Below are 72,089 nucleotides of genomic sequence, written 5' to 3' on the forward strand. Positions count from 1 at the left end.
AGCTTCTCTGGAAATCGCGTGCAAGATGCCCTGTATTGGTCTTGCTTGTGTTTGTCATGTCTGTGGTACTGTGATTCTATGGTGGTTGCCTGAAAACGATTTCTGTGTGTGTCTTGTGTGTCTCTATGTGTTCGGACATGGACTAATGACTGACGACTGTTTTTGAGTTATGCCCTCTGGAATAAGCCTAAGAATCCTGTCAGATCCCTGTGCTGACCACTTCCTTTCAGATCCTTAGCTGCCCTGCCTCCCACTCCAACTCCAGGGAGCAGCCAGCGGGTCACAGTGGTCCCGTCCATGGACCTGGAGCCTAGGGAGAAATGAGATCGGAAATCCGGAGCAAAAGAGGGGTGGTCCCTGAGAAGTCAGTGGCCTGGATGTTGTGGCTGCTGAAGACAAAAAGAAGAGGAGGCTGTGGAAGTAGCCAGCCAAGAGCACTGCAGGTTCTCTGGTAGCTTCTCATTCCCCTGGCCCCTGCATCCGGTCTCTTGTTAACAGCCAGCTGTGAGAGCTGTGCTCCCTTCTCTGCCCCACGAGTTTTCTCTTCTCAGGCGGCACTGCCCTGAGCTGCTGGCAGTGAGTCTGTTCCAAGCTCCAGTGAGGGAGGCAGCCGCCCACTTGGGGCTTCTGTCCAAGGTAAGGAGCACCTGCGAGTCTAACTGCCAGGCTCTGATGGGGGTCTTGTCTCTGTGGGACTAGAAAGTGCCCCAACAATCTGACCAAGGTAACAGGAAGTTACAGAAGTAAAGAGAAGGACAGTATAAGTCTGTAAGAAAGTTAGCGTAAGTCGATAAGAAAGTGCAGAGGAGGAGAAACAAAGGAAGAATAGAGGTCTACAAAGAAGAGCAAAGCTTCAGAAGACTCAGGAGAGATGGATGACAGTGGCAAATAGAGAGGTTAACAGTGAGGAGAAGTAAAAATAGAGATGAAGGAGATTAGAGGGGTCTGAGATGAGAGAGATACTCTGAATGAGAAATATTTAGAGGAAGAACCAGTAAGTAAGAGACAGGCAGGAAGAAGAGTTGAGGAAACATGAGGCTGACAAAGACAGAGACCAGAGTCAGAATCAGAGATGTGCAGTGAGACAGAAGGATAAACCAGGGTAAAGGTGAACTATAAGAGAAGATAAGTGACAGGATATAGATGTGATAATTAGATAATATCCAAAGAAGCAAAGACAAGGAGGAGGAAGAGGAACAAAAAGATATATATATATATATATATATATATATATATATATATATAGAGAGAGAGAGAGAGAGAGAGAGAGAGAGAGAGAGAGAGAGAGAGAACATTGCGTGAGATCTCCATTACAGTTAGGAAACAGGAGCAAAGAGAGGTAAATGACAGAGACTAGAACCTAGCAAAGTGGCACATGCTAATAATGCTAGCACTTAGAAATGATCAGTAAGAAACAGGGAGCCAGGAAATTAAAAAGAGATAAGAGAAATGAAATGCTGGCCACAAGAGTCAGGAAAACTAGAAAACTTAGATGTTTGAATAAGTCAATAGTGTGTTGCTATGCTGAATTCCACACCCCTAAGCCCCTTACCCCATAAAAACCCCTAGCTTTCTAGCCTCGTAGCTGACATCCGTTATCTCCTGTGTGGGATGCATGTCGGCCCGGAGCTCCGTCATTAAACGACCTCATGTAATTACATCAAGATGGTCCTTCGTGATTTTTTTTGGGTTCAAGCTGAATCAGGAATTGAGTGGGGGTTTCCCCACTAGGTTCTATCACTCCTAAGTATGGTAGAGAAAAGGTTATTCTAGATAAAAGGGAGACATAGCCAGAGGCAGACATATCTGGGAAATTCCAATGTGGATATGACCAGGCTGAACTGGGCCATGTGAGGAGAAGGGGAGGGAAGGGAAAGGGGTGAGGGGTAAAGCAGGTGCAGGAGTCAAGAGGCCAAAAGCACACACACACACACACAAAGAGCGAATAACCAAAGTGTCTGGATTTTATAGGGAAGGGCACTCTTTTTTAAAAAACATTTATTTATTTATTATATGTAGGTACACTGTAGCTGTCTTCAGACACTCCAGAAGAGAACATCAGATTTTGTTACGGATGGTTGTGAGCCACCATGTGGTTGCTGGGATTTGAACTCAGGATCTTTGGAAGAGCAGTCATCGCTCTTAACCACTGAGCCATCTCATCAGCCCCCGGGAAGGGCATTCTTAAAGACAAAGGCCACAATTTACTCTTGAGAGATCGGGGTTCTGAAGGTGTGATAGAATTGCAAAAGGTCTTTCACATTTCTGCAATTTCTGATATTGTCTTACCAGCCTTAGTCTGCTCAAAGAGCTGACCTCAGACCAAAGACGAAGTCCTCAGCTGCTACAAAACATCTGTCCTTTTCCCTTTGAAAGGTCCTGGGAAACAGAGATGACCGTCACCCCTGCTCCAGCTTCTTAAATATAAGTGAATCCCACCAGGGGCTAGATAGGACCCATTCTTTTCTTGGTCTTCCTTAAAATATCAGTAAACATCTTGTGTCTTGGGCTGTGAGTCCAGTCATGCACACACATAATGATGTTTCAGTCAGCAGTAGACTGTGTGTCTAACAGTGATCTCACAATATTTAGTTACCTAATAATGCAGTAGCGGTCTTAATCAGATAAGTACAGCCTGCAACTTTTGCAGAGAAGAAAAGGAGAAATGTGATCATTTCCCCACCTACAACACACACACACACACACACACACACACAGAGAGAGAGAGAGAGAGAGAGACAGAGACAGAGACAGAGACAGAGACAGAGACAGAGACAGAGAAACAGAGAAACAGAGACAGACAAAAAGAGGGAGATAGAGAGAGAATTTAACCTTAGTGAATTGGCCCTGAAGAATACCTGCCTGGTGATTAACAGAAGCAAAGACAGGTTGTTTTATTTATGTGCCTGGAAATACACAGCCGACAGTTGGAGCAAAGATGGCATTTATTGCACTTTAGTGGGCAGGTCTGCACAGTTCTAGCGGCTTCTTGCAGCCTGATGCAAATGCACAGTTTCCCTTCTGATTTGGAAACTCCCCTAGAGAGAGGTTTACAGCTGCTGAATTTGTGCCTCCCCCAAAGAAATCAAGAAACGCCCTTCGAGGAAGTTGAGAGAAAGCTTGAGTAATGGGGCATTTGACTTTAGGGAAATAGCTACCTCCAGAAAGCTAAAGATCAGCTTAGACTTCTTTCTGCATCTCTGCAATTCAAAAGCTTTCAGTTTAAAGTAATCTAGTCCCTGGGGCTTAACGACTTGAGCCCATAGAACAAATGTACAATATGCAGCTTAGTGGGAGAAAAGGTACATTTATTTGCAATTGTACAATAGTCAAACTGTGGAGACTCAAAGATAGCCCAGGTGGTTAAAGCTTAAACATACAAGGAACAGAGCCATGAGGTTTGTAGGCAATTGTAGAGAGGGGGGGGGGCTGGTTTTTAAAGGAGGTAAGCAGAACTGAAAAATAGACAATGGTCCTAGACAAAGGTCACCTAGGTCGCAGACAGTGTGTTGCCAGCTCCGGTCTCCTTGTAAATTATTCTTGTGGGAGATACAACATTTAAGTAGCTGTGGAAACCTTGGGGGAAGCATACTCTTATGCTGGGGAAAGGAAAAGATGCAAGAGATGCGGGCAGGATAGGAGAAGATCAGATTAGACGCTGGTTGCAAGCCTTCACAGTGGCAAGAGCTGTACTGTTAGGCACCATTTTCTGAACCCCAACAGCTGTGGTTTCTCCTGCTCCCCTCCCTCACTCCTGTCCACCTTCAGTTCAGACCCAGCCCAGCCTAACTTCTAAGATTAGATGAGATGGGGCATGATCAGGGGGTATAACTGGACTCTTTATATTCATGTATGTGCACTCGCATATATATATATATATATATATATATATATATATATGTATACATATACATATATAAATGAATATTATATATATGTATATATATATATATATGTATACATATACATATATAAATGAATATTATATATATGTATATATATATATATATATATATATGAAGAATGCACACATAGTTTGTGAACTGTTTTCTATCCCTACCGTATTTAATAATTTTACCCTAATAATCTAGTTGGTAGTTACTAAAAACAGTGTTGAGTCGTATTTACTAAGAACAGGGTTGAGTCTTTCAGATAACCACTTCAGCAGACTTCCCATCAATCCTATTCCTTTTTTCTACTCTACCATCTATTTTCTGATGTTGCTAATTGGTTCAATGATGCCTTCTACAGCTCTGTTCTCCTCCCCTTTCCAGCACAAGATCCCACTAGATTCAACTAGTATGCTATCTTTATTTATCATGGGTTTCTTTTGTCTAAATATGAAAAGTTTTCTTGGCTTTTATTGACTATGATGACATAGATTTTTGAGAAATTAACTTTTTTTTTAAAAGAAAGTTAGAACAGTCCTTATTTTGTGTCTGTCTGATCCCTTCTCCTGATTGCATTCAGAGTGGTCATTCTGAGCAGAATACTCCATAGGGGATGCTGTAGCCTGTGGGTATCACATCCAGAGAATAGTCCATAGGGGATGCTGTAGCCTGTGGGCATCACACCCTGAGGCATACATTCTGTGCCATCTCTCAGTTGTTACTTTAATCTTATGTTTGTGATTGCGGTTGTCTGAATTGTTTACACTGTAGCTACAAGAGGTTTGTTGCTGTTTGTTTCTAGTTAGCATGTAGAGTGATAGGTTCCATAAGAATTTTCATATATACTTGTTTTGTTTGACCGCTTGCCGTCTCCCTGACCTTCATCTCTGTTTAAGTTCTTCTACCCCCATCTCCCTGACCTTTAACCCTGTTTAAATCCTCCCACCTCCACCTCCTTGACCTTCATCCCTGTTTGAATCTTTCCACCTTCAGTATTGCCCTTCCACTTTAAAGTCGTATGCACTTCATTACTCTCCTGCCCTTATTCCTTAAAACTCTTTCCTTCCCTCTTCAGGGCCCCTTTCTGGTTCCATGACCTAACTCACTTCCACAGAAACACACATGCATAATGTTAGAAGCTAGGATGTGCATGTATCAAAGAATATGTGATACTTGTTTTTTTCTGGGTCACTTATTTCACTTCATCTATTTCTGAGTTCTATCCAGGTGTGGTTAGAAGGCACAATAACATTAAAGAAAAAAGTGGTTTTTCCCAGAGACCAAATGGTGTAAAGATGCCCCCTTGTGGAAGGTTAGGTTCTCTTTACAATCAAATGGAAAGAGTGAGAAACCTTTCTTTATAAAGTTCTTTGTTCTATAAGTGCTACATAAATCCATTTGTGATGGGAAGCTGTCGCCTTTGGTATGAACAACAGAACCAGTAATAAAATGAGGAATTAAGTTCCACACAGATATTTTTTTCTTAAAATATCCTATTAGATATATTTATTTTATTATTTTATGTGTCTGTGTGTTTGAGCTACACATATGTAAGTGCACCATATGTGTGCCTGGTACCAAGGAGCCCAGAAATGGGTGTTAAAATTCCCTGGGACTTGAATTACAAAGGTTGTGATCCACCATATGGTTACTGGGAATCAAACCTGGGTCCAGTGCAAAAGTACCAAGGTCTCTTAACTGCTGAACCAACCTTCCAGGCCCCAAGATTATCTATTCCTGAAAGAATTCTATTTATTTTAATTGCTTCAAGATGCATTAGCCTATAAAAAGAACATCTTGTAAGTTGTCCTGGCACCAAAATCTGTGGTTTTCTCTATTCAAAAATAGTATTTGTTGGGTTAGCATGATAGCTCAGGGGGTAAAGACATTTACTGCTAAGATTGAGGAACTGAGTTCAGTTCCAGGAAGCCACACAGTGCCCCCACACAAATAAATAAGTTTAAAAAGAAAAGAATATTGAATTTAAAAAATAGTATCTATGATTCAATCTACCTTTTCTGGTAAGCTTATATAAGTAAATATTGATATCCTATTGATAATCAGAATGTAGTGTTATCAGAATCTACTTAAAATGTAGATTTCTATTATTTTTAGATTTATTTATTTATTGTTTTATGTGCCTAAGTGCTTTACCTTAGTGTATATGTGTCTACGGTGTGTACCATGTGTGTGCTTTGTGCCCATGGAGGCCCGGAGAGATTATCAGGTCCCCTTAGACTGGAGTGACAGACAGTTGTGAGATGTCTTATGAATGCTGAGAATCAGACCTAGGTCCTCTGCAAGAATAGCAAGGGCTCTATCACTTATCCCAGTAACCAGCCCCCAGGTCTACGTTTATGAAAGAAACTGTTTTAATGTTAAGAAAGAAAATCCTTTGCGAAGCTTCAAGAGAGCTAATGGTATGAGTCTATAAAAGGAAGATAGAAATGTTAATAACTTCTAAACTAAATGTGCTCAAGAAACACTGTAGTTGATGGGGGCCTGGGTGTGGCAATACTCTTAGAGGCCTGGGGGCTTGTTTGGAGAGATTCTCTGAAGAATAAGCCTACTGATGCTTGGGAAGAACACTGCAATGGAGTTATGTGTGCCCTAGCAAACCCTGAATATTGTGCTCAGGCTACTCGGGTACCACATTTACTTATTGGCTTTGTGGATCTGAGCCACACTTCAAACTTTCAGAAACATAAAATAGCAAGCTTTTAAAGGAAAACAGAAACCCAGAGGTCAGCAAATGTTTCTCAAACAGGAAACAGAGAGCACTGAGAACCACAGAAAAGACAGGACTAAGAAAAAGTAGAGCTTCTCTACGGAGCTCATAAGGATGCTCATTAGGCCGGCAAGCAAGCCTGACAACCTAACTCCCAAACGTTGTCCTGAGTCCATTTCCATCTCCTCTCCGGCCAGCGTGTTAGCACCCCTCCCCAAATCCCCACCGCTCCAGCGGAGGAAACCCCACGAGACTGAAATCCCCAAATGAGGACGTGGATTGTTCACATGAGCACAGCCTTGTGAGGACTTAAGGGCCACAGACCTACAGATATTGACAAAGCTGGCTGCCTTACAGGGCAGGCTCCAGAGGGATGCCTAAGTCTGAGTCTGAGCTATTATGAATGACTGAGTACTGTGTGCAAAAACTAGCTACTGCTGCCTCCTCTTCTGGGATCTCCATAGGCGGAGACTCCCACTTCTACTGAATCCCCCACCCCTGTGCTGTGCCCAATGAACATGCTGAGGTCCCAGGTTGTGGGAAACTCTGCCTTGCTCTCTGTGTCCTTTCTTCACTACCTCGATGGCCCCAGTCACAGCCATGGAACCCAAGCCACCCAACCTATGCACCTAATATAAGACTGTTAAAGAGGATCGCTGTGCCACTGAGACTAGACGACACGTTGGTAATTAGACTTCCCAGAAGCAAAAGAAAAGGTGTGTACAAAGGACCATGCAGGCCCAGGTGTGAAGCACAAGCTCTTAAATGGTAATATTTCTATATTATCTTAATACACAGTACATTTTATTGTGAATTTCCAGTAGCTCCTTGACTGTTCTAGAATGTTTATGTTGATTTTTGTTAAACTTAGGTGTCCGTATCCGAGGTGGCAATTAAAACAGGTCTTGTCAGGTTTTGTTAGTCACACATTGTTCGAACGTCCTATGTTATTGACAGGGACCAGAGAGAAGGCTCAGCTGTTTAGACACCTGCTGTTCTTACAGAGGAACTGGTTACTTCCCAGCCCCCGTGTGGTGATTTACACTCACCTGTGACTCTAGTTCAGGGTACCTGGATCCCTGTGCTGGCCTCCCAGGGTACCAAGCACATATGTGGTACACTCACATACATGTAGGTAATGCACTCACTCACATACACAAAATGAAAATAGGATACATTAAAAAAACATCTAAAGGTGGTACATGCCTTTAATCCCAGCATTTGGGAGGCAGAGGCAGGCGGATCTCTGAGTTCAAGGCCATCCTGGTGTACAGAGTGAGTTCCAGGACAGTCAGGGCTACACAGAGAAACCCTGTCTGGAAAAACAAACAACAATAACAAAAAACCTAAGATGAATCAGCCTTGTCAGTTTTTCTATTTTGACCTGCAGCCTTGGAATGAAGAGAAATCTGCTGCAAGCTAATATAAGAGAGTATAGAAGAGAGTCTGAGTAAAAAGATCAATGGTTGAGTGAGAGGTGGGAAAAGTGAAGGGTCCATCAGCTGTATGTGTCTACTGGACAGAAAGGGAGGCTTTCTGCTGAGGAGGAGTTAATTGGACATTATACTCTGCAGATAAAAATGTTTCCCAGGGATTATTAATCACCAGGGATGTAGTTTCAAACGCATTCTCCCTCCATAGACATCGTATATAAACGATTTCCTCCAAAGGACATTAGATGCTATGGCTACATGGTGTTCCCCTCTAGAACGTTTACCTCTGCAAGCACATTTTACATGTCATAAACTTTTATGCCTGTTTTGCCCTAGACTTTCCCTCCATGTGAGCTGCTTCCCAGAACTTAGTTTAAGGGTATTATGTGAAAACGAGGCTGCAGAGATTGCTCAGTAGTTAAGAGTTGTTGATTCTTCCAGAGAACTGAGTTTGATTCCTGACACCCATGCCAGTTAACACACTGCAGTGCCAGCTCCAATGCTTCTGTCTTCATGAGCATCCATATATACGTGGCATTCAGACACACACACACATATAGACATGATTTTTAAAAATAGAATATGTGGCTGTGCGGTGGTGGCACATGCTTTAAATGCCCACACTCAGGAGGCAGAGGCTGGTGGATCTTTATGAGTTCAAGGCCAGCCTGGTTTACAGAGCAAGTTCCAGTGGAGCCATGGCTACAGAGAGAAACCTTGTCTCAAAAACAAACAAAGAAAGAAACAACAACAACAACAACAAAACCAGTCAAAAATGAAGTTTGAGTTCCTTTATGTTTCTATGTGTATAGATGTGCTGTTCTCACCCTTGAATGGAGGACCTTCTTCTTGCAGTGGGTAGTGGTGATATAACTCACACACTGTTTAAAGTGCTGAGCACAGGCAGCCGTGAATGCTCCTCTGTAGATGGGACATTCATATCCATCTGCCACCTCTAAACCTAAGGCTTAGGGAAATGTCTTAGTCAGGGTTTCTATTCCTGGACCAAACATCATGACCAAGAAGCAGTTGGGGAGGAAAGGGTTTATTCAGCTTACATTTCCACATTGCTGTTCATCACTGAAAGAAGTCAGGACTGGAACTCAAGCAGGTCAGGAAGCAGAAGCTGATGCAGGGGCCATGGAGGGATGTTCTTTACTGGCTTGCTTCCCCTGGCTTGCTCAGCCTGCTCTCTTATAGAACCCAAGACTACCAGCCCAGAGATGGCACCACCCACAAGGGGCCTTTCCCCCTTGATCACTAACTGAGACTCCCTCCTTGATCACTAACTGAGAAAATGCCTCATAGCTGGATCTCATGGAGGCATTACCCCCACTGAAGCTCCTTTCTCTGTGATAACTCTAGCTTGTGTCAAGTTGACACAAAACTAGCCAGTACAATTGACCCCTTGTCAACTTGACACACGAACACATCACTAGTAAGCCTCAACTCTTAGTTTCTTATTCATCCCCAAGATCTAAACAACTTTAAAAGTCCCACAGTCTTTACATATTAAAAGTTCAATCCTTTTAACATATCCAATATCTTTTAAAAATCCAAAGTCTTTTTACAATTAGAACTCTCTTAACTGTGGGATCCACTAAAATATCATCTTCCTTCAAGAGGGAAAATATCAGGGCACAGTCACAACCAAAAAAAAATTAAACTCCAAATGTCCAATGTATGGGATCCAATTCATGATCTTCTGGGCTCCTCCAAGGGCTTGGGTCACTTCTCCAGCCATGCCCTTTGTAGTACACACGTTGTCTTCTAGGCTCCAGCTGCTGTACTCCACTGCTATTGCTGTTGTTGGTGGTCATCTCGTGGTCCTGGCATCTCCAAAACACTGCATGACCCCTTCAATCCTGGGCCATCAATTGCAACTGAAGCTGCACCTTCACCAATGGCCTTCCATGGCCTCTCACAGTCCCGAACCTCAGCTGCTCTGCATGACCCCTTCATGACTTCAAAACCAATACCACCTGGTGACTCTTGCACATTACCAAGTCCTGCTGCAGCAGGAGTACAATTTTGGCTATCTCTGGAACACAGCCTCTTTGTGCTTTCAGAAAACACTTCCCAGAAGATGTCACCTCAGCGATGCTGGTCTCTTCTTAATCACCGCTAATTTCTTAGCTCCAGCTAACCAGCATCAATAGTCCCAGTAACGCAAAGGTTTTGCTTTAGTAGTTCTGGTATCTTGTTAATCACAGCTGATTCTTCAGCCCCAGCTACCCAGAACCACAGAATCTTCACAATCAAAATAGCAATGACCCCAAGTCTTTAATATTCCCTTTGAAATTTCACAAGCCAGGCCTCCATCTTCTTGACTGTTCTCAACCTTATCTTCCTAGCTTCTACACAGCATCCCACAAAGCTCTTAACACCGAATGGATCTTCTAGTCCAAATTTCCAAAGTCCTTCCACAGTTCTCCTCAAAACATGGTCAGGTTGTCACAGGAATACCCCACTATGCTGGTACCAATTTGTCTTAGGGTTTTTATTCTTGGACAAAACATCATGATCAAGAAGCAGTTGAGGAGGAAAGGGTTTATTCAGCTTACATTTCCATATTGCTGTTCACCACTGAAAGAAGTCAGGACTGGAACTCAAGCAGGTCAGGGAGCACAAGCTGATGCAGGGGCCATGGAGGGATGTTCTTTACTGGCTTGCTTCCCCTGGCTTGCTCAGCCTGCTCTCTTATAGAACCCAAGACTACTAGCCCAGAGATGGCACCACCCACAAGGGGCCTTTCCCCCTTGATCACTAATTGAGAAAATGCCTCACATCTGGATCTTATGGAGGCATTTCCCCAACTGAAGCTCCTTCCTCTGTGATAACTCCAGCTGTGTCAAGTTGACACAAAACTAGCCAGTAGAGCAAACATTGCGAAGACAGGTGGAAAGAATGTAAGAGGCAGAGGCTGGGGAGCTAGAGCAAGAGTCTGTCACCAATGGCTCTGGAGGTCACACCTGGAAGGGCTGTAAATTTAATTCACAGATCCAGACTTATCGATTGGGGATAATCCACTCCCCATATGAGAGTACAGTGAAAGATTAAAGAAAAAGAAGAAAGAAAAGAAAGAAATGGAGAGGAGAAAACAGATGGGTCCAGTACGTTACAGTGCAACTTCCTGGGCGAGAGGGGTCTTCTCAGTTGCAACAGAGCTGGCTTACTGCACTCTGAGTCAGAAGGAGAATGCGATCGTACAATGATTTGATTTCATCTAGGCTGCTTCACTTGGTTGATCTTAAGCTCAGACCGAGGATGAAGGTAAATTACCAATGCTGCTGATGGTAACAGTCTGTTTATAGGGCTCTGTACCGCTGTGAGGGGTTTTCACGGTTTTAGTGTGATGGGAACACTATATGGGGGTGGGGTGGGGGAACAGATCAAGGTCACCCAGAGTTGTTATGAGGCAGGTGCAACTCAGTATTACAGCACACTATTCAACCTGAATCCCTATATACTAAAGAAAAAAAAAGTGCTTGTAGAAAGAATGAAAAATATCTTCCCTAGTCATTGATTATCTAATTGTATAGTAGCCAGTCACCCTGTCTCTATACTATATTTCAAAAGATGACTTACTTATTGAATAGTGAGTGACCTGTGTTAAGCACTGTTCCAGGCAAGTTTACAAACATTATCTTAGCCGTTGCAGCTACAAATATTTTCTTACCTGCCATTACCAATGTTACAAACATCTGTGCTGTTTAATCCCATTTTATCGATGAGGAAGACAAAGCTTTAAGTGAACAGGACTTCACAGCGAAAACAGATTTGTGTTCTCAGTGCCGAAAGCATCTTAACGTTCGAGAGACATCAACAGAGTATGAAGTTGGTGGGTTTAATCTTTTAGAATATAGTATGTGCAAAAATTATTTATGATCTGCAATCCTCCCACCCAGGACTGGGTCTTATTTTAAAGGAAGCAGGCAACTGAATCTCAGTGACAAATGAATTGCTAAGATTCTAGAATAAGTCAAGTCTGTTATGCCATGAATAGGTGCAAAAAAGTCTTGCAGCTAAAAGCTTTCCTCTGTGTGTGAAATTAAAGCTTTGAGTATATGCCAAGCCACCGACAAATAAACCTCAAACTCCCGGCTGCTGCTTAGCCTCTCGGAAGCTGAGGACGTTAATGAGTTTATCTGAGAATTGGTTGAATGAAGCACATTTTCCCTGAGCCGTCTGATGGCTTGCTGGTGTATGGATTATAGGTTATTGGAGAGGGGTCACAGTTGGCAGTGCAGCTGATGGAGCAGCAAACACACAGGCCTCATAATGAAGGAGGGAAGCAAAATCGTTCCACAGAAGGGATTAGGGTTCTAATTGGTTTTCTCAAGGCACTTGCAGACTCTATTCAGGAGCTAATTTCGAATTTTAAAGAAATATTTGATGAGTGTAGTCACGGCCATTTACGGTTCTCAATTTTACATTCATAAATATTTATTAGATACATTACTGGGCTCTAAAGAGCAGCCTAATAATATTTACCAAGAACAGCCGGCTATTAGACTTCTTAACTTAGCGCTTCTGACTGTGTTAATTTTGGCCCTGAATGTGCCAATTACTATGCCTGCTTAGGGACTCTGAGCTTGAAAGGGAAAGAAGTGCCAGAGTAGCAGGAAGTTATTTAAAAATTAACAAGAAAAGAACAGGCTAGGAGGAGGTGGTGGCTCAACTCCCCCTCTTCTGGTCAACCACCTTCCTCTGCTCAGATCCTCTCCCCTCTGCCGATGTCATCATCCTCTCCCCTCTGCTGACATCATCATCTCCTTTCTGCTGACATCATCATTCTCTCCTCACTACTGACATCACCATCTCCCCTCTGCTGACAGTATCACATCTCCCCTCTGCTGACATCATCATCTCCTTTCTGCTGACAGTATCACATCTCCCTCTGCTGACATCATCATCTCCTTTCTGCTGACATCATCATCCTCTCCTCACTACTGACATCACCATCTCCCCTCTGCTGACAGTATCACATCTCCCCTCTGTAGATTAGATTTGTCTCCCCTGAACTATTGGGAAACATTATGCAAAGAAGCAGGAACTGCAAAGAATCCTCGGATGGCTCTGTACCTGAGTGGCATGGGCAGTGAGTAGGGTTACACACTGGTAATTTCCTATAGTGAGCCCCATTGCCCATGTATTACACAAGCATGGTACCTGTGTGTGCAGGGCCTCTGAGCTGCTTAGCTGCATGATTTTGGGTTGTGTTTCTGATTGCAGGACTCTAAAGTCTGGTCTGCCATTCCCACTCCTTTGCATTCTGGGATCTACTGAAATTGTATTCACAATTTCTTTTTCTGCTAAATAAGCTGGAGTCCATTTCTACTGCTTAGAAATAAGAACATCAGATGATGCAGTAACTAATTCAAGTTTTTTTTTTTTTTTAAAACTATGTTAGGCCCAACCAAAAAACCAAAACACAACACAAAGCAAAACAAAACAACAACAAAAAAAAAACAAACCCATGGATTAGATTTGGCGTGTTGTGTACCAGTTTGAAAACTGTGTTAAATTACTAAAGTTGGGGGAAAAATACAAGTGGAGCCCATTCCAGTTATATTTCCTTTCCCCACCTCTCCTATTTATCAAAGCAATGTCTTTTTGAAAGGGCTTTTTTTTGTTATTATATTTGATAAATGCTATATAGTTCGAGGGAAAATCAGGGTTGAGTGGGAAAAAAACTACTCCATAGAACACATCTAATTTAAGGTCTTTTTCCCACTTTTTTTTTTTTTTTTGAGACAGAATTCCATGTAGACCAGGTTGACCTCAGCCCTATTATGTAGCCAAGGATGCCCCCTCCCCGACTTTCTGATTCTCTTACCTCTACTTCTTTTTTTAAAAATTTATTTATACATAAGTACATGGTGTAGCTGTCTTCAGATGCACCAGGCATCAGGTCTCATTACGGGTGGCTGTGAGCTACCATGTGGTTGCTAGAATTTGAACTCAGGACCTTTGGAAGAACAGTCAGTGCTCTTACCTGCTGAGCCATCTCACCAACCCTTACCTCCACTTCTTAAGTGCCTTTCTCATAGGCATATGGTCCACTCCAAACTTCAGTTTAAAATCTTTTAACTTTCCCAACATAGTGCCAGTGACAAGCTGGCAGGAAAATACTTATTCCACAGTGCTGGGGGTAACATGCAGCCGGGAGGAGGAAATGCTTGAAGGAGGACAAAGGGGCCTTTCCTCTTTCTCCTTTATACACTTCCAGACCAGCACACGTCCACAACAACCTAGAGACACTCGAAGTATGGGTCATATGACTACCCTTGAAAGAGATGCCTTTGCTCACTGACAAGGGGTTGCACCCGGCTTTTAGATGCGCAGATCCGCGAGGTGGAGCTCTTATTCCCTGCACTGTATAGCCCTCGTCCACATTTCACCTGTGCAGCATCATGCTGTCCAAGAGATTTAGCTATGCATTAGCTTATCTGCCTATTCCTAATTACCACACCCTTGGAGCTGGTATTCATCTGGATTTACTCTACTATCTTGAGTCTAGAGAAATAAGCAGGATACAACCAGGTTGTTATAAACTCAGATTATACACTCTCCTGGGTGACAGGTATATTCATTAGAAAAATGCATTTAAAATTATGACCAAGTTATTTTTAAGATGAAGATTTCAAAATTATGCTTTTAGCAATAGAATATTTGTATTCTTCAAAAACAAAATATAATCTAATTGTAATGTCTTTTATCAAATCCAAAACAAAATACAAGTGCTGGCATGAATAGGAGCAAAAGGGAAACCCCGAACGAACACTGCTGGGAACAAGTGTGGCTGCTGTGGAGGTCACTTGGATGTTCCTTTAAACATAGAAGATCTATCACACGGCTCTATCACTCACCATATGGACCTACAGGAATGGAAGTTGGCATTCCTTTCTGATACCTGCATTCTCATGTTTATTGTAGTGCTCACTATCCACAGATCAAGTAATAGACTCAGTGTGGAGGAATTTTAATCTAGCCAACTTGACTGCTCTGGCAAGGGATCATATCTAAAGACCTTCTAGGTCTATGTGATCTGGCTGGAATGCAGACACACCTTCAATACCGTTAATCCCAAACAAAGATGTCTAATGGAGGGGCAAAGTGATGAATTAGAGAAAGATTTCACAGAATGAGTCAGAGAGAAGACACACCCAAGTCTCTCAAGACGCTATTTAAGAGCAGTGCAGGATGAGAGAGAGTGAGTTAGGGGCGGAGTCAGTTGGAAGTCAGTGCAGTGACTGCAGTGGAGTTGCATTTGTTCCTGAGCTCCGTGCAGTTCGGTGCAGGACAGCAGAGGCAGCTGAAGTCAGAAAATAAGGAGTCAGAAGCTTAGAAATGTCCCCAGCGACAGCATACCATGACATGGATGGCATCTGGAATCCTGAGAAGCGGGAGACACATCCCTCCAGGGGACCCACCATCAGAAATAAGGAACTGACCACAGCAGGCCTGGGCAGAGACATCTCAGAAGCCTGTGGGCAGCTGTTTGTAAAAAAGTTCTCAGTTCTCCTAACTCTAGCCCTGCACAACAGCTATATAGATTTCATTTGTGCGTGACTGTTTTTCAGTTTGCATTGGTGTGCATAATTATTCTATTATATCTGACTTTCCTACTCCCTTCTCCTTCTGCTGTGGTGAAAATTCTATGAAACTAGATGTTCCTTGATGTAATGATTTTTAAACAATAAAAAATGGAGGCACAGGGGCACAGCACAGCATAGTCCTAATGGTCCAGGTGCATGTTGTATGCTCTCATCTTAGAAACAATGTAGTAATTGCACAATGGTAGTTTCATATTAATGTTTGACTTGCTAAGAAAGCTTGGAGAAATTATGTTTAGAAATAAATTAAGAAAATTAAGCAGAGCCAATATTGGGACACCGAGAAAGGAAAAAGCTATTGTAGTTTTGAAATGAGTTTTGTACAACATTTGAGAGTGGTTCCTGGTTTCCTTTGGATATGTGTGAATATGAAAATACAGAATACATAAAATCATATACTAGTAAAACTAAGTCAAAACACTGGGACTCTTAGGAGAGTCATTGTGTGCTGCAATGTGCAGAAGCAGAAGCTAGGAGAACAGACGAGTTAAGGGTTAACTTGACTCTTTCTGGCCACCCCCTGGCACCTTTGCCCATGTCATTTATCTTTAGAGCTTCAAAAGAAAATGCAAGTAGCTGACCTTGAAGCTCTGAGTTCTGAAATATAGTAAGTCAAACGTTAAAGTTTAGGTCTAGAGAGATGGCTCAGAGGTTAAGAGCACTGACTGCTCTTCTAGAGGTCTTGAGTTCAATTCCCAGCAACTACATAGTGGCTCACAACCATCTCTGATGGGTTCTGGTGCCCTCTTCTGGTGTGTCTGAAGGCAGCAACAGTGTACTTTAAACCTTTTTTTTTTTAAGTTAAAATTTAAATAATGAAAATCTTGCAGTTATCATTTTGGCCACAGGCTTGAGAATAGGGGGAGATTGAAACTTTGGCGAACAATTGTAATTTTTACTTCTTAATTCTTTATGAGATGTGATCATTCTTTTGAATTTGGTTTGGTAATGATTATACAATGTCTTTTTTTCCTACCTGGTTTTTGGAGTAACAATAAAAGATTGGGGCAAGTTAAAGGTGAGGAGAGAGAGAGAAAGAGAGAGAGAGAGAGAAGAGTTTGTGAAGGTGTGTGTGTGTAAGGAGAATGCATGTGAGGTGTGTGTGTGGTGTGTGAGTGAAAGGAGAGCGCTGGGGCTGGGGAGATGGCTCAGTGGGTAAGAGCACTGACTGCTCTTCTGAAGGTCCTGAGTTCAAATCCCAGCAACCACATGGTGGCTCACAACTCCCCATAATGAGATCTGACTCCTTCTTCTGGTGCTGTCTGAAGTCAGCTACAGTGTACCTATTAATAATAATAAATAAATCTTTGGGCTGGAGTAGTCAGGGACTGGAGTTGAGTGGAGTTGACCAGAGCGGTCTGGGCAGACCGAGAGAGTGACTGGAGTGAGTAGGGGTCCTAAAAATTCAATTCCCAGCAACCACATGTACAGCTACAGTGTACTCATAAACATAAAGTAAAATAAATAAATCTTCAAAAATATTCTTTTAAAAAAAGGAGAGCACACTGAAATGTGTAGGAGTATGGGAGTGTGAGAAAAGAAAAACACACAGGAGAAAATCAGACAGTGGAGGAGAGGAGAGTGCAACGTGTGTGTGGCCCCTCAAGCTGTGTGTGTGTGTGTGTGTGTGTGTGTGTGTGTGTGAGAGAGAGAGAGAGAGAGAGAGAGAGAGCAATTTCAAGCCTTGAAACTTGCCTGTCAGTGTATACCCGAAAAAGTTGTCTCTGTGTGTTTATTATGCACCTTCCAGATATCCCTGCTTCCAGCTGAGAACCCAGATCCTGTGTCAAGGCTGGACCCCAACACAGAACAAATTGCCAGAGTTAGTTGGAGGCCAAGCAGAGTGAGAAGCTTGGAGAAGCCAAATTGAATCAGTCAGCTTGGAGAGGAGTTTGAGCCAGAACAGCCAAGTTGAAGCAGCCATCCAGAGTTCAGAAAGAGCTAGAAAGGGTGAGCTTATTCAGCAGCAAGCCTCTTAGGGGACAATTTCATCAGGCAGATAAAAGAAACTTTCACAAATCAGTTCCCATCTATGGATAGAGAAATAGTTTAGATGCCCATCTAATGGATAGAGAAAATGTGTGTATATACAATAGACTATTATTTAGCCATTTAAAAGAAAATCATGTTATTTGCAAGAAAATGGGTAAAAAATAGAAATCCTCAAGTTAAGTAAAATGGGCTGGACCTAGAATAGAATGACAAGTATGAAATGCTTTCTTAGACATGGAGGGTGATTGGCGACGACAAGGCTCCAGCAGGAAGAGGAACGGTGTGTAATGGGAAGCAGATATGGCCTAAACACATTATCACATGAATGACAGCGTCATAATGAAGCACATAGTTTTGTAGGCGGTGGTGTGATGGAGAATAGTCTCCATAGGCACATACACTCCATGCTTGGTTCCCAGTTGGCAGAACTGTTTGGGAAAAAAATTAAGAGGTGTTGTCTTGTTGGAGGAAGTGTTACTGAAGGCATGCCACATTCCCGTTTAGCCCCCTCTGCCTCGTGTTTGTGGATTAAGATGTAAGCTCCAATCGACTGCTCAGCGCCATGCATACCTGCCTGATGCCATGCTTCCCTCTTGCCAGGATGTCATGGACACCCTCTCTGAAACTGTAAGTCCCCAATATACTCTTTCTTCTTTAAGTTGCTTTGATCACAGTGTCTTACCACAGCAATAGAAAATAACTAAGTCACTTGGAAGATCCTGGCAGAATGTAAAAGGACACAGAAGCCCTGAAATTGGCAAGATAGACATCAGTGTTAGGAGAACTAGCTTCACTGATTTAGAAAAATAGAGGTGCACAATGCTCTGGCCACTCCTCGAACCTGTGTGTCTGCCAATGTTCTGACCAGGTATGTGACCATTGCTGCACCTTCATTAGACTCTTTCCTTGTACCCCTCCCATACCCACTTCTTGAGAATAGACATTGTTTAGATCTGGAAATCCCCTACTCTCCCCCTTCTCCTTTCCCCCCTGAGGGCCTATAAAAACTGGGACCTCTTTCCCCTCGAGGTCGACTCCTCTACCCCTGCGTGGGATATGAGTCGTCCCCAGAGCTCTGGCTTTCCCCGAATAAAGCCTCATGTGGTTTGCAACAAGCTCGGTCTGTCGTGAGTTCTTGGGTGTCCGCTATTGTCCTGAGGCCTGAGCTAGGGGCTCCTTTCGGAGTCTTTCAACTGTAGAAAAATATACATTAATAAAAATAAAACATGATCTATTGGATTTGAATGGTCTATGCTTATAGATAATAGGATTTCTAGAAACAAAAAAACCCTGAAAAACTATCATCTGAAACACATTAGCTATAGGAATATGAAAGCACTGTAGTAAAGGTTTAAGGGAGAGATTGGAGCAATATCAGAGCAGGAAAGAATGCTGGCTGCTGTTCCGAGGGCCTGAGTTCTGTTCACAGTACCCACATGACAGCTCTCAACTATCTGCAGCTCTGTTTCCAAGTGACTTGGCACCCTCTTCTGACCTCCACAGATACCAGGCACGCACATGGTATAGACATACATATAAGCTCATCTACATAAAATAAAAATAAATCTAAAAAAAGTAAGTCCGTATATACAGGATTGTCACTGTATTAGTCAGAGTTTTACTGCTGTGAACAGACACCATGACCAAGGCAAGTCTTATAAAAAACAACATTTAATTGGGGCTAGCTTACAGGTTCAGTGGTTCAGTCCATTATCATCAAGGTGGGAGCATGGCAGCATCCAGGCTGTCATGGCTCAGACAGAGCTGAGAGTTCTACATCTTCATCCAAAGGCGGCTAGTGGAAGACTGACTTCCAGGCAACTACGGTGAGGATCTTATGACACACCCATTCCAACCAGGTAACACCTATTCCAACAAGGCCACACCTTCAGATGGTGCCACTCCCTGGTCCAAGGATATACAAACCATCACAGTCACAAAATAAATAAAAGATAAAAAATCCCTCCCCCAATATTGAACATAAAAAGAATTTAGGGAAAACTATGAAGCCGATAGGTAATTATCTTTGTATTTTCCCCCGTCACCAAAACGACAGTAGAGATAACTTTATGTCTGCAACTTAATCACCCATCTGATATTAAAAACAGACTGTAAAATATAACCTAGCTGAAAACCAACAAGCCACAGATTAAAAATCTGCTAGGTTCGGATTAAAATATGGGATGTTTGGCTGAAGAAATGGCTCCATAATTAATAGTGCTTGCCTCTCTTCCAGGGGACCCAAGTTCCATCACCAGCTCCCATGGGGGGGGGGTGGCTCACAATTGTCTGTAACTCCAGTTCCAGGGGCATTTGACACCCTCTTCCAGCCTCAGAGTCTTTATTCTTTTTTTTTTTCAGTTTTTGTGATTTTATTTAAACACAAAACATGTACACAAGCCATCTATTCATTTTCTTCGCTGTGTAGCCTGGTGTTGGGATTGGTGACTCTGATGGCCAGCTGTGCTGCTCTTTCTACAATGGCTTTTCGGTTCTTAGAGGACACGTTGTGAGCAATCTCAGCACGGTAAGATTTGTTGCACATCAACAGCACCTCCGGCTCCTTGATATTGTGGACCAGGAACTTGCGGAAGCCACTAGACAGCGTGTGCTTGGTTTTCTTGTTGCTCCTGTAACCGATGTTGGGCATCAGGATCTGGCCCTTGAACCTTCTCCGCACCCTGTTGTCGATGCCTCTGGGTTTCCTCCAGTTCCACTTAATTTTCACATATCGGTCTGACTGGTGTCTGATGAACTTTTTGGTCCTCTTTTTGACGATCTTGGGCTTCACCAGAGGCCGGAGGGCAGCCATGATGCTGCATAACAGAAGGTAGCCACCTCGTAGGCAGTGCCGAGGAGGGAGCCAGAGTCTTTGTTCTTAACCACATTATACTGTTGCATTACTCGGATTCCAAAATACATACTATGCAAGAGTCAATCTATAATGTTGCTTCCTTTTTTTTTCCTGGACAAATAAGACCTTTTTATATGTTGCTAGTTGATTTTTTCCCCCTAGAAGATAAACTCGAAGAACGCTAAGCCTGGCCAAGGAAATACTTGTTGGACCGTGAAAGCAGCTCTCTGCCAAAATTCTGCAAGTACCCTCTTGTTTGCAAGAGATGCCTGGCATCAGTTCCGCAGAGCTCCTTTGTCTCCCCCTTTTGTTTAGTCATATTTTGTAACATAGTGTTGAATACAGCTGCCTGATATTGAGTATTTTCTTAATGTCAGGAGTTTTTCCTCCTGGCCATTAAAAATAACAAAACCAAGCGAACAATCAATATAAACATTGCATCACAGAAGGAGCTTGAAATACTAAATTGTTAAATTAAATTTAACTTTCCCAATCTGTCATGGATATTTTCCAATAATCCATTAGCTGTTAGTGTATGTACTTGTTCTGCAAACATGTGATTAATATCTGACCATAATTTCAGTATTTCTTGAGTTACCATGAATTATTAAATGTTTTCTGACCTAATCCCAAGGGAACAAGGCCTCACTGCAGTACACAGACTTGAGTCACATTCCAATCACATCTTAATGAGAACTGTCCTTGTAAACTAACTGCTAACATAACCACAGTTGATTCTAAATCAGCGATTTCAGCACGGAGTCTATATGTCTTTGAATGTTTCACAGTTTCTCTGAGTCAGAATGCCATTCTAAACTATAAGGCACAGTTTGGATGTGTCGACACACGGCTACGTTAGCAGCAGCAGCAGCAGCAGCAGCAGCAGCAGCAGCAGCAGCAGCAGCAGCAGCAGCAGCGGCAAAGACCACAACTCCCAACACAAGGGCAACAATTAGCCCAACCATTCTTCAATCCTTTTTTTCTTTTGACCCAACATATGATAACGTGAAGACATGGAGTGAGATTCTTCCCAGGCACGAGCCATCTCTACAGGCATCCAAACACCAGTCTGGGCTTAGAGTACGTAAATTCTCTGAAGCTCAAATTAACAGGAATGAAGAACGTTTGGAATAAGACACGTATCCTTCAGACCGATTCCGAGTAGTTTTGACAATCATAAACAAATAAGGAAGACAAACAGACGCCATAATATTATGAGACACATGTTTTTAAAACTATTGACTGACTCTTTGTGAATCTCATGTCATGCACTGCAATCTCACTCATGTCCCTGTCTCCTTCATATCTGCCCTCGGTCCTTGCATCACCCCCGCCCAAGAGAAAACAAAACAAATACATACATACATACATGCATAAATTAAATAGAAAAATGCAAAAAGAAATAAAGTAAAAAGCATCTCACAACTGGGCAGTGGTGGTGCACGCCTTTAATCCCAGCACTTGGGAGGCAGAGGCAGGCGGATTTCTGAGTTCGAGGCCAATCTAATCTACAGACTGAGTTCCAGGACAGCCAGGATTACACAGAGAAACCCTGTCTCAAAAAATCAAAAAATCAAAAAATCAAAATAAAATTAAAAAAAAGAATTCTTACTGTGCTAACTGCAGTGTGCCACAGTGTGTCACACAGTATGTCCTTTTTTCCACACTTCTTTGCAAATGCTCTTTGCAATGAGTCATTGGTCTGGTTCAAGGTCTCTGGCTTCTGCTACACTATGGATTCTGGATTCTCACTGGGACTCCCCTTGGATATACTGTTGTTGCCCTGAGTCATGGAGAACCTGCAGCTTTGGATTGGTTGGACTAGCCCCTTCATGAGCTCCAGCAGTTCATATCTGGGGTAGATGTTGGGGTGGGCCAACTCAAAAGCCCTGGATCTGGGTCTAGGTAGAAGTTGAATTGGTTAGCCCTCCAGTTCTCCTGCACCCATGCCATTAGGGCCAGCTCTCCTGCTTTGCTCAGGTGAGGGACAGGGCCAGCTCTCTTGCTTGTGGCAGTGGGCAAGACATGGGGCCAGCTCCCCACCTTTCAGCTGATTCTCCCATGCTCACGCCACCAGGGCCAGCTCTACTGTGCTGCCCAGGCAAGGCAGGTGTGGGGCCTGCTCTCTCGAGTGATGCAGCCAGCGGTGGTGGGGCCAGCTAACTTGCCTGCCAACAGCCACAAGATGAGGTACATTTTTTTTTTTTTAAATAAGAGAGAACATAGTCCTATTGTTAGAAGTAGTTTTCTATATATTCCTTTCCCAGGCCCAAATGTTACACGATGATTAATCCCAAAGATGGTTGTGAGTAGTTCCTCTCTCCATATGAAGAGAGGAGGTACCATATGCTTCCACGTCATACTAACCGTAGATTCGTTGCTATGGGTGGGTGATGGTATTATTATTATAGAACTATCTTTTTTTGTTTTTTTTTTTTTGTTTGTTTGTTTTGGTTTTGTTAGATATGGTTTCTCTGTGTAGCCTTGGCTGTCCTGGAACTCACTCTGTAGACCAGGCTGGCCTCGAACTCAGAAATCCACCTGCCCCTGCCTCCCAAGTGCTGGGATTAAAGGCGTGCACCACCACCGCCTGGCTGATTATAGAACTATCTTAATTCTGTGTCTTTCTGCACCTTTGGTGCAAGCAGAGCCTGTAGGCACCAAGGTATGAAGTTACCACAGCAAGAATTACTCACAGCTCACAGCTCTGATCCTCTTCATTGTTCCCAGACACTTACCTCCAAGACTACAGGAGTGTGGCGAGGAGGAGAATGAGGTGGAATGGAAAGACTATTAGTAATATTTTCTTCAAACCCCTCCCCTATTCAAATGAATAGGTTCTTGGGTCCTTCATATTTGTTCATTTATGAATAATAAATAACTGCCCCTTAGCTATAACTTTCAAATATGAACTTCATGCCCAATCCAAAAAGGAAATCCTCCCACTTCTATTTGATAAGATGAATTCAAATTTAAACCCTCTTCATTGGGGAACAAAGACCCTCTACTGTCATAGGGTCCTGGAGTCCAATTAGAGTCATTAGCCTAAATTGGAATAGTGTGATCCTCTAGATATGCCACTTGGCTAAAGGCAGGCTTAGTAAGAAAAATTCTTTGCCTCATTTACCTGAATAGTGCCGACGGTTAATATGAGTGCAGGAGCCCACAGAAGATAGAGGCATCCCCCTGGAGTTGAAGTTATAAGCCATTCAAAGATGATAATACGGATGCTGGGTACTGAACTCTAGTGTTTTGCAAGAATAATAGTATGGACTACTGAGCCATCTCTTCAGACCACTTTCCCCTCTTTATGCAGGTGCTGGGTATCCAACTCAGATCCTCGAGCCTGCATGGCAAGCACCTTACTGACTCAGCCATCTCCCCAGCCTCCAACGCTAAGGCTTCTATTGGAGTTCTTAGGACTCTCATGTATAGAATCATAGCATCTGCAAATAAGAATATTTTGGTTTCTCCCTTTCTTATTTGTATTCCCTTTATTATTTCCCTTGTCTTACAGCCCTAGCTAAAAACTTCCAACACTCTATTAAAAGTGGAGAACATAAACACCCTTGTCTGTTTTAGTAGAAATTAGGCATATCTTTAAAAAACAAGTAACTAAAGTTTATACTGTAGTTACATTTCCATGTTCATTATAAATGTCTTATAAAACACAGATGATTGTGTGGAGCTGGAAAGGTGGTGGCTCAGCAGTTAAGAACATCTGCTACTCTCTCCCAGGACCAGAAGAGCTTGGTTCTCAGCCTCTGTGTTGGGCAGTTTCAAACCACCTGTAACTCCAGCTCCGGGGCGTCTGACACCTCTTCGGACCTTAGAAATGCTAGGGTCTTCCTTTTGACATCAGTTTCGGTTACAGTTGCGGATTTACCTGTTTTCATCTATTTTGTGGATCCACTTCTGAGAAAAATATGTTTCAGATGATTTCTTTAAGAATAATACTTTTCTTTAATGAAAAACATTTTATATTTTCTGCTTACTATTAAAAGTACAGTGTTTGCAATATAATAGAGAGTTTTCAGTTTTTCTTTCTTTTCTTTTTCTTTTTGCATCAACTGTTTAGTAAACAGCGATTCGATACTCTTAAGTTGTCCATGGTGATATTTACAGTGGCCATGTTTCTTTAGAAAGATCCATGTATTTTATGTATTTGAGTGTTTGGCCCGCATGAATATATATGCACCAAGTTTGTGGTTGGTGGCCTCAGAGTTAAGAGGGCGGCAGATCCTCTCCAAATGGAACTCTAGACGTCAGTGAGCCCACCCTGTGAGTGCTGGGAATTGAACCCAGGTCCTTTGTAAGAACAACTGCTTTTAACTGCTGAGCCCTCTCCCCAGGAGCTGAGAAGTGCATTTTAAAGATACGGGGGCGGGTGGAACGGTGAGCCTATCACAGACACCAAACTGTTGTAATCACTGTCCCGAGCCTGCTCAGCTCGCCCGGTCTCCCGTATCCCCACCCACTCACTCCATAGGCCCCGCCCCTTGCTACACGTGTATTCTTTGACCCCGCCCACCCGTCCCCTTCTCCCGCACCCTTCAGCACGCGGGATTTCCGGTTCTCCTATCGCGAGATCTTCGTAGGTGTGTAGCGCGGCTGAGGTAGCCGGTAGTGCGTCCTGGCCGGCGGGTTGCCCGCTGTGGGTGTATTTCGCCCTGTCACGGAGCTGCTGGTAGGTTCTGGGTGGGAGACCCGGCTCCTGCGCCAACAGCGGCCAGACGAGGGAGCGAGCCGGGCCCTGTACCCGGGCTGCGAGCGGCCCGCACGGGCGCCGGGGCGTGGGTGTGGGGCCGAGGCCGGCCGCATGCGGAGCCGCGGCGCGGAGGAGGGCGGAAGGGCCGTGCTGGGCGGCGGCTCGCGACCCCCGGGCTTGTGTGCCGCACGCATGGCTGTCCCCGAACTCAGGAGACTCGACCTGATGGATCCAAGTCTCACCGGTCCTTCCCTCCCCTTGATAGGTCGCGCGCGAACCATGGAGTACATGGCAGAGTCCATTGAGCACAGCCCGGGACACATGTGAGTTGCGAGCCCGCCCTGATCGATCCCTTGGCGTCTGCAGATCGTAAAATACCGAGAAAACGGTTAACGCTAGCAGGAGAGGTCCTTTTCTCGGTGGGAGAAAACGGTTGGGTCTTGATCGCATAGGAAGTCTACCCCATTTTAAGTCCGGTGTAGAAAAAAATGAGTGCTTTGAGAAGACGTCCTCCTAGAGGGGCACGAGTGGACGTGTACGGTTGTCACCCGGCTCCTCTGTCGTGCTAGCCACATGGTATGCGGTGCTCACGTGCAGCTAGTGGCCACCACTGGAAGATTATCTTAGTTTTCTTTGGGCAGCCGTGGGCCACGGTGGCGGAGGTTCACAGACTTTTTCTGCTGTTTCGTTGAAATCTTACTTTCGATGGAGCCAGTCCTGTTAGATTGGCCCTGGAATTCACTCTGTAGCCACGGCTGACCTTGAGAGCCTTGTCCCTTCAGCCTTAGCCTCCCAAGTGCTGCGATTATGTCAGGCCTGCTTCACAAAATTTTTCTGCCTCCAGTACACTATAGAGTTATACTCCTGTAGCTTAGAGCATCGGTAGGCATAGGTGCTCTTCTTGTCCTGTATTTTTGTCTATTTCTCCTTTTAAAAATTACTTTGTAACATAAAATACAGGGTTTCATTATATTTTCATGTATATAGGAGGGTCCGCATATTTAACATTGTACAGCGTTCATATTTACCCTACCATTGATCTTCCTTAACCCTCCTACCCCCTCACAGGTCCCTTTCCTTTCCTTAATAATCTCCTTTCTGTTTTCATGGAATACGTACATTTTCCTTTACTGTTCATTGTGGGTCCCTGTAAAGGGGGCCTGTTCGCATCTACGCATTGTAGATGCTCAGAACAAAGGGGGCACCCACTAGCCGAGTCAGATGCAAGAGAAACGAGAAACGGATCTTACATATATTGTTTGTTTCTCTTTGTTGTTTATTTTTGCTTTTGAGACAGTCTTACCATGTTAAGTCCTGCTTACCAGGAACTCATAGAGAGATCTGTCTGCCTCTGCCTCTGCCTCGCAAGTGCTGGGTAAAGGTCTGCACCATCACACTTGGCTGTCTTTTGTTTATATTGTTGAATTTATGTGCACATTAGTGTTTGCTATTGTTGTTAGACTATTTGCATTGCTAATTTCTTTTTTTCTTAGTTTTCCAATTTTAAAGAAGAGATGAGGGACTAGGACATTTCTATCATTGCATGAAGTTCATTAGCATGACAAAGTCGCACAGTGCCCTCTTTAAGCATTTTCAGAATTATGGCCCTTTGATTTTTGCCGATGTTTCAGGATTCTTCTTCACTCTGTCTTTAAGATTGCCTTTTTCCCCTCTTCGAGACAGACTCTCATGAAGCTCTGGCTGGCGTGAGACTCACAGATCTGTGTGCCCTGCTTCCTGGTTGTTAAGACGAAAAAGATTTCCCCCCACACCCCACTTGTCTTTTAAAAACAAATCAACTTATTTTATTCGTGAGTGTATGTGTGTGTGCTAAGTGCATGTAAGAGGCCATGGACATCAGAAGAGTGGTAGACTCTCCTGGAACTAGAGTTACAGATGGTTGTGAGCTGCCTCTTGTGTGCTGAAAATTGACCCCAGTTTGCTATAAGAGCTGGAAGCACTTTGACCCATTAAGTGTCTCCTCCCCCACTTTAAACAGTAGAATCTTGAAGGCTTTGGCTTGGTAGGGGTTTTTTGTTTGTTTGTTTTGTTTTGTTTTTGACTAGTAAATGTATAAAATCTAATTGGAAAAAATCTGCTTTATTTTCTCAAGCTTGTGCTGTGAATGTGGTGTCCCAATTAGTCCAAATCCTGCCAATATTTGTGTGGCCTGTTTACGAAGTAAAGTTGACATCAGCCAAGGTGTTCCAAAGCAGGTCTCCATTTCTTTCTGCAAACAGTGTCAGAGGTACAGTACATTACTACTTGTTTAGCTTCCTTAAGTTGGTCTTCATACAGAGAGCCACTGTGTTATGCTGAGATTACTCTGAAGTATACGGAATGAAACGTGCTGTTGAGTGTTAATTTTTACCTAGTTGATGTTACCAAGGATATAATAATTTGCAGTTTTATGCTGTGCTTTCTACTGTCCTACTAATCTGGTAAGGATAGAAAAAATATTTGTATAAAAGTGAGATACTGAATCTGACAGTAGAAGACGCCTTCTGAGAGCTGATGCATTCTTTCTTCAGTTTCGTTCCTTTAGTTGTTGGCTACATCTGTTTACATCTATCCATATGTCTAGTGAGAGACTTAAACCTTGTCAGTGAATATAAAAATTATATGCCTGTGACTTCCCAGATAGGTTTAGCATTTGCTTTGTGTATGTGGAAATTGTCTGTGGACCTCTGTAAGAATTCAAAATGTATTTCCCCAAATCTCTGCACATATATAAATAAGCCCATGAATTTAGTGTACTATTTTAGGGAGTTTACAGTGTGTGAGCCTGGTAAGTATGAGGCTTTTGGTCTGTTATGAATATTTATTATTAAATACATGGTGAAGTTTTAAAAGTATTAGACAAAGAAGCAGGACCCCCAAAATATTAGAAGTTTCTATCAAACTAGTTTTCTGTCATGCTTAGATACAGTCTGAGTCTCAATTTTCTCATGAGAATGAAGGGTTTTTATTAGATGATAAATAGTATTTGAAACATCCTTTGAAAATACTTATAAACAAATGGTTTTTATTGAACCTTGAAACAGGAAAATTAAAGTGTTTAACCATTTAATACCATGGCAAGAAAGCATTACATAACTCAGGTGAAAGTATTTAGCAGACATTGTTAATAACCTCTGTGTACTGGACCTTGGAAGACTGGGTTAAAAAAATTCATAATTTACAGAAAGGATTTGTATTTTACTATAATGAGGTTTAATTAATTTTGTTTTTTCAAGATAAAATTTCTCTGTAGCCCTGACTATCCTGGCCCTTATCTTGCTCTATAGACCAGGTTGACCTGGAACTCAGTTTGTCTTTGCTTCCCGAGTGCTGGGATTAAAGGCGTGCACCACCGTGCTTGACTTACTGAGGCTTATTTTGAAAACTTGTCTTTTTCAGCTTAAAAATTGAAATGAAACTTGATGACTGAACTTTTGATATACATTTCTATGTGTACTAATTTTCCTGTTTTTGTATGAGAAAAATGTTTCGCAAACATTTTAGAAGAATAAAATAAATAATTTTAGAGTCATTTAAGATAATTCTTACCTGTTGGTCAGTGTTCCTTCAAAGAAATTTTGGAAATATTGCCGTGTTTACTGGAATTTAAAAAGAAAGTCATTTATGTGTAGCTGTGTGCACGTTTGGTGTCCCTAAAGGCCAGAGGCATTGAATCCCCCTGGAGCTAGAGTTCCAGGCATTTGTGAGCTGCCCAACAGTGAGTGCTAGGAACCCCACCTCAGTCCCCCTTAACTACCGAGCCATCTCTCCAGCCCTCCTTACTGGGATATTTTATTTATTTATTTTTAACACGTATGCATTTATTTGGTATGTGTGCGCACTAGGCCACACTATGCATATGGCGGTCACAGGACGATTCATAGGGTTGGTTCTCTCCTTTTACCATGTGATCTCAGGTTGTCAGTCCTGGTAGCAAGCCCTTTTACTCTCTGAGCCATCTTCAGAGCTCTCTTAACTCAGTGCTCTCTTAACTTCTATTTTTAATAATTGAAACGACAAAATACATAACATATCTCAGATTGGCTTTCTCCAAATATTAGAATATTAGTTTTGAACTAAAGACACTGGTCTCATGGGGTAAAGCTTTAGAGTAGAGTATTACTCCTGATTAATAATCAGTATCACTTCTTTCTACTAATGGAAATTCCTGTTTTTTCCTGAAAAGCGGCAAACTTTAGAATGTTATCTTCTTTCAGATATTTTCAGCCACCAGCATCATGGGTACAGTGTGCTTTAGAGTCCAGGGAACTTCTTGCTTTGTGTTTGAAAAAAATTAAAGCTCCTCTGAGTAAGGTAGGTCAGTAGTTAATATTGCTGTACTTTTTCACTGAAACACTCATTTTCAGAAAATCCTTTGCTGTGGGTTTTGCTTTATTATGGTGGCTGTTGTTTGTTTTTTTTCTCTTATGTTCTTTTCCTTTTGTTTTTTGAGGCTGGAAATTGAACCAAGTGTCTTTGCCATAAATTATCAGGGATTCTACCACTGAACCATTTTGCTAGTCCCACACAATATTTTAATACACAAACACACACACTCTCTTACTTTTTATATTGACCTTTGTTGAAAGGTAGTATTTTTATTTTATTAGAAAAATTTGTTGAGATTTAAAATTTTTATTTGTATGGATGCTTTGCATGTGTATGTGTCTGTATATTATGTATGTGCAGTACCTTTGGAAGTCAGAAGAGGGTGTTGGGTCCTCTGGAACTGGAGTTACAGATGGTTGTGATCTGATTTGTGGGTGCCCTAGAAGAACAGCAAGTGCTCTCACCCACTGAGTGAGCCTTCAATATTATTTTTTAGTTCTGAAATCTTTCAAGTTATTGATTCATCTTGCCCTTGGACTTTTTAATTGCCTGGAGTGAAGCAGTACAGTCAGGATGACTAGAAAGGGAAAAGAATGCTCCATTGATTGTTGTTGTTGTTATAAGTAGAGAGCATAGTAAAAGGATTTTAGGATTTCAAAATGTTAAGTGGGTACAGAAGAGACTGAAGAACCATATGGGAATTGGATTGTAGGAAATGAGAGGGAGACTCAGGTATCTGGAATTACGTTAAAGGACAAAGGACTTAATAAAGTTGACAATGGCTTCTCTAAGAACAAGTGTGCTGAGCCTGTTAAGGGAATGCTGAAGTGAATGTCAAGGTCTCTACATTCCTGCAGATGGAGGTTAGAGGCTTTAGGAGAGAAGGCAGACTTATTTAGTGCTCTGTACATTTGTACATTTCCACCTAACTCCTGCAGATACTTACTAACTGGAGGCAGGGAGGGGTACACTGGGGGGGTAGGGGAAAAAGGGTGGTTAGGAACTGCTTGCTATTCTGATTTAATTTCTTGACTACTGGACTTTGCTGTAGCTCACTCAGTCATACTAGTTGGGTTTTATTCTTGAGTACTGCATTTGCCTTGGCTAGTCTTGCTATCACTAGATAGTATCTGGTACAGTTATAATCTGCCTGTTCACACTTTTCAGTGTATTACTTAACAGATTTTTCTGTGTACCTTCAGACCAGTATCAAACTGTCTACTTAATGTATGTCATAGATGCCAGGAAGGGCTCTTTGTCCATTAAATCTGTTGTTTATTTATGTCAAAAAAATTGTAATATCTAGCTGTTTAAGCTTGCTACTTGGGTATTGTACTAGTGTGTGTTCTCGTCCTCTTTCTAATATATAAGTATTAAATTAATCCTATAGAATTATCTTTTAAGTAGCTCTTGCTTTGCTTATTTCTGGTTCCTCTTAGTTCGGGTTCCTACTTTGATTATTATAAAGCCTCCATTCTTTTTCTCTCTGTTTCTTTGTTTTAAAGTTTTCATTCTAGCCTTACTGCATTATGTTCAGTGTATCAAGAATAGCAAGCTGTTTTTAGCTCCTGATCTAGAAGTATTAAAATTATGTAGTCAGTATATGAACATTTCCCAAAATAATGTCCATCCCCCTACACACAGACACCCTGAAACTCATTCTGTAAATTTTTTTTAATGGTCATTGATGTTTTATCTGCGTGTATGTCTGTGTGAAAGTTTCAGATCCTCTGGAACTAGAGTTACAGACAGATGTGAGCTGCCATGTAGGTGTTGGGAATTGAACCCAGGTCCTCTGAAAGAACAGCCAGGGCTTGTAACCACTGAGCCATCCCTCCCCTAAATGTCCATTCTTTAAAGGAAAAAATAAAGAAGCCACAGAGTAATGTAGAAAGATATTAACTTGAGTGGAAGCTTATGTTTGTGAGGTTGCTTTTGGGTAATAAAGGCACCAATTCATTTTCTTACGAAAAAGTAAATTTCTGTCTGAAGAGGAATACTTTTTTTTTTTCTTTAAATAAATTTCCCCCCTCTGAAAGCTACTTTTAATTCTTGCTCAATATAATAGCACAGTCATTGGGTTGCCCTTTCATTTGCTGCCATTGTTGCCATGGTTTTATAGTGATGGATTGCAATGATGTTAATCACATGTTCCTTCAAAGATCTTATGAGTCTATTTAATTTTTTTCCTTTTTTTAAAAAATTCTTTCATAAAATACATCCTGACAGAAATTTCCCCACTTTCCACGCCTCCCAATTTTCTCTGCCACCTCCCCCTTTCCCCAGATGCACTCCTCCATTTCCTTTCAGAAAAGATCAGGCTTCCCATGGATGTCAGCCGAACATGGAATAGAGTAACAAGATACAGTAATACTAGGCACATATCTCCCTCAAGGCTGGGCAGAGTAACCCAGTAGGAGGAAAAGGGCCCCAAGAACAGACAAAACACTTCACACTCCTACTGTTAGAAGTCCCACAGAAACACCAAGCTATATAAGATATGTATAGGACCTAGTGCAGCCCCAGGTAGCCCCATGCAGCCTTCATGATTGCTGCTTCAGTCTGTGTGAGCCCCTGTGAGCTTGCTCAGTTGATTCTGTGGGCCATGTTCTCCTGGTGTCTTACCTCTGGCTCCTACAGTCCCCCACCCCTTTCCAGGGGTTCCCTGAGCTTCATGGGAAGGACCTGGTAGAGCTCCAATTTTAGTGTGCTCTCTGCCTAATGTTTGGCTGTGGGTCTCTACATCTATTCCTATTAGCTGCTGGTTTAAGCATCTCTGTTGAGAGTCTGCTTATTAATGAGATAGTCAGTCATCTTTCCACCTCTCTGGTGGGGACTTATATTTCTTTTTTTCCCCTATTGAAGGTTCGGCTTGTCGATGCAGGCTTTGTTTGGACTGAGCCCCATTCCAAGAGACTTAAAGTTAAATTGACAATTCAGAAAGAGGTAAGCTGCTCACTTTTTCTAAACATGGTTAAAGTACACGTAGTGAGAATGAGGGACTAGGGTTAAATTATTTTATGGACTAAATGGCTTAAAAGGAAGAATACAATCTAAGTCTTAGTCTTTTGTTATCTTTTGGTCTTCTGACATGATTAGGTGACTAGCTACAATTGCTCAGAATTGGTGTGTTCAATAGTCTCTTTAAATAAAGGTTTTGTTTTTGTTTAAGATAGGTTCTCACTAGGTAGTTAGTACTTGGTGGCCTAGAGCTTAGTAGACTAGGCTGGTTTGGAATTCAGAGATCTCCTGCTTTTACTTCTGAGTGCTGGAAAAAAGGTGTATGTACCACCATGCTTACCCATATGTTCTTCTGAAAGTGAATTCTTTGTGTGCCACATAGGCATATATGTATACACATATATCATATACATGTCTATACAACTGAAAAATGTTTTTAGATTTAGTTCTCAACTCAGTAAATAGTCAAGAGTGATTTGGAATTTTTGATCATCCTGCTTCTACTTCCCAAGTGTTGGAATTATAGGTGTGTGCCAGCATGCCTGGCTTTGTGTGGTGGTGAGAATCAAACTCAAGGCTTCAAGCACTAGGGACAAGCACTGTACAATCAAACCACATTCCTACCTCCACATTATTAAGAGAATATGTTCACAACCACATTTTCATGAGGTAAACTTAAAAAGATAATCTAATCTTTGGATTTCATGTGTCCCTTTCTTAAAACAGTGTAACCACTGAAGGACATGGCTCAGGGGTAGAGAGCTTGATCAGCATGCATAAGGTCCCATATTTAATCCTTGGTTGTGCACCCTCTTCCCCAAATGTAGTATACTTAGTTTTATAATTTTAACTTTGACTTATTGATGTCCTTAATGCATTCATAGAAAACATTTAAGTTACTAATTTTTAAAATTAGAATATTCACTATTGAACAACTAGGAGTGAAGGAGTGCAATTGCCTTCTTTTCCAGGTGATGAATGGTGCTATCCTGCAGCAAGTGTTTGTGGTGGATTATGTTGTTCAGTCCCAAATGTGTGGAGACTGCCATAGAGTGGAAGCTAAGGATTTCTGGAAGGCTGTGATCCAAGTCAGGCAAAAGGTATTGAAAAAAGATGATGAGTGAATCCTGAGTCTTGAATTTCATCACTGTCCATTTTCTTTTCTTTTTTTCTTTTTTTAAAATACATTTTATTCATTGATTGATTGATTTTTTTTTTTCTTTTTGGGTTATTTTCTTTATTTACATTTCAAATGTTATCCCCTTTCTCAGTTTCCACTGAAGAACCCCCCCCCATTTCATTCCCCCTTCCCCTGCTTCAATGAGGGTGCCCCTCCCACCCTGGCTGGGGCATGCAGCCTTCACAGGACCTCAACCCCATTGATGCCCAACAACACCATCCTCTGCTACATATGTGGCTGGAGCCATGGGTTCCTCCATGTGTACTTTTTGGTTGGTGGGTTAGTCCCTGGGGGCTCTGGGGGCTCTGGTTGGCTGATATTGTTGTTCTTCCTATGGGCTTGGAAACCCCTTCAGCTCCTTCAGTCCATTTTCTAACTCCTCCATTGGGGACCCCATGTTCAGTCCAATAGTTGGCTGCAAGCATCTGCCTCTGCATTTGTTAGACTCTGGCAGAACCTCTCAGGTGATAGTTATATCAGGCTCCTGTCAGCAAGCACTTATTGGCATCCACAATAGCCTCTGGGTTTAGTGACTGTATATGGGATGGATGGGGGAGGGGGACAGGGGAGGGCAGTCTCTGGATGGCCTTTCCTTCAGTCTCTGCTCCACACTTTGTCTCCATGTTTGCTCCTGTGATTATTTTGTTCCCCCTTGTAAGAAGGACTGAGGTATCCACTCTTTGGTCATCCTCCCTGAGCTTCATGTGGTCACTGTCCATTTTCAGTAGCTGATAACATGTTCTCATTTCCCTATGTCCTGTATGCATAACTGGAGTCTAGGTTCCTGGAACATTCAACTTTAGAAATACATTATTATTTTATGTTTTAGTTAATTTTTAAAGTTTTTTTTTTGTTTGAAAAATCAGAGCTCTATATCTGTAGATGGTGTATGTATTTATACTTTATTTCTAAATGCATTTTTTGGCATTTATTGATTCTATAATGCTTTAGACTCTACACAAGAAAACATTCTACTATCTGGAACAGTTGATTTTAAAATATGGAATGCATCAGAATACACTGCGTATCAAGGAGATTCATGGTGAGTTCAAATTTAAAAGAATTTGAAACAGTATCAAAATTTTCTTTCAATTATTCAAAGTTATCTTTCTCAGAAGTTGAGATGATTAAAAAATTCATACAAATGTATGTATAAGAAGAAAGCAACGTATGCCGGGCGTGGTGGTGCACGCCTTTAATCTCAGCACTCGGGAGGCAGAGGCAGGCGGATTTCTACACTTGATCTTAGCCAAAAGGCTGAGAAGCGATGGCAGGCGGATTTCTGAGTTCAAGGCCAGCCTGATCTACAGAGTGAGTTCCAGGACAGCCAGGGCTACACAGAGAAACCCTGTCTTGAAAAACCAAAAAAAAAGAAAAAAGAAAAAAGAAAGCAACATTAATTTTCTGACTGAAGTATAGCTAGCTACTCTAACTCAGGAATTGAATTTTCTTCTGCTAGCCGATATTGAACTCACATGACATTAGTGGCTATTCTGGATAGTGCACATCTAGAACTGTCCTGTGTCTTCTATACACCTTTCCTGCCTCCCTCCCCTGAGGTTATTCTATCCCACTTCACTTATTAAATATTTAGTTTATAATAGACATCATTCTTTGTGCTTGGAATATAATGATTATATTAATATTAATTCTTGCTCTCTGTTGCTTATCTTGCTACTTAAAGAATAAGCCAAGTAACTCCATTAATGTGTTGTAAAATACTACAAAAAAATCCATCAAAACCTTGTTTTGTATGGGAAAAATTTCTCTAATTAGAAGTACTGTTTCTTTGGCCTTTCTAAATTTTGGACAAGATAAAAGCGAATTGTACCTCTTGATCAGTAATGAGAGCTAACAGTTTTCTTATCATCTTAATTTTGTTTCTAATGTGAGTCATCTGCTGTTAGTTATCCTTAGCTCTCATATCTAATTTGCTTAGTTTTATATGTGTTTTTAGGATGTTGGTTTCCTTTCAGCCATAAATACAGTATTTCTTGAAGTTTCGTTTTCTTTTCCTTTTCTCTTGTTTTTAAACTTTTAAAATAATTTTTGTTCAATATATTTTATTCATCTTCTTCCCCTCTCCCAACTCTTCCCAGATACTACTGCCTTCCAGCTTCATGTTCTTTCTCTCAGAAAAACAACAAAAGCTCACCAGCACTGCATTCCATACTCTCTCAAAGCACATAAAAACATGGAGACCCATATGTGTTGAGGGACAGGGTCTCTGCCGCCCAAGGCTATCCTTGGACTCTCAGTGCTCCTGCCTCATTCTTCCTATTATTCTTGCTCATTTGTGAGGTTTTTGAAGTTGTTGAGGTTTCTAATTGATATATGCTGATGTGTATACATAAATGTGTTTATGTTCTCTGTTCAGTTTTGTTATCAGTTAATTGGAGAAAGTTACAAAGGTCGCCTTTTTTTTTCCCTTCAGTGTTTATTTACTGTGGTTTTGAAGAACCTGTCCATTAAACTATTTCCTTAGTTCTCCTCTTGAATAATTTTTCATTACATTTATTTATGCATTTAATATTTTTTTGGGCCATATGTCACACTGGAATTTAGGTAACATCTGTCATCTTCAGGCATTTATTTATTTATTTATTGCTTTCGCATTTATTTATTTATTTATTTATTTATTTATTTATTTATTTATTTATTTATTTATTTGTTATCGCATCTATCTATCTATGTATCTATCTATCTATCTATCTATCTATCTATCTATCTATCTATCTATCTATCTATCTATTTATTGTTTTTCCGAGACAGGGTTTTTCTGTATGCCCCTGGCTATCCTAGAACTCACTCTGTAAGACCAGGCTGGCCTTGAACTCAGAAATCCGCCTGCCTCTGCCTCGAGTGCTGGGATTAAAGGTGAGCGCCACCACTGCCTGGCTTCAGGCATCTTTTCACCTCTGTCTTTGAGGTGAAAAGGCAGAGTGCTGCCTTATAGGCAGAGTGCTGAGTTATATGGGAAATTTATGTTGATGATAATGTTTGAGAAACTGCCATAGTATATTTTCAAATGGCTGTGGTCTTTACATTCCGGACAGAAGTGTTGAAAGGTCCTAGATTCTGTACTTTAGTTGCTTACCATCCTTGTTTATAGACGTTGTGAGGGAAGTCTGTAGTGGTATCTATCTTCCTGTGGCTTTTTCATTTCACTAAGGACTAATGATATGAGGCATATTCTGCATATAAATGTATTGTTTGTATGGTTTGCATTGTTTTCTCCTAGACTGTCTCCTCATTTTCTAAATGTTAGTCTCTATTGCAAATGTTTGTTTTCTTTTAAATGTATTTTCTATATGTATGAATGTCTTACCTGCATGTATGTAAATGTACTGTGTGTGCAGTGCCCACAGAGGCCAGAAAAAGACATTAGATGCCCCCTGGAATTAGAGTCACAGATGTACACCACCAAAGTCCAACTTGATGAACCAGTATGTTTTATTGGGGCTACTTAGAGGAGTAGAAATGACTCACGGTATCTATATCACCAAAGCTCACCTCAGCATGTGTGATAGCTCACACAGCTGGGAAGCAGGAGTATGCTGCACACACAGCTCACAGGCAGGCGTCTCAGCAGGTTCAAGAGTGTTCTTTCTAAGTGAAGTCTAAACCTCTTCTGGGCAGTTAAGGTTACAAAAATAACTATTTTTTATGTGCTTTACAATCTCAACTCATAGGTCTTAACTCTTGAATTGGTGGAAAGTGCCTAAATTCATCTTTTTGGAGGGATTGAAGAACTAGTTTTCTCTATTAAAAAATGCCATTAATTGTTAAGATCTGTTAATGAAATGTAATAGCCTATTTCTGCAATCTCAAATTTGCATGAACTTATACTTTTATGCTAGTTTTATACTGTCTTAATTTTAAGTCTAGAAATCTAAGTCCTGTGACTTTGTTTAGTTTCCTTGGTATTGTTATTATATCTTAAATGTTATTATACCTTAAATGGAGTTCTTTCTTAGGTATCTCGTAAGTACTTCTTAGCAGTAGATTTGCATTTGCCTGTTCCTTTGTTGATAGTGTTAAATGATACTGTACTGAGATATTGTTGTCCAGTGACTATTTTGTTCAGTCTCAGTATGTAATTTTTTTTCATGCATGTCAACTAGGTGAATTTTTGTCATTTTCTTGGCATCTTGTTTCATTTTAATATAAAATGTTCTTTTCCTTTTCTCTCTTGGCCTTGAATTTTGTTCCTGTGAATTAGTATGAATTTTGTTTTTATCTGTTAACATTTATTTTATCTGATTTTCATCTGCCTTTTTGCCAAACAAGTCTTAATTGATATCCCTAAACTATTTTGACTATAATATTTTCTAATAATATGTTTTGCTTATGGATTTAAGTGATTTTTGTCATATGGTCATGTAGAGGAAAACCTTGTTTTGCAGAACTGTTTTTATTATTTTTTTTTTAGATGGTCTGGATTTTTATTATTCTTCAAAACAGCATGCTCAGAAGATGGTGGAGTTTCTTCAGGGTATAGTTCCCTGTAGGTATGTTGAAACCTAAATTTGTAAATTAAACAATAAGAGATATATAGGTCACATCTGTTCTTCAGGCTAAGATAACTTACTTTGTTACAATTAAAATTCTAGTATGTATATTTAAGCAATCATGAAATACGGAGTTATCCATTTTTACCAGCCAAAGAGTGCTGATGACTCTCTTGGTAGTTAAACCTAACTCCATAGTAATAGGCACTACTGCTGTGCCATAGAGATGGTAGAAGAGCTAGGCATTCAAGATGGAAGAGACACTCATAAGCTGAGTTGATATTAAAAGGTAAGGTTAGCAGGAACAAAAACTTGGGAGGTTCATTAGTGTGGCTTAGCCTGTAGTCATTCTGAAGAAGGTTTGAAGTATGCATAAAATTACTTTCGCCTATGCTCTAGTTTCATGTCTGTTGCTGTGATAAAAACAGCCTGACAGAAAGCAGCTTATTAGGCTTACAGTTGTTATAGTCTAACATCATGGATTAATTAAATCAGTGAGTTTCGTCATATCCAAGGGCAGAGAGAAGTTACTGTGTACATGCCTGCTCGCCGGCTTGTTTATGCTCAGCTAGATTTCTCTGCTTTAAACAGTCCAGGATACTCTGCCTAGAGAAGGAGCCACTGTGGGGCTGGTTCTTCACATCAGTTTACTTAAGATGTTTTTCCACAGGTATGTTCATAGACCAACTCAGCCCTTTTCTGGACTGTAAGGTCCTTCTCAGGTGATTCTAGGTTATATCAACTTGACAGTTAAAGCTAAGCACACCACCAGGGAGCTGTTTGAAGGCATTGGACTTTGATTGGATAAAACCAAGTTATGTGAGTGCGGACCTCTCCCTTTCTATTGATAATGTTTTTTTCTTAACAGATACAAAGCATCACAAAGATTGATCTCTCAGGATATTCATAGTAACACATACAATTACAAGAGTACTTTTTCTGTGGAAATTGTTCCAATATGCAAGGTACTTCTTTTCATATAATTAATCCTTATCTGTAAGAGAATAAGTAATTTGCTGGTTATAATTTATTGTTCTTGGTTTTCTGTTGGCTGGCTAAACACTAAGAATAACTTCTTTGAATGACTTCTGACATGCTCAATTTTGTTAAAAAGATTTAAAATATGTGTTTATAACTGTGGATTGGAATGCCCTTTATTATTGTGTATTATGATGAAAAGATTGGGCTGGTGAGACTTTATCAAGTGCTTATTTAGCATGCTAGCCTGACAACTTCAGTTGGCTTCCTGGAACCCACATAAAAGGAGGGCGAGGACCAGCTCCATAATGTTCTCTGATACCAACATGAACATGCATTATGCACATGAGCGCGCGCGCACACACACACACACACACACACACACACACTGTCAAAGGCCAGCTTTGACACCACAAGGTAAACTGAGTCTGGCAGCAAGTTGTGGCATCAGTGATTGGGGTCAGCACTGAAAGCTGACAGGTTAGTCCTGATAGCAACTGGACAGGGGAGAAGGGGGCTGTTGCCTATGGCAGCCAGTGATTAGAGAAACAGAAAAGGGGGAAAATTATACACACAGAGTGGTTGAAGCAAAGGCAGGCTCCAGCATTTTATTTTTTCTTTTAACCCCTTTCATACCCCTTAAGATAAAGATTTTGTATGTAAGAAAATTACCTCATAGTTACAAATTACCTCATCACCACAAAAACATATTCTTAAAAAACAGGTTTAAAATTGTCACACGACAGGAAATTACAACAGGATTGTTGAGTATGTATTGTGTTGGAAACTAAACAATTCTCATCTATCTTTCTACAACCTCATCGTAATCCCCAAAGCAGTAATTCTTTTGTTATAGAGTAACAAAGTTTAAGAAGGCCAAAGTTTGTCTCTATGCTAAGGAATAGGCCACCTATTTTTGACATCTTGATCAGCTAGACTGGCTAATAATCATCTGTTCTCTGTCTTGGTTAGGGTTTTACTGCTGTAAACAGACAACATGACTAAGGCAACTCTTACAAGGACAACATTTAGTTGGGGCTGGCTTATAGGTTCAGAGGTTCAGTCCAGTATCATCAAAGCGGGAATATGGGAGCATCCAGGCAGGCATGGTGCAGGAGGAGCTGAGAGTTCTACATCTTCATCTGAAGGCTGCTAGCAGAATACTTCCAGGCAGCTAGGAGTAGGGTCTGATAGCCCATACCCTTAGTGACACACCTACTCCAACAAGACCACATCTACCCAAACAGGGCCACACCTTCTAATAGTGCCCCTCCCTGGGCTGAGCACATACAAACCATAACACACTCAACAATAGAATTGTTTATTCTTATTTATAACCTTTCTATTTCATGGTGTACTCTTAAAACCACATCCCTAGATCACAAGACCAAGGAACTCAGAGGCCTAACCTAGAGTGAATGCCTTTTTTGAGCGTTAACTTCTCCCAATCCTATTTTTCTCGCTACTACAACTATGTGCTTTCGGTGCATGAGCGCTTACTGTATCCCTTCCTAACTCATGCAGCTCTTGTCATCCTATGAGGAAGGGGCACATTTTGTTCTTGATTCAGACTTTATAAACTTTCTATCAGCTTATCCTATCATGTCATGATTATTTATATTAAGTTTAACTTCCTAAAATTGCTTAAATCAGGAATTCTATGAAATCATTAATTCATCTAAGTAGAATTATCTCAAGAACTTTCATTCTCATGTTGATCTCAGCTCGACTGGATACCCGCTTGCAATTCCCCACAGTGGGCTATCACCCAGGAAGTAATATTATACCAGGCTACAGGCAGTTAGGGTCTCCTGGTGTCTACTCAGAGACAAAGCCAAATAAATGAGGCGTGTGGCAGTGGCAAACATGAGAAGCATGTCAGTAGCAAGCAGCAGTGCTGGGATGAAGTCTCCAGAGCCATACTTTTCCCGAGTGCATCCATTGTAGCCTAGCAAGTGTTTCCAGAGAGCTCACTTGCCCACTGTAGCACTTCTTACATGGTGCCCATCAACACACACACACACACACACACACACACACACACACACACACACACACATTAAAACTAGCAAAAACAAGTGTAAAATTTTACAATCCACTTTTATTAAACATTAGAATGATAGTGAACATATAATAATTCCATGACTTCACATTATAAAAAATGATAGTTAAAAGATAGTGAGCCACTTTGGAATATGTGTGGGTAAGAGTTTTGTATATGTACCTGATGTATGCATAGATGTGGATGATAATATGAAAACAAGTTGTACTAGCTGTGTTCTAGCCAAAAGTAGTTATCTGAGTTCTACTTTTTCCAGTCTTCATTTAAAAGCAATAAAAGCCTGGATAATACAAATTTAGGTGTGACAGCATATTTAGACCTGTGTATTAAGTACAATGAAAGGAGATACAGTATTGTGGCATGTATAGGTAATTAAAGAGTCCCTGTAGATGCTAAACTCCAGGGTTGTACAGATTCTTCATAAAATTGTGTAGTATATGTTACTTACAGACTACTTATACCTAATATATAGCATAGCATATAGTACATATGCTATGTAAATGGTTACTAGTTAATCTGTATTTTTAAGGAAAGCAAAGAAAAAGATTCTACCTGTTTAGTACAGGTGCAGTGTTTGGGTGAACTCGTTAATATGGAGCACATGGATGTGGAAGGCTGATTACATATTTGTCTTTGGGAGCTTCTGAATTCAAAACCAAAAGTTGGAGTAGGTGTTAATGTATAGTCCACTTCAGTGGGAAAGCCTTGAATGTACACAGATACAGCTTTATGACCAAGATTTTTTCTTTTAATTTATTTTCTTTTGTTAAGGTCTCATTCTTAGATCTTTGATGCATTGGAACTCAGAGATTCTCTGACTTTGCCTCCCAAGTATGGGATTAGAAGTGTATATACCACCATGCCCAGCCACTTGTCTTTTAATACAGTTAAACATACAAGTAACCTTGTTGGATTATGTAATATTCTTTCATTGAAAATTGTAATGTAGATGTGACCTTTTCAGCCATTAAATCTTTGATCTTTAATTACAGACTCAAACATTCAGCTATTTTAAGAGAAACATATTTTCTTTTTTTTAAACTTTTTTTTAAAGATAATTTATTAATATATGTAAGTACACTGTAGCTGTCTTCAGACACTCCAGAAGAGGAAGTCAGATCTTGTTGTGGATGGTTGTGAGCCACCATGTGGTTGCTGGGATTTGAACTCTGGACCTTTGGAAGAGCAGTCGGGTGCTCTTACCCACTGAGCCATCTCACCAGCCCCGAGAAACATATTTTCTATTGAAATTTGGTTTTGTGAAAATCAAGAGAAATCAGTTACAAGGAGATTTAGACAGTGACTCTATTATTAATGTTATACTTTTGTTAGACTATATGCTATATTAACATTCAGAATGAAAAGCAGGTATTTATGTTACAATTAAATTGAAATGAATTTAACAAACACATGGATGTGGAAGGCTGATTATAAAAAAGAATCTTAAAAGCATTTCAGGAAAGACAAACGGGCCCATCTTAAGAATGTGTAGTGTATAAAGAAACCATAAAGTTCGAAGTTGTGACTCTTAGTCTGCAGGTCATTTGTTGGCCCATGAATAAAGGATAATGCTGTGGAGCCAAGCAAGATAGTAGCATCCTGTAGGCTGAATCATGAGACGTGGTTATTCTGCATACATTCAGACAGACAGTTTGGTTGGGCAAGAACAATTTTATCAGGTTTATTAATGAGTGTTTATCAGAGGTTGTTAATTTAGAATTAGTCTTATTTTAGATGTTATTTCTTTTTGCTTAGGATAATGTTGTCTGTCTATCACCAAAACTGGCACAGAGCCTTGGAAATATGAGTCAGATATGTATTTGTATACGAGTAACTAGTGCCATCCACCTCATAGACCCAAATACCCTACAAGGTAAGGTTTGGAACTAAATTTAGTTTTGGAACAAGATCTTAACAATTTGGCCTTATGGTAAACAGTAATCGCTCAAGGCATTTATGTTGTTTAGTGCACCTTTTTTTTTTTTTTTTTTTTTTTTTTTGAGACAGGGTATTATGTAGCCTAGGCTGCCCTTGAACTATCTATATATTCAAGGATGACCTTCAGTTCCTGACTCTTCCTTCTACCTCCCCAGTAGAAGTGTGTGCTGTGATACCAGGTTACATAGTAACTGGAACTTTAGGCCTGGTGGATGCTAGTTAGGCCTGGTGGATACTAGCTAGGCATGCAATTTTTTAAATAAGCTGCATCTCCAGTCCCAAATGTCATTCTTGATAATACTATTTTGGAAGACTTAGTTAAAGTTTAGTACTTTAAAAATGGAATTATACAGTATTATATTCTTTCTCTTTTAAAGAAACAGTTTTATGAACTTTTAGATATTTCATACTTTTATTTCTTTCATTTTTATAAAAAATTGCAGCTTTATGCAATTTTTGTCACTAAGTCTTTTGCCAAATATATGTGTGCCTGTGCACAAGCATTGAACCCAGAGCCCTGTGCCTGTTAGGCAGGGACTCTGCTATTAAATCTTATGCCTAGCCTGCAATTTTAGCTTTTTTTTTTTAAAGATTTATTTATTTATTATATGTGAGTACACTGTAGCTGTCTTCAGACACACCAGAAGAGGGCATCAGATCTCATTACAGATGGTTGTGAGCCACCATGTGGTTGCTGGGAATTGAATTCAGGACCTCTGGAAGAGTCAGTGCTCTTAGCCGCTGAGCCATCTCTCCAGCCCGCAATTTTAGTTTTTAAACAGCAGCTATTATAAACTTGGGGACGTTTGAGCTGTGATTCATTGGGATATGCAGTTTAAATTAGAATTTTAACTTTTTATCATTATTAGGGTCATTTAGGATATCTTTATGTAAATCATTTTTTAAAAAAGGAAGACTGCATAGTGATAGAAGTTTTGGTATATGTCTCCATCTTTTTCTTGTTTTTTATCAACCTTTTATTTTGCTATTTTTTCAGAAACTGACTGTACCATCAGCTAAGGTCTATTTGCAGTTATAGTAACTATCTGCAGAATGCAGAAAAGGGCATTCTTACCAGTTAGACAAAAATAGGCTTTGTGTCTTATAACCTAAGCAGCTAGGGTGACCAATAATTTTCTGCCATAAAATTCTAGCAAATGAAATGACCATCAACCTGATTGAATTTGGTCTGTGGCATTCATATTATAGTAACAGAATAAGATGTAATATTTTTGACACTTGACATTTCTCTTGTGCATGGGGGCTTTGGACCTCATTCATGTATGGAAATCAATGATGACTTAGAGTGACTTCAGTTCTTGTTGTACAGTTAGTTACTTCATATTTACACATTAGATGACTGAAATTTGTCAGTTATCTTGTTTTGAGTGTTGTGCTTATTTTAGTTGCAGATATTGATGGAAACACTTTCTGGAGTCATCCTTTCAATAGTTTATGCCATCCTAAACAGCTCGAAGAGTTTATTGTGATAGAATGCAGCACAGTCCGAGATCTGAAGCGAAGTGCGGGGGCTGGAGTGATATCAAAAAAGGTAAGCAGCATCTACCTGCTTTTATTCATTTGTGACAATACTGCTTCAGTTCTTTTAAAAATTCTTGTTTTTTAATTGTTGGTAATTATAAAATGTAGAGACCAGCTACAGTAAAACCCCCATGAAGTAATTTAGTTAGTGAGGGCCAGAGAGCTCACTCAGCAGGTAAAAGTGATGTCTGGTGACCTGGGTTGAATCCCTGGGATCCACGGTACAGTGCTTTCCTCTGACCTACAGATGTGGTGTGTGCTATGGCATGTGCCAACGTCCTGTCATAAACACACTAAACACACACACACACACACACACACACACACACACACACACACACACAAGTAAGAAATACAATTTTTTTTTAAATGGAGTCATTAAAGCAGGATGTGGTAGTGCATCTCATTAATCCCAGTCCTCAGGAGGCAGAGGCGTTTGGAGCTCTTGAGTTTGAGGCCAGCCTGGTCTACATGTCTACTATCAGACTGATACCCTGTCTCACAAAAAATAAAATAAAATTTAAAAATGGACTTACTGTGGTAAGGTTGCTGGACTACAGTCTGATAAGTAAATTTTTTTCTTTTTGTATTGAGAAAAGGCCTTTTTGTTTCTTTTTTTATTAAAAATAAAAGTCACGTTTTCCCTTTATTTTGTTGGAGGAGAACCAAGTGGACAATCTCTTGACTTCAAATCATTACTACATATGAAATCATCCATAGATATTTGTACATCATAGAGATCCTTTTGAGTTAATCAGATTATAACTATGAGAACTACATTTGGTCTATGGATAGGCTGCTGCTTCCTATTTTTTTTGTCTCAGAAGTGTTTTGAGGTTTGTTCAGACTAGTATCTAGGTGGGGAACACACATTAAATTATATGAATATTGTAATTCTTAATCTTTTCTTCAGAGATAATGCCTTTCTGTCTTGTTATGACACCAACTTTTTTTTTTTTTTTTTTTTTTTTGGTTTCTCGAGACAGGGTTTCTTTGTGCAGCCCTGGCTGTCCTGGAATTCACTCTTTGACCTTGACCAGGCTGGCCTCAAACTCAGAAATCCACCTGTCTCTGCCTCCCGAGTGCTGGGATTACAGGCGTGCGCCACCACTGCCCAGCCTGACACCAACTTCTTAACCTGAAAGTTCACATATTTTGTAGAGTATGCTATCTTCTAGATCTCTACTACTGTTAGTTTATAAAGCCATTTGACTTCATTTACAGTATTTTCTCTAAATTAAAAAGGGCATCTGCATTTTGGTAAACTAAAATATTTTATGAGAGCGTTTAAGAGATGAGTATTTTTAATTTTATTTGGGGAGAGGGGAGCTGTGCATGTGCACCAGTTCATGAAAACGTCAGAGGGCAACTTGAGGATCAAGCTCAGATCATCAGACTTTGTAGTAATCTTTATCCACTGAGCTGTCTCTCCAGCCCACTTCAGTGTGTGCCTGTGTCAGAGTTTTGGTGAAATTCATAGGTTTTTCTGAACTCTAGGTTTTTGTTTTTGTTTTTTAAGTTTTGGGTCTGTTTTCTTGCTTTAGGATTCTTTTGCCTTCTAGTTAATTTTTTGCTCAGTCTGAGTTAGCCAGTCTCTGTGAAGACATTTTTCTGTGAAAATGCTATGTGTGTATGTTACATGTGTGTGGGTTAGTAGTTCAGGGGGCAATGTTAATGTCTTTTTCAAGTTTTGGATTGTTTTTATGGTTTCCTTTGGAGTAATTTTCTGCATTCCTGATTTGTTAATTTGTTAGTTTTGATTGTTTTAGAATTCTGGAAAGTTGAAAGCTGTTTTAAATGAATATTAAATGAGAAAAAGTCAATATTATATTTAATTTTTCCATGATATGATTTCTTTCTTTTCTGTTAAGCACACCCTTGGGGAAGTCTGGATCCAGAAGACATCTGAAATGAATACAGATAAACAGTATTTTTGCCGAACTCACTTGGGACATCTTTTAAATCCTGGAGACCTGGTGCTGGGGTTTGTTTTATTTTGTTGTATTTTAACTTGGCAGATAGCATTGTAGGTTTTCTTCAGGAGCCAATGAATATTTAAAATACTAAATTTGTTAATTTCAAAAAATTTAAGAGTGCTTAAGATCCTTTCAGTTTTTTTTTTAAAGATTTATTTATTTTATGTATATGAGTACATTGTAGTATATGAGTACAGATGGTTGTGAGCCATCATGTGGTTGCTGGGAATTGAATTTCAGGACTTACTGCTTGATCCATGCTTGATCCAGTCCTGTTCTCTCCAGCCTTGCTTGTTCCGGTCCAAAGATTTACTTATTATATGTAAGTACACTGTAGCTGTTTTCAGACACACCAGAAGAGGGCGTCAGATATCATTATGCATGGTTGTGAGCCACCATGTGGCCTCTGGAATTTGAACTCAGGACCTTCAGAAGAGCAATGTTTTACCCACTGAGCCATCTGTCTAGCCCTCAGCTTATTTTTATTATTGATAACTATAAACTCATAGATTGCATAGAAGCCCATAGTTGTTCCATTTGGGCCATCATCTGAGAGTCATTTATTCAAAGATTTTTGGCAATTAAACAATATAGTTAGATAAATAGTTACAGCTTTTGAAGAGAGTGCGTAGCTTTTATGGCTGTGAAAATACTTCACTCTTTGGAAACAGCTAGGGCTGAAGAGATGGCTCAGAGGTTAAGAGTCTACTGTTCTTGCAGAGGACCCAGATTTTGATCTCAGTCCTCATATCAGGCAGGTCACAACCCTCAATAGCTCCAGTTCTAAGGGATCTAACACTTCTGACTTCTAGGTACTTACACACACACACACACACACACACACACACACACACAAGTATATATAAACGCATGCAGGCACACACGCTTGCGCACGCACGCACTCACGCACGCACATAATAAAAAAGTTAAAAGGAAGAAACCAAAAAGCCAACAACCACAGCCTGTATGCCGGACAGAACCCATAAAAGTAAATAACAGTCTTTATGCATTTGAGGTCATCAGTGTGTTGTAGACATCTGGTGTGTTTTGTTCACAGAGTTTGAGTTGCATTTACAAGAGAATGAAAGGTTGTTGCTTGTTGTATTAACTATGCAGACTCATTCAGTTGAATTTGAAGTTAAGGCTGCTGTGTCTGTCTTATTTCTTTAATGAGTGTATGGGAAAGAGAAGCCACAGTGGACAGTGGAAAAACTTACAGTGCAATGTGATGCTTTCATTAAAAATCTAAGTTCTCTGTGTATGATTTGCCTGCATGCACGTTTGAGCCTGGTGTCCACAGGCTGGAAGAGGATCTTTTTGACTTTTCAAGACAGGGATTCTCTGTGTAGCCCTGGCTGTCCTGGGACTAGCTCTGTAGACCAGCCTGGCCTCGAACTCACAGAGATCTGACTCCTTTTGCCTCTGTAGTGCTGGGTTTGAAGGCATGAGCTACTACCTCTTAGCTTCAAAACTTTTAAAGTGGAGAGCATACAAAATCTTCCACTTTGAAAGATAGTTGTGTGTATATAATACTATCTAGCGAGTACAGTGATACACAAAGGATACTCCTTAACTCATTGTTTATATTTCAGATTTGATTTGGCCAACTGTAACTTAAATGATGAGTATGTCAACAAAATGAACTCAGACAGAGTTCCAGATGTGGTAAGGCTTTAGATTTTTGTTATTGTTGTTCCTATGTTAATTCTTAGAATTTACTCAGCACCCCCTTGCCCAGTCAACTTTTCTTTTTCATGGCAAAACACTTGATACCGCCAGACGTGGTGGCGTAGGCCTATAGTCTCAGGTACTCAGGAGGCTGAGTTGGGAGGATCACAAGTTCAAGACCTACCTGGATTAGACAGTGACTTTAATTCTAGTTTGTAAAAAAGGCCGTCTCAAAAAAAATCCCAAAATGGACAAGAGGACTTATAAAATGAGGTGCTTGCCTAGCATAAGGCCCTAGCTTCTGTCACCAAACAAAGTACTGCCAAACAAAACTCCAGTGCTGGTGATAGAGTGCAAATACGTTTGTACTTAGAAATGGTAATTTACAAAATTTATTCAGATAGTCTTAAATTAGCGTATTTTATACACTTTCTCTACTTTACAGGACATTTAGAATTGAGACCATTATTCAGTATTAGCACAAATTAGAATTTAAAATAACCTTTATAAAGTCAACTCTTGGAATAAAAATTTTACCAGGGAAAAAGTATAGAGTTGTAATGTGGTGAGTTTAAAGTTCATAAACATCAGTGAATGAAATGAAGGATAATAATCCTACTCCTACTTGCTTAATCCTTTTAGACTAATCATGATTTTCTTTAGCTATGAGCAAAAATGAAGATCTGGTAATAGGAGGTTCCTGTTTCATCAGTTGATAAAATACAAAAAAAAATCGGGTATGAATCAGAATGGGCATTTCTTTTTTAGATTTATTTGTTTCACTTAATGTGTATGATTGCCTTTCCTGCATGTATTAGTGTGCACCAGCTGTGTGCAGTGCTGGTGGCGGTCAGAAGAGGGTGTCGGGTGTCCTGGAACTGGAGCTGTGAGCCCCATGGTGATGTGGGTGGTGGGAATGGAATCCAGCTCTTCTGCAAGAGCAACAAGTGTTCTTAACCCCCGAGTCCTTTCTCCAGCCTCCGGATTGATATTTATTAAAGGTCACATGAGGAGGTCGCTAGTTTTCTTAAAAAATGTTATATTTTAACTAGTACATATTATTAAATGTTATAAAGGACTTGTACATTTTCTAAGTGCTTATTACTGTGAAAAACAAAGTGTCTATCTGTAATGTTTCAAAATGGGCTGTAAGAATGGTGGCTGAAAATTGAAATTTGATGAGAAAACAATTCAGGTTTTAGGTATTAAAATTTTAATGTTTAGTCATTTGAAATTTTCACAGTTACATAAATAATGCTCATATGTATCTTCATACATGGTGAAAGTTTTAAAAGTCCTCTTGATACTGCCTCTTGACCTCCACACCTTTCTCCTGAATTGTGACTGCTGCCATGGATTTCCTGACATGCTCAAGTTTTGAGTTTTTTCCCCCTACTGTGTGTTTCAGTGTTTCATAACTGCAAATGTTTGTGTTTGCAGGTGTTAATTAAGAAGAGCTATGACCGCACCAAACGCCAGCGCCGTAGAAACTGGAAACTGAAAGAGCTTGCAAGAGACAGAGAAAACATGGACACAGATGATGAAAGGTTCTGCTTTCCTGGACCCTTACAAGCAGTTTCAGGGGCAAGCCTTAGACATTAGTTTTAGATTGTAAAGAAATTGATATTACCCAATAGATCTTTGCACTAAAAATTAACTCTGGATTCTTAGAAACTATAAATGGAATCTATATAAGAGAACTCATAAAAAGATATAATATGATATTATACAAGCTCAGTAATTATTTTCTGGGTTATTGTCTTTGTAATTATAGTGTTAATGTAAATAATTTAGTTAAAAAGTTCAAGTATAATGTGGCTATCACAAATAGATGATTTGCTTATATTGTGAGCATAAAAAACTAGTTCATTTCCATTAGATATTACTTTTCAGATAGTGAGCAGAATTGAAAATGTTTTTTAAAAAGGGTTTACTGAATGATTTAAAGGTGGCCTTAATTCTGTATATGTGTGGTTGTGTGCATGTGGGTGTGTGCACAGGTGTCTGTGTGGCCTAATTTGTTTTTGTTTTGGGATTTTTATTTATTTTTATGTGTATGAGTGTTTGGCTGAGTTTCTATCTGGGGACCATATGCATATAGTTAGTGCCCATTGAGACCAGCAGAAGGCGTCTGGTTTTCTAGGACTACAGTATAGTAGTGAACTGTGGTGTGGGTGCTGGGTACTTATTGAACCTGGGTCCTCTGGAAGAACAGCTGGTGCTCATTACCACTGAGCCATCTCTTCAGCCTGTGGCCTCAATTCTTGATATTAGTAAAAAGAGCAAATTAAAACAAAAAAAATTATTATTATTCTATTAAAGGATGAGTTTTACATTATTGGGAAGCAACAGAATTTCACAATGTAATACACACACACACACACACACACACACACACACACACACACACGAGTATATTAAATTGTTTAGAAGTGCATACTTAACTGTGTCAGCTATAGTCTTAGCCTGCTGATATGGTGTACTGGTTGCTGTACACGCCATGTAACCAGAATTCCAGCCCTTAGAACCAACATTAAAAACTGAAGGAGAGAACTGACTGAAAATATTGACTCTGGGCTGTTTCTTGGGCTGGAAAGATAGCTCCCATAGCTAAGAGTGCGTCCTGTTCTTCCAGAGGACCAAAGTCAGTTCTCAGCACCCACCTTGTACCTCTAGTTTCAGACCATCCAATGCCCTCTGTAGGCCTCTATGGGTACCTCACACATCTGGTGTACGTGTGCGTGCACGCGCACACACACACACACACACACACACAAGCATGTATTGTTAAAACAGAAAACAACTTGTCCATAAGAATTGGTTTGGTTGGGTTGAATAGAGATGGGAGGTAATTTTTCATTGTCTTAGATTTAATATCACCTTAATATTCAGCAGTTATATTGCAAGGAAATTTGTTTTCTAGTCTACCTACTTAATTAACATTCATATTTGACCTTTGTGAATAGTATAATATTTAGTACAGTGCTTAAAGTTTTCTTTTTCTTATAGGCAATATCAAGATTTTCTTGAAGATCTTGAAGAAGATGAGGCAATTAGAAAACATGTCAACATTTACAGAGGTTGGTGTTCTAGGAGGATTGTAGTCATGGAGATAGTATCAGGGAGGGTATTTGGTGTTTTAAAACTTTGGGGAGGGTATTTGGTGTTTTAAAACTTTGGTTTTCATAAGTGACTTTATTTGTCTTGTAGACTATTATAATTAGGCTTTTACATAACGGATAATAAGGAGCAGTAAAATTTATTAAATGTTCTCATATACATATGATGCAGTTGTTTCTGAACGATTCTTTAGTGGTTGCTCTACTTCTAATTTGCTCATTTATTCAGTATTTGAAAACTTACTGTAGATAAGAGCTGCGAGCTTCTACTACAGCCTGATTGCTCAGTAGTGATGGTGGTAGGAGTTGTTGTTTGTGCATTTCCATATTTGTATATGGGACTGATTAATGCCTGCTTCCTTAGATGCAACCATCCCTGTGGAAAGTGACACAGATGATGAAGGAGCACCTCGAATTAGTCTGGCTGAGATGCTTGAAGACCTTCATATTTCTCAAGATGCCACTGGTGAAGAAGGTGCATCAATGATGTCATGATGAGTCATATTATATGTTGCTTGCATATCTGTGGCCTCAGGAAGTTGGCAAAAACCTTTATTGTACAGTACATATATTCCCTTATATTTTAAAAGAAATTTGACCTTAAACTTTAATAAATTACTATTTTAATTGTTCCCTTAAAGTGTTGTGAAGGTTTCATAATTTGATTGATAGATAATGAGAGATTAGATGGGATGTAATTGTAACTGATATTTTGGCCACCTCACATGTGCAGTTTTATTGGCTTGAGTTTTAATACAGGAGGCACTGTAGTATTTTTACTACTATAGTACTGGATTGAGATGACTAAAAGTTGGGATTTTTAAAAGTATTAACCAAATATTGGAGCATAAATTAACCTCTTACATTGGTTTTATATTGATTGATCTATGAACATATAAAAATATGTATGAATCACTTTTGATATAAACTATTGTATTTTGGTACACTTTAGATCACTTTTATATCCTGGGGTAGGAAAATGAAGGTTCAGTTTCAGACAATGAATCAGACAATTGGGAAGCTCATCTTTTTATTTCTACACAGAATTTGTATCTTTATCTTTCTTCCCCCCTTTCTGAGATTTAACTGAAGGCCTGTGCCATATTTGGTGTTCTATGATTGAGCTATAGCTTTATTTAGCTTTGCAAAAAAAAAAAAAAAATTAACTGAGGGTTATTTTTTATTTCGTTAGAATGAAATATATTTAAAATGTATAGATATTTAGGGAATACTTACTAATTTTATAGGTTAAGTAACTATTTTTTTATTCTACCTTGGGCAGCAGCTTAGGGTGATAGCTTCCTTATTAATTATAAAATGTCTGGCACTTGTATCAGAAATACAGCTTTTAAATTTTGGATTTCAAGTTGGGAAGGAAGACTTTTCAGTAAGTTTTTGCCATTGAACATAACTCATCTTCATCAGCAAGAATGTGATTGTAGATGATGGAATAGGAAAATCTTTTATGAGACTTAGTGTAGAGCCTTCCATGGTCTGAAAGAAGAGTGTTGGCCTGGATGTAAACAATTTGAAAGTGAAGTTTTATCTTGTTTCTATAAGCAACATCAGATTTGTTAAACACACCATAGTGAATGTCTTTACTTAGTCTCTACATACCACTGGAGATGGAAACTAGTGCTCAGGTCTTAAGATTCAACTACCAAAGTTTTGCAATTAAGAATAAAGGCCCAGACATCATGTAGTCCTTCATTTCTGTATGCATATTCATCTAAAAGGCATATTCTGTCCTGGTGATAGAATAATGGGGATGGCTGTTCTTCAGAGATGAGCACGACCATAGCAAGTTCTCATTTCTTTACCACTGGCTGGTTTAGTGAGATTTTTAAGACAGTATCTCATGCAGTTTTCTAAAGAGGAGTTGTTCATTTAAATACTTCAGTGATTTTCCCACTGAAAAAATTTAGTCTTTCTTAGAAGTAGGTATCCAAGAGCTTGCAGAGTTAAGCAGCTTTGCTAAGTCTACCATTTCTGTGAGTCCCATGGTACTCTGAATGCTGCTCCAGGACTGCCAGTGGGTTGGGAAGCTAATTTTATTCAAATGCACAAGAAGTTGATTTACAATTAGCTTTCTAAGTTGCTATAATTATCATTGTATGTAATGGATATACACTTGAATGCTATTGTTTTGTAGTCAGAGAAGTCTGGTGAACAAGGAAGAAGTTGAGGGAGAGTTGCTTTTCAGCTAAGATGCTTAGCAGCATCAGGTTAATACTTTGCCAGAGTAGAATGTGGAATCTAGAGACTCGGGTGTGCTTTCTTAGATGGTGTGAGTCATTGGCAGAGATTGCTCTAGATTCTTAATTTTAGAAGAACATACATGTTCATTTCTACCTTTTAATTACTAATGCTTTTTTCTAACTTTCTTGGCATGCTAGCCCAGTGGACATTTTTAAAAATAACATTTTCCCATAATTTTAGATTTGTAGAAAGGTCCAAGAAGAGCACAGAGATTTCCTGGATAGCCTTTACCCAGAATTGGCAGATGAATCATTTTTCTTGGTGGCATTCTCTTTCCATCTTACTAGTTTTAAATGGGATCACTTCAAGAGAGGGGCTAGGAGTTTGCGAGAATTCTTGCTTAGCATGGTCTAACCTGGGATGAGTACCCAGCATGTCACTCTGCTCCACCACCACCCACCAAATAAAAGAAGGCTGGTGCCTTCTTAGCAGTGGCATACCCAGCTAGCACCCATGTGTTATATGTGTTCAAGGATAGCTACATGGCCCCCACAATGCATTGTGTTACAGTATCTAGAAGTTGGACAACTCTGTCAGAGATTAGTATTTTCATTCTAAAAACAAGAAATTCTTTAATAGTAATTAATACACCATTCAGAAATAACACTGATTCAAAACTTTCACCCAATCACTAGAATACTGAGGTCTTGACATTTGACTCTGCAAAGTCCTTTACAGAAAACTTGAATGTAAGATTCTGTGTTACTTTGGCATCTCATATGTGTTTGATCTGGACCAGCTCTTTCTTTAAGAAAGAGTATGTTTTCTTTAGTTGACAATTTTAAAGAATTCAAGACAGGTATCTTACAGAGTGACCTCTGTTTGGCTTTGTTGTCTTTTCCTGTGACTAGGTTATATCCTTTTGGCAGTGCCACTCAAGTGATGCCAGACATGGCACATTATCATAGGATGCATGTGCTTCCATGAGTCCAGATGATGCCAGGCATGGTTCATTATAGGATATGTTTGCTGCCATGAGTCCAGATGCTCCCAAACTTTGCATTCTTTTCTGGCTTCCTGTTCTGAGAACAAGCTCTTCCATGGAGAATTGTTTGTTCATTTTATTTATATATATTATATTATTGTAGACTTTTAAGTTATCCCACAAAATCTAGTATGGTTTAATTGTGTAGAATCATTATTATTACTTGCTCTTAAAAAATTTTTTTTTTAAATTTTATGTATGTGAGTACACTGTTGCTGTCTTCAGATACACCTGAAGAGGGTATCAGACCCCATTACAGATGGTTGAGCTACCATGTGGATGCTGGGAATTGAACTCAGGACTTCTGGAAGAGTAGTCAGTGTTCTTACCTTCTGAGCCATCTCTCCAACCCTATTTCTTGCTCTTTTAAAAGTTCATTTTCAACATATAGCCAGATTCACTCTTTGATATATCTGAAGTTTTAATGTGTGCAGATTTTGTAATCATAATCAAAGTTCTGGTCAGCTCTAACACACAAAATCCTCATTCTTTGTTATTAAATGTTTCCTCTATTCCCTTAGCAATATCTAATCTGGTTTCTGAACTTAGTTTGCTTCTCCTAAAGTAAATGAGTGACATCACACAGTATGTGGGTCCCCCCTCCCCTTTCGGTTTCTTTCATTTAGCCTAGTTACTTGATGTTCACCCCAAGTTAAATATATACAGCATTTCCTTTTATTTCTGATACTACACTGCATAGTTGGACCACATATACCCATTCGTCTGTCAGAGTACATTTGTTTGTAGCTTTTGATCTTAAAACTGCTATTAACATTTGTGTTCAGGTGTTTTTTTTTTTTTTTTTTTTTTTTTTTGGTTGGTTTGGTTTTGCTTTTTCCCTTAGTAAAGGATTAGAAGTTGAAAGTGAGTTTGTAGATATAGTTTAGTGGTAGTATACTTGCTTTGCTTCCCAGCATGAGAAAAACAATAGCAGCTTAGAATGGGATTGTTGCATCCTATAGTGAAAGAGTGTATATTTAATCTCACAAGAATCTGCCAAGCTTTACCAAAGTGCCTGTGCCATTGGGCTTTCAGACCAGCAGTGGAGGAGAGTTTCATTACTCTATATCCTTGTCAGTGTTTCTAAGATAAGCCTGATAGGTGGTGTCTTTTGTGACCTTTATTGAGTGTGCATGTGATGCTGAGGACTGGTTCAGGGCTATGTACTTCCAGCAAGTAGTCCAGGATTGAGCTACATTTTCAGCCCTTTTTTTGTGATTTTTTTTTTATGGGCATTTTCTTAGTACTATCTTTTCATATGTTAGTTATCTGTGTGTCTTCCTGCATAAAACGGCTTTTCAAATCTTTTGCCCATTTTTTGAGATTATAATTAGAACATTTCTCCCTTTCCACCAAACTTTCCCATGTACCCCTCCCCATGCTCCTTCAAATATATGGCTTCTTTTTTTGCTGTTATTGTATGTATATATGTGTACACATATATACCCTGCTCTGTCCTTGTATGTATGTTTTCAGGGCTGGCTGTTTGGCACTGCACAATTGATTGTGCACATCCCCAGTTGATGAGGGGAGCACCACGTCTCCTTTTCCCAACTTTACTCAGTTGTTTGTCGTTCCTTTTCTCTCTCTCTCTCTCTCTCTCTCTCTCTCTCTCTCTCTCTCTCTCTCTTTTTTTAATGGTTTTCATCTAAATGCAGGATGCTGTGAAAGTTCAGGCCACATAAACATGTAAGCTTTGCTGTTTCTGGAGGATTCCATTATGGTTACGCTCTGGGGAGGGCCTTAGAGCTTTGCAGATTCTTGCTGAGTCCTCACAGGCACAGAGTGAGCCCCTTCTGAGTCAGCTTGGAGCACTCATTTCTACCGTCATGACCTATTTACTAATTAATCTCCGTGAAACCCCACCTGAAATGCCTGTAACATAAGGATTAGATTTCCTTATGTCAGTTTGGGGAGTGTACATTCAGCCCTAGCAGGATGCTTGCTGAGCAACTAAAATTTTAATTTCATGCTGAACTGAGCAGTGGATGCCCCTTCAAGTTAGTCTGTTCTCTTGCCATTGTCTTTTTGCTCTATAAAATGTTGAGGGTTGGGGTTCTCTTTGGATTTCCTTTGGTCAGGACCTAGATCATATTCTTGCCTTACTTTGCTTTATGAGGCACCGCTGTCACTTAGAAATGGCACAGCTCTCAGTGGACTCACCTGTGAAGGAATCATGAAAAAGTTTCATAAAAATCACATATGTAAGAGTTGGTCATTCTCAGCTTCTCAGTTTGTCACATGGGAAGTTTTTTGTTTGTTTGTGACAGGGTCTTACTGTGTAATCTGGCATGGAGTGGGGTTTGTTATATAGACCACCTCAAATTCAGATCCACCTTGCCTCCCAAGTGCTGGGGTTAAAGATATGTACCACCATGCCTGGCCTTTTGTCACATGTTCAAATAATTTGACCAGTTCCAGGAAAGCAGGCCTTGATGAAGGCAAGAGATCTATCTGTCTAGATATCTTTTATTGCAAAGTAGTGTGCTGAAAATACTCAGCGAATTCTAATGATGTTGAGGCTGGGGAAAAGGCATAATTTTCAGTGACTAAGCGCTTAGGGGTGGGGTAGTCTGAGTAGCTATGTTTTTCTAGCAGGGCTGCCTGCTTTTAATGTGCTGGGATTAGCACATTAGGTGTGCTTCTTAGACATTGCCAACTTTCAGTTCACATAAGTGGGTACCTATAGCTTCTTCACAGTACTTTGAGGTAATATGCATTAGCGCTAGTTTATGAAGTGTGAAATAAGCAATTCTAGGCTGGGCTTGTGGTGCAGATAGAGAAATCATAGGGCATAGCTCAGTACTATAGCACCTGTCTAACATGCCTGAAGCCCTCGTTTCAGTCCACACTAGCACAAGACAGAAAAAGAAACTGTTTTTTCAGTCATCTTACCTTCTACTTTTGAGTATCTGGGTGTGTGTGTGTTTTCTGTATTTTGCTGGGGATCAAACCCAGGGCCTTAAGCATGCTAGATGGATTTCTTATTATCCTGTAAATTGACTCCTCCCCCTCCCCTTCCTTCAGAAGAAAATCATTGTGTACAGCTCATAGCTAAGAGGAAGTGAGTTTTTCTACTCCTGAAAGTAAAGTCCATAAACTATTTGAAATTGATGCACATGGGAGACTTGTCCTGTGTACTATTCAATCATTTAACTCGGTATGGATTCTGGGGTATATCTTGTTAGAATTATCCTAGCTTTAGCCATTGAGACCTCAGTAACTTCCTGTAGTCTTCTGATTGGCATATGTGTTTGTGCTGAGCATTTTTTTTACATTTTGGAATTACAAAATGCCAATGCTTTGTCTTGTGTATTTACACACTAGAGTCAGCAATTTTTCTTACATCTTAACTATATTTACTGGAAAGCAGTTCAATAAACCATTATCTAGGCAATAGGTATGCAAGAATCTACTTGACTGTGCATATACCCGATTCTAATAACACACCCGGCATCCTAAGGCTATTATATACACGTCTGTACACACAGACTGCACCTTGCAACCTAGGCCCCCTTACCCGCATTGGGTTACACACTCCATTCTAAACAATGGGATCCATGTCTCTTACCCTTAACAACCATCAACTATAGACATCCTATTCAGTCATATTCCAGTATGTCCTGGTACAAGAAGGTCAGATCTGGCCTAACCCAATTTCTGAAGCTCTCTGTAGCTCCTTGACGGTCCATAAGATGGCAGTCCCAGCTAACCCTCGACCACAGCATTTTGACTTGAAGACACTCAAGCAAGACATGTCTGGGCATCTCACCCACAGAAGCTAAAATAGCAGGTGCTATTTTAATCGTTAAATCTATGGGGGTGGGTATTGTCTGTTGGCTGGCAAAACTTATATGTATGCTCAAGGTCTGCAGTTTTCTATCAGTATACAAGGGTTTCTCTTTTTTGACTTTGGCAAACACTTTTATAATATTATAGGGTTTTCCATTTTAATTTTTTGTCAGCTTGGAAGGTGACAAAAGTAGTGTTCATTTTAATTACATTTGTTAGATTACATATTGAATAACCTTTCATTATCTAGATACTTGAGATTCCATTTCTGAGTGTTGATTTGAAGATATTTCTTACATAAGTAGCTCTTGATGGTTTTGGACATTGATATATCCTGATGTTTTTGCCTTTTTTTGCTAAACAAGTTTCACTTTGACGTAGTTAACAGTCATACATTGTTTTTGTTAAGATTTACATCTTATTAGGTAGGACCACTGACGTCTGAAATTTAGATTTTCAAATAGTACAAAGGCCTTTGTATTATAGATTGTTGAGAATGTAGCTGAAGAGATGAGATGGCCCAGTGGTTAGGAGAATTGGCTGCTCTTCAGAGGTCCCCAAGGTTCTATTCCCAAAACCCACATAGTAGTTCACAACTCTTCAACAACCCTGCACTTCCAGTTCCAGGAGATCTGTTACCCTTTTCTGGGCATCAGGCATACGTGCGACACATAGATGTCTGTGCTAGCTAGACACCTGTATACAAAATAAAAAAATAAAAGGAGTTAAGAAGCCAGGTGCGGTGGTGCATGCTTTTAATCCCATTTTGGGGAGTCACAGCTACTTAAGCTGCTATAAGCAAACTGTTGAGGGCTGCTATGATGACTCAGTGGCACCAAGCTTCATGTCCTCAATTCAATCCCTGGCACCCACATGTTGAAAAATTAGCCCTGATTATGGAAATATGAAAAATAAAAATATTGTTGAATGACTTGAAGTCTGGTTGAGTATTGCTTGCATAATTTGAATTTTCATGTGTGCTATCATGCTGTCTTGTCTGAATGCCACTGCCTAGTGCTTTATAAGTAATTTGAACCATTCGCAGTGTGTATTTAAATGAAGTATATAGCCTTTGAGTAAGTGAATGGTATGAATTTTGGCCTTCTGAAACTAAGATAATGAAGTATGTTACCAAATAATAGAAATGTTTTCCTACCTTTAGTTTTTAAGTGAAGCCCGTTGGGCAATGGCCTTAAGGCTAGTTAGAATGTCCACCAGGTGGCAGTAATGACTGACTGATGATACTGAAAGGCACTTTACCAATCAGTCGTCAAGAAACACCGTGTGAGGCTTCCTCCTTGGGAAATCTCTCCGTGGTCCTGTGGCTAACAGCACTCACTGGATCCCTCTGTAGTCGCGTGAGTGAGTCCCACACTTGAGGTAGGGATCACGGTATTTTGAGTTTCACTAGGCTATGCTTTCAACAGTGGGACTTTTTAGATTTTTTCTTTCTTAGTGACTTTTGGGTTATAATTTAAAGTAGGTTTGGTCGAAAAAACTTTCAAGTTCAGATTATTCAACTTAGGCTTGTGTTTGTATTTATATAAACCCTACAGGTTTACAGAGAAATTGGAAATAAACATTTCATTGCTTGATTTCATATGTTGATGATAATATTGCTTAACTTATTTACTAGACTATTTACTGATTTATATAGGTCCTCTTTCTTCATGGGATAGGACCATAAAAACGGCTCTTGAAAAGATAAGTTCATTAGGAATTGATAAGTCCTAGGATCATGAAAACTGACTTCAGTCTCTTGGACTCCAGTTACTAAGTCAGAAAGCCACGGAGCATCCATGGCACCAACAGGAACCAGACTGTGACGACCCTAGAGAGACTGCCATTCACCCCTGCCCTCTGGGTGACCGTTAGGTTCTCCACTCATGAGAATAAATCTCCAGAGCCTTCTGGTCTGGTCGCTTACAGCTGGTACTCTACAGTTTAATTAATGGCTACACTTGCAAAAATTATACCTACATTTTCCAGTGTGTCCAGTGAAGCAGTAGTACTCCAAGAGGCTACTTTGGTTGGAGGGGATAGGAATTGGGGTTAAAAAACAAACAAAGAAACCAAAAACGTACTTTTGTCTTTATGTGTTTTTCAGGTCAAATCATATTAAAGGCACTCTGAAACCTCTGCCAAAGGCAGGCACTACTCTCTGAGGAACATTTATTTTACCACTATGGCACTTGTCACAGTGGCCTGGAAACCCCAGGTAGATGCTAGGTAGCATATGGTCCTGAAAGATGGCTCATAAAAGCAAGTGCTATCCTTCCCCCTTTGATTTTTAGCTCATCTTGAAAGTCTTGTGGCAGTATATAATTAAGATTGCTGCCTAAGTCTGTTCACATTTAAGTACAGAGTAAGTGAGATTTTCTATAGCTGAGTTCTTAGGAAGATAATGATTATGTAAATCAAGTAAAGGCTTCTATTTTGCTTGGAACTTTATCTAACTCATGTACACCATTGCTGGCACTGAGTGACTGATAGAGTTTAGCTGTGTAGCTTAGCTGACATTTGTAGCTGTCACCTTTATGATGATAATCAACACTGATGAAGCAATATGACTAGAACTGTTGTTGCCCCCCTTTTTTGTAAGTTATGCTGATGTAGAGTTTACTTGAATTTTATTCCAGGGTAGTAATTGAGGTGTTAAAGCCACTGACTGCAAGAGTGCTTTGGGTCTGATAACTCAGGGAGATAGTATATTTAAAAGTCTAGAGAATTCTCCCTAGCTAAATTTATAATAGAATATGCCTTTTGATGCCTGCTGCCATGTTTTGTTAAGATATTTTCTGGGTTTCTCTGTATAGCTCTGGTTGTCCTGGAACTCACTTTGTAGACTAGGCTGGCCTCGAACTCAGAAGTCCGCCTGCCTCTGCCTCCCGAGTGCTGGGATTAAACTTGTGCGCCACCATGCCCGGCTCCATTTGTCCTTTTGACTGTAGTATAAATTTATTACCCATCCAACATGGGCCTACCCATAGTTTCACACTTGGACCATAGCACAGCAGAGACTAGGTGGAATGGGAGAGAGTAGTGGAATTTGGACAAAGCTAAGCTACAACTAGAATGCCTTGTGGGGAAGGGTGGCACATGCCATGTCTTAAGGTGCTTGGAACAGCTGGGGACCAGTGGACAAGCACTGAACAAGCATCTCTTCCTCACCCTCATCACTTCTCCTTCCTCTGCTCCCAGTGTCTTATGCCGAGGCTGGTCACATTCGTACTGAAACACTACACCTAGCTCCTTCCTCTTTAACTTTGCATAACTAATAGACTGTTCAGGTAAGTAGATACTTTCTCCTTCAAATTGTCGAGAGCAGTGACCTGGCTTTCTCCTGTCCCCACAGCTTCTTACTGCTTATGCATGGACAGACTTATTCTCATATGGACTTTGCCTCAGTCTGTAGCCCATAGCTTATTTAAGTACTGTAGGTCAGAGAATCCCCTGGTTTATGTCTACACACGTGTGCAGACCAGCCTGGGTCTCCAGAGAACCTTTGTTCTCTGGTCACCTACAGAACTGGAGGAGATGGTGCAGGACACTAGAGCCTCAGGTAGTTCTAGATCCTCCCCGAGGTTCCAGACTCTTCATGATAACAAATCACACAGCCAGACGAGGTCACCAGGGCTCACCCAGAGCACCTTGGGAATCCCTTGGGGAGCCCTAGAATGAGGAGGCACACAGTTCAGCTGAGCTGCGCAAGTCATTAGTAGGCCCTAGGGGAAAGCTGCTCATAAGGCTGCTTGCTTCTCAGCACTGCCCCTCTGGTTCTGATGGGGCTTCTTTGGTGGATCTTGGACCTTTTGTGGTAGAAGGCAGCGATCAGCAGTTGGCTGGGAGAAGCACTAGGCTTTCTTTCTGAATCCAGGGCTGGCCATTAGTCTTAGTAATGAGGTCAGTTTTGTTCATTTTAAATGTCCCCAACCCTAAAACACTTCTGTTTCAGGCCCCAGTTCAACTGTCATTTTTTTCTATAGGTTCTCAATTTTAATAAAAAATTATGCTATGACATGCTGTCTGGGTGTCATAGCATTTTATGTGCATTGCTGATCAAACCCCACAAGCATCTAAATGTGTCTGCCTATAAGTTTTAAAGGAGCTATAAACTTACTAAGAGTAAAAGTTGCTTTCCTCTTCTGTGTGTGTGTGTGTGTGTGTGTGTGTGTGTGTGTGTGTGTGTGTGTGTGTGAGTGAGAGAGAGGGAGAGAGAGAGAGAGAGAGACAGGTCAACTTTAGGGTCACTTGTCAGGCGCCATTCATCTTGTGTTTTGAGATGGGCGTCTTTCATTGGCCTAGAGCCACTGAGTAGGCCAGGCTAGCTGGGCAGTAAGCACCAGAGATCTATTTGTCTGTCTTGTCTAGCACTGGCATTACAAACAAGTATCACCATCCCTGGGTTTATAAATTTGGGGTTCTGTGGATGGAACCCTGGTGGACTTGATGGACTAAACCCTCTCCCCAGCCCCATCAAAAGGAAGTGAAGTGTGACCTGTCCACCTATTCCTGGCCTTGCAAGCTTCCTATTATGAATAGAGTGACATGCTTATTAAACAGCAAGTTGAAGTCCAAAGACTGCTACTTTCCTAAGTCATTATTTCAACAAGTATCTTGAAAGCCCTAAGTATGAATAAGACACACCTATATCTTACCTTCACAGCGCTTACAGAACTCTCCACCTTCATACTCTGTTTCCTCCGTCCGTTTCACTGTTTCTGGTAAAGCAAATGTTGCCTCAGGTGATGGTGAGCTGAGCTGGAACCTTCGTTCTTGCTCGCTTGACAGATGCTGCTGCTGGCCTTGAGCAGCGAGCAGAAGGCACCTGCTCCTGCAACACTCAGCATGACTATAGTACACCTAATGCTCCCTGATAGCTGGGAACTGGAATGAGCCCAGCAGTGGCCTTGGGTATCTACCTAGTCACAGTTTGGGTGCTAGGAACATAGGTTGGATCTCCTGGAGTAAGTAAGTTCCCAGGGTAAGTCAGACCAAGGGTGAAGAAAGAGCATGGATATTTTTTAAAGCCCATGTTTATTTATTTCTGGTCCAATGGGATAGGAAATGAGGGACAGTTTTCAAAGTTCAGGCGGGGAGGGAGCTTAATGTTCTAAGGATGAAGCTAAAGCTTAGAAGAGGGAGAGGAACAGAGAGCGAGGGAGGGAGGGAGACACACACATGGATAGGATCTAGGCTGGAGGAGAGCGAGGTCAAGATAGGATCTTCATATGGCACTCACACTGGCCTGTAACTGGTGCTCCTCTGCCTCATGTAACTGGTGCTCCTCTGCCTCAGACTCCTGTGTGCTGGGATTGCAAGATGTGCCATCATGCCTAGCTCAGAGCTTGTTCTGTGAATTGCTCAGCTTGCTTATTAAAGATGCAGTGGTGTCTATTTCTGTGGATATTAACCCTTCTTTAAAAAAAAAAAAAAGTTTTCTTAAATGTATTCTTGCCTGGTAAGAACCTATAGCCTAGCTATGAGAGAGGAATCACATCTTTTTAAAAGAATAGAGTAAAGGGAACTTGACTCTAATTAGAAACTGGAAGACTTGAATGATGGCCTCTGAGGGAAGGGGTTGAGTCTGTGAAAGCTAAAAAGGTAGGCAGGCTGTGGGGGCTTTGCAACAGGCGGAGTTCAGAAATCTGTGTTCATCCTCAGCCAGCAATCTAGTGCACAGAACCTACAGGGAAGCTGACTGCAGCTTTATACTTAGTATTTTTTCCTTCTGCATATCTTAAACATAGTATTTATTGGGAAAATATTCCAGACTCATGTACTTGGACATGGGAAAGCTCATGGCTTCTCAGACCCTGCTATTTGGCAAGGGAGAGGTAGGCCAAATGGCTGCTGCACATGGATTGGCTTTGGGACTGGCTGGGCGAGCCTCCCAGTTCCACCTGCACTCTGACTCACTCTGTCTACCTTTGATACCCTTCCTGGGGCACGTTTTCTGTTCTGCTAGATTGCTCCTCACTGGCTGAGAAGATGCCCTCTCACCTTGGCCTGTGCAGGCATGTACCTCTCATTAATAATCAGGAGCCCTGCCTCCCCTGGTGCCTCTCCAGAATATGCACCTTTCTGAGTTCTTGTGTTTCACACTGGGGAGCCTGGGATTCTGAGCGTCTCGAAGGTGCATGGTGCATAAGGTGCCATTGCAGAGCTACTTAGAGCTGCCTTAGTTGGCAGCTCTTTATTAATACACAAAATTTTCTTCTCAGTATTTGTTAAAAAACAAACAAGTACATTTAAGCTGGGCGTGGTGGTATATACCTTAATCCTAGCATGCAGGAGGCAAAGGCAGGAGAATCTCTGAGTTCGAGGCCAGCCTGATCTAATAATAATAGAGACCCTGTCTCTTAAAAAACCAATTCTGAGTAATTCTAGCCCTGCCTTTGTAGGAAGTGATTGTTACTAATTCTAAGCTCACCGAAGACTGAAGGATGCTTTCTGCCTCCAGAAATCATAACAAGATTTCCTTTTCTCATCACTACATTCTCTGAAATTTCCAAAGTCTTTTGGAGTTGTTCCTGCAGGCCTGAAGTCTAGAAATGTGCCGGGTCACCATGTGAATGACTGGTTCCTGTAGGTATGGGAAGGGTCGCCTGTAATCAGCTGTGAAGTGGCACATCTATTATTGACTACCTCACTCCTTCACTCGTCCGCGAGGCTCTACTCTCTCCTGTTGCTTTAGCTGTTAGGAATAGACAAGTGAATAAGATAGAAATCGCTCCATTTAATGGAGGGAGGTAGATAATGTTGGGGTATTGATCCGAGAAGACTGCTCTGACACAGCTTAAGCCAATAAAAAGTCTTTATTAGCCAACCGATACGGTGGTTGCGATCTCAGAGTAGACCCGGTCCTTTCTCAGGGTGAGCTCGTAAGCACAACACACGCGTTCTGGGTTGACACACTTGAGTTACCAAGAACATGAGCCAGAAGCAGAACTACAGAAGCCAAACAGCAAGGCTAGTACATTTAGAGACTTTTCCAGAACGGTGGATTTTGATGGTTTCAGCATTTGTTTTAGTTTTGGGAGGTGGTGCTGTCTCTGCGCTGGGTTTTGTGGCCTGGATGGTACGTCTATCATGGAGTCAGTGGCCAGGGGGCCTTGTTTCAGATAAAACAAAGAAAGTAGAGCAGTTGCTTATTGGAATAGGAGAAGTGCTATAGAGAAAAAGAGAGCCAGGGCAGGGGAGGTTTGCTGCCAGTCTGCGCAGGCAAGTAGGAAAAGCATGTGTATTTGTACCTTTTTAACACTGCATAGGCTAGATAAGAACTCTAGCACCGATTGCCCCAGCTCTGAGCATTTTGATTTAAAATGGCCTGTAGAAAAACCATGGTGTTGTGAGAAAGGAGAAGGACTTAGCCATACATATCATGGAGAAAGCATTTCAGTCCAAGAGTGGGGGACTGAAGCAGGAGGTGTGGGGCATGTTGAGAAGCAGGCCAGTGACAGCCATCATTAGTATCGATGAGTGCTGTGGCCTCTTGCTGGCCAGACACTGTGAGAAAGACTGTACCCCCACTCTCTCATAAACCCTCCAGGATTGCTCATTTCCCATTCACAGGAGAGCAGACGGAGGCCAGACTGCTTGTGTAAGGTGTGGAGACAGTCTGGCTCCAGAACCTCCCGCCATCATTTCATGATGAAGGGGTAGCTGGAATTGCTCATCCTGCTATAGGCTGCCCCTTGGCTCTTAGGCGAGAATACTCTTTTCATCATCAAGTCGAGCAGTAGCTGGGATTCTCTGGAGCAGCTGGTTCATTTTAAACTGATGAATTTTGTACTGGGGGCAGTGACTGCAGATCTTGACTTTATGTTAATCATTGGCTATTTAAAGACCCTCTCATTTCTTTTTTTTAAATTTATGCGTATGGATATTTTGCCTGCATATATTTCTGTGCACCCCATGAGGTCACCACTCCAAGGTTGTAACCTTGGAGGCTGAGAGAAACTAGAATTGTAGACATTTGTGAGCTGTCACATAGGTGCTGGGAATTGAACCCAGGTCTTCTGGAAGACCATCCAGTGCCTTTAACTGCTGTGCATCTCTCCAGCTCCTCTTTTTGTTTCTTTTCTTCGGTTTTTAATATGTTTTATTAATATCATATTGCCTACCATGTCTCTGGATCATATTATTAATCCTTTCCATTCATCCCCCTGACTCCTCCCACATCCACTTCCCACACTCTACCGATCCCAGCGGAACATCTTCATTTTCTTTTTCTCTTTTCGGTTCTTAATGTGATTGTGTTTCGTAGGTCAGAATAACTCCTTTATATTCCAGAAGTAGGGAAAGATGAATGAATAGAACTATACTTTATTTTTAAGCAGGGTGTCATTATGTAATTCTGGTTGACCTGGAACACACAGCGTTCTGCCTGCCTCTGCCTTATGAGTGCTGAGATTAAAACTACGCGTCATGACACCTAGCCAGAAATACACTTCGAAAGAAAGCACAGGGTACTTGACAGTTTAGAACTAGGAAGCTTGTTGCCCTGGTTCTAGGTTAAGCCACTGTTCAGCCCTACCGGGCAGGGCAGGGCAGGGCTTCCTACTTCTCCATTCTTTCAGTGGAGCACAGCCTTTCAAGCTCAGGGTTTCCTCCAGGGCTTGGGGTGGGGTGGGGTTTGGGGAGAAGCAGCACACAATTGCTGAGTCAGGGCCCTGAGTCTTACGTGGGTCTGTGTGGCTTTTGATCAGGTGTGCAGCTGCATCATGGGAGTGGGTTTCAGGCTGAGGAGCCTGGCCTGCCTAGGATGTGTGCTGTGGGCTGATCCCCCCGCCCCCTCTTTTACCTCCTTGCTCAAATATTCATTCATTTCTGATTTCCCAATCCAACCCTGGCTAAAGAGAGAAGTATCTTTTGGGAGCAGGCGCCTAGAGCCGTGGAAGGATGTGGAGAGCGGAAGCTCACTTGTGAAATGCATGTCCCTGCTCATCTTTCTGCGCTGTCTCCAGGTCCGCGCCAGGATGATGCGGAGCCACCCTGGGAGAGTCAGCATTCTCTCCTGAAAGATGGAGTTGACACACGCGCCTAGAATCTTCAAGGGCTGGCCACCATCAATCTTCTAGACCTTCTCAGGGGGGCTCATCTTGCTGCTGGTGCTAGCGGAAGTCAGCCTCTGCTGGAGATGGTTCAGGGGTGAGAGGGGTGAAAGAATATTCTTTTTTTCTGTTAACTCTTTCCCGAGTACTTACAATATGAATAATTCCATCCTTTTCACACATATCCCAGAAATTTCTCTCCCTTTTCCTCGTTTCATTTCCCCTCAAATCGCCTATGGTTATTGTCTGACTGACGTAGCGTATGTTCACTTGCCAACACTGACAGGCGCACTCCACAAGGATAGGAGATTTTCTTTTCTGAACTTGCTGTGTCCCAGACATAGAGCACAAGCTGGCACTAGAAGCTCCTGGTACGTATTTATAGATTATATACATTATAAATAAATCCATGTAGTGTGTGTGTGTGTGTGTGTGTGTGTGTGTGTATGTATGTGTGTGTGTGTGCACGCTAGGGCTTGAACCTAGGGTCTTGTGGACGCTAAGCAAGCATACTACCACTGAGCTATACCCACAAACCTTAAAACACTGGGACATCTATATACCAGACACCATCTTTGTCTCTGTCTTATGTGAAAGGGAAACAAGCAGTAGCACAGGTGAGATTCACAATGCAAAGAGCAGGGGCCAGGGCTGGAATTGGAAGCACAACAACCCTGCAACGATGGGAGACTGGGACTTGGGGTTGGAGAAGGGAGCAGAGAAGCTGCCAGCCAAGGGGCTCATAGGACACTGGCTGATGGACTGCATTCTGAGGTCGTGGGGCACTCTAAGCAGGAATTTGACGTGAGCGGATTCTCTCTCCATCCCCACTGTCAGCATTTGGGTGGAAGGACAAGGCAGCAAAAATCAATCCTCACATCAGCTCCACGACGTCAGCGAGTCGGTGGTTTGATGCTCGGAGCTCTTGAGTCAGATACCGGGTATGAGATGAGGCTGCCCTCAGCAGTTAACCTCCAGCCTATCTAGGGAAGAAAGCAAATCACAGGCATAGCCTTCTTCAAATGCCAGGCCACCGTGTCCTGTGGATCCGAAGAGGCAGCACTTGGTGAGAGGTCATATGGGTCTTTGTAATGCCTTCTGGAAGGTTCCTCCTCACCGTCAAAGTCAGAAGGAAGAGAAGCCGTGAAACCTGAACACTTTAACAAGTCAGTCTCTCCTACTCAGAACCACGTGAGAGCACCAAGGGAAAAGGAAAACCCTGCTTCCCCACTTATTTCATGTATACCATTTAGTATTATTATTTTGAGGCAGTCTCACTATGTAGCCCTGGCTGGCCTGGAGCTCATACAGGTCTGCCTGTCTCTATCTTCTAAATTCCTGGATTAAGTTCACGTACCACCACCCCCAGCCCCTATATATACAATTTAAAATGGTACAAACGGTGCCTTTAACAGTTGGAGGAGATTTCTTCTTTTTGTTTTTGTGTCAAGTTCCCTTCATGTTAGTGGTTCTCAACCTTCCTGATGCTGAGACCCATTAATATAGTTCCTCATGTTGTGGTGACCCCTGAACCACAAAGTTATTTTTGTTGTTAATTTATAACTAATCTTGCTACCTCTATGAGCTGTAATGTAAATGTGTTTTCTGATGGTCTTAGGCAGCCCCCATAAAAGGGTCATTCAATCCCCAAAGAGATTGCGACCCACAGGTTGGGAACCACTGCTTTACACAGCCCTGGCTGTCCTAGCCAGGCGTGGTGGCGAACGCCTTTAATCCCAGCACTCAGGAGGCAGAGGCCGGCAGATTTCTGAGTTCGAGGCCAGCTTGGTCTACAAAGTGAGTTCCAGGATAGCCAGGGTTATACAGAGAAACCCTGTCTCAAAAAAAAAACAAAGACAAAACAAAAAACCAAACCAAAACAAAAAAACCTCATGATGTAGATCAGGTTAGTCTTGAACTCACAGAGATCCACCTGCCTCTGCCTCTTGAGTGCTGGGATTAAAGTCACCATTCCATGCCTTGAGGAGTTTGTTTGTTTGTTTTGTTGTTGTTGTTTTGCAGTAAGGGTTTTTTAGGGTTTTATTGCTGTGAGGAGACACCATGACCAAGATGACCAAGGAAATTCTTATATAAGAAAACATTTAATTGCGGTTGGCTTGCAGTTTCAGAGGTTCAGTCTATTATCCTCCTGGTGAGAATCATGGCAGCATCCAGAGAGACATGGTGCTGGAGGAGGAGCCAATCCAAAGGAGACTCTGATTCCACACTGGGCAGAGCTTGAACATAGGAGACCTCAAAGCCCATCTACACAATGATGTACTGCCTCCAATAAAGGCCACACCTATTCTAACTGGGCCCTACCTTCTATGTTTGCCACTCCCTATGGTCAAGCATTGAAACACATGAATCTGTGGGAACCAACCCATTCAAACCACCACAGTGAGGAAGAAGAAAAATGAAAAGTGATCAAAGGACCCGACTTGGACCAAGTCTGTAGTTTGTTGAGACTCAATTATTGGACATTATATGTCATCCCTCGGTCAATGGAATGGCACTAGCACACCAGTGTGCCAGCTCAGCCAAGCCCACCTGAGTGTGACAGGAGCTTGTGAATGCATGTTGGGGTGAAGGGTTTGTGCCTCAGATGAAATTGTCCAGACAGGAAGAACATATTGGCTGTCCTCATTCTTTGGGCTCTCCTTTGTTGGTCCTATGTGACATCACAAAGGTAACTACATGCCTACCATCCTGAAGGCGCTGTCACACCATGTCAATTTATTCATTTTGTTTTTTTTTTTTTTTTAAACCAGAAATGAAATTCACATTATATAAAATGTGCTCAAACTTAACAAATCAGTGCTGTAAGCTTTTCTAGTTCCAAATGTTCCTCATCCAGGAGGAAATCAGGAAGCTGCTTCCTGCCCCCACTTGGTCACCAATCTTTGTTCTGTCTCCACAGAGCCATCTCTAGTGGATATTCCATATAAATGGATGGCAGAACCTGTCGCCTTTTGTGTCTGCTTCCTTTCACTCACTGTAGCCTTTCTGCTCATGTGCCTCAGGGCATGTGTCAAGGCTTTTTTTTATGATCAGGTAATGCTGCATTTCATCTCTTCCTCTCCACCATCATCCCTTGGCTCCAGAGTGGTGCGTGTGAATGTCCTGGATGATGCTTTCAAGAGCATCGGTACTGGAAAGAGAGGCGACCTCCAGGACCTCACACGGCTGCGTCCATAGTGTCCAGCTTCTAACTGTGGTAGTGAAGCATGGCGCCATTGGTGGATTGGAGCTGAGAAATCGTTGTAAACTCATAGGCAGGCCATGGAGTCATGAGTGAGAGATTACATGAGTATCTCAGGGACCCAGAAAAGTGGGAAAACGATGATTCCAACTGTCAATTTAGTTTCATTTTACTGATGATGTCAGCTTGTGTCCTACGACCATGCAGAAGAAAGATAAAACCACACAGAAGGGAATCCTGGGCCTACTTCTCTAAGGTTATAAGATGTACACTTAAAAAAAAAATTACCTCAGTCGACAAAATGAAACATTGATATTGCGTGCATTCACCATTTTTCCTTCCTTCGTTTGCGGATGGGTATGTTGGCTGTTCTCACCTCTTGGCTACAGTGAACCTAAGTGTGCCAGTACCTGCTTCAGCTTGTACCAACCAGTACACACTGCCCACTGACATAAGACATACGCAGTTCAGTGGAGGAAAAGTGATGTTCTCCACAAATACATTGGAACCATGGAACACCCACAGGCAAGCAAGCAAGCAAGCAAGCAAGCAAGCAAGCAAGCAAGCAAGCAGGCAAGCAGGCAAGCAAGAACCATGGAACACCCATAGGCAAGCAAGCAAGCAAGCAAGCAAGCAAGCAAGCAAGCAAGCAAGCAAGCAAGCAAGCAAGCAAGCAAGCAGGCAAGCAGGCAAGCAAGAACCATGGAACACCCATAGGCAAGCAAGCAAGCAAGCAAGCAAGCAAGCAAGCAAGCAAGCAAGCAAGCAAGCAAGCAAGCAGGCAAGCAGGCAAGCAAGAACCATGGAACACCCATAGGCAAGCAAGCAAGCAAGCAAGCAAGCAAGCAAGCAAGCAAGCAAGCAAGCAAGCAAGCAAGCAGAGTTAACCTCTCAAGATGATTCACCAAAGATAGACCACAGATTTACATGAAAAAGTATAAAACCTTTTAAGAGCTGGCAAAATGGTTCACAGGGTAAAGGCATTTGCTCCTAGCTCTGAGGACCTGAGTTTGATTCCTAGGACCCATGTGGTAGAAGGAGAGAACCAAGTCCCTCAAATTGTCCTCTGCGTTCCGCCGGCCCCTGTGTGCACACAGACAGACAGATGTAAGGACAACATCTAGGAGGAAGGAGAGGGAAAACTTGTTAACACTCAGAGCTCCTTGAAGAGGTCTTAGAGGTGACACTCACTATGTCATTCATAAAAAAGGATGACAGTGGGTTTGTATCAAACTTAAAATATGTGCTGAGAAGACCTTATTGAAAGAAAGACAAGCCTAAGAGTTAGAGAAAGCATTTATAAACTA

General features: G+C 41.0%; 1 protein-coding gene and 2 pseudogenes across 1 annotated transcript; 1 reads left to right on the forward strand and 2 right to left on the reverse strand.

Moving 5' to 3' along the window:
* On the reverse strand, positions 20,022-20,525 carry Rpl32-ps (ribosomal protein L32, pseudogene; annotated as a pseudogene).
* On the forward strand, positions 25,136-52,128 carry Nmd3 (NMD3 ribosome export adaptor). Its single transcript, NM_133787.2, has 16 exons — positions 25,136-25,203; positions 25,490-25,547; positions 27,338-27,472; positions 29,442-29,538; positions 32,419-32,499; positions 33,486-33,614; positions 34,646-34,736; positions 38,127-38,205; positions 39,074-39,170; positions 43,001-43,118; positions 44,590-44,735; positions 46,597-46,709; positions 48,294-48,366; positions 49,810-49,916; positions 51,379-51,449; positions 51,853-52,128. The coding sequence occupies exons 2-16, from the start codon at positions 25,504-25,506 to the stop codon at positions 51,981-51,983; spliced, it is 1,512 nt and encodes a 503-aa protein (NP_598548.1). The 5' UTR covers positions 25,136-25,203; positions 25,490-25,503; the 3' UTR covers positions 51,984-52,128.
* Positions 34,743-34,963, reverse strand: Gm52662 (annotated as a pseudogene).
* Positions 52,129-72,089: the final 19,961 nt, after the last annotated feature.

This window comes from Mus musculus, chromosome 3 (assembly GCF_000001635.26).
Source record: "Mus musculus strain C57BL/6J chromosome 3, GRCm38.p6 C57BL/6J".
Classification (NCBI taxonomy): domain Eukaryota; kingdom Metazoa; phylum Chordata; class Mammalia; order Rodentia; family Muridae; genus Mus; species Mus musculus.

Bases quoted from the DNA above. Each gene is read 5' to 3' on its own strand.
- Nmd3 (NM_133787.2), top strand. From the start codon at position 25,504: ATGGAGTACATGGCAGAGTCCATTGAGCACAGCCCGGGACACAT. The intron at 34,737-38,126 runs GTGAGTTCAAAT...TTTTTTTTTTAG, and splicing joins GCGTATCAAGGAGATTCATG to ATGGTCTGGATTTTTATTAT. The intron at 44,736-46,596 runs GTAAGCAGCATC...TTTTCTGTTAAG, and splicing joins CTGGAGTGATATCAAAAAAG to CACACCCTTGGGGAAGTCTG.